General features: G+C 42.4%; 1 protein-coding gene across 2 annotated transcripts; it reads left to right on the forward strand.

The window, feature by feature from the left end:
• The first annotated feature begins 866 nt into the window (after nt 1-866).
• Nucleotides 867-49,795, forward strand: SMAD2 (SMAD family member 2). 2 transcript variants are annotated; one of them, XM_021535532.2, is made up of 11 exons: nt 867-994; nt 11,056-11,345; nt 33,250-33,339; nt 34,451-34,644; nt 35,124-35,258; nt 38,245-38,319; nt 39,906-39,959; nt 41,029-41,241; nt 42,987-43,124; nt 43,281-43,425; nt 47,806-49,795. In XM_021535532.2, exons 2-11 carry the CDS (start codon nt 11,113-11,115, stop codon nt 47,927-47,929), a joined length of 1,401 nt encoding a protein of 466 aa, XP_021391207.1. In that variant the 5' UTR covers nt 867-994; nt 11,056-11,112; the 3' UTR covers nt 47,930-49,795. The 2 variants fall into 2 exon arrangements, with proteins under 2 accessions (XP_021391207.1, XP_021391208.1); XM_021535533.2 differs by lacking the exon at nt 33,250-33,339.
• Nucleotides 49,796-71,633: the final 21,838 nt, after the last annotated feature.

Genomic DNA, 71,633 nt, shown 5'->3' on the forward strand with positions numbered 1-71,633 from the left:
GGGACTCCATCATTGCCTTGGGCAGGTGTGCCAGGGCAGCACAGCCCTTTCCATGAAGGAATTTTCCCAATATCCAACCTCAACTTCACCTGAGCCATTCCCTCTCCTCCTGTCCCTGTTCCTGGAGCAGAGCTGTCCCCATGGCTGTCCCCTCCTGTCAGGAGCTGTGCAGAGCCACAAGGTCCCCCTGAGCCTCCTTTTCTCCAGGCTCAGCCCCTTCCCAGCTCCCTCAGCCGCTCCTGGGGCTCAGTCCCTTCCCAGCTCCGTTCCCTGCCCTGGACACGCTGCAGCCCCTCAGTGTCTCTCTTGTCCTGAGGGGCCAGAGCTGTCCCCAGCACTGGAGGTGTCTCAGCAGTGCCAGCACAGGGACGGGCACTGCCCTGGGGCTGTGTCACACCCTGGCTGGGACAGCCCAGGGGTCACTGCCCACCGCTGCAGAGCCCAGCCGGAGCTCAGCGGCAATTCCCGCCGGGAATCCACGCACTCTTTCTCAGCTCCCGTCGCGCCCGCCGCGGAAGGATACGGAGCGGGGACAGAGCCGCACTGCGGCTGCGCTGCTGCGGCTCAGCCAAACCTCCGCTCAGCCTCCCGCGGCGGGCGCGCGCGCCGTGACTGACAGCCGACCCAACCAATCAGCGCTGCGGCCACGGCCCGCCTCCCTCCGCCTCACGCCTGTTTCTCCCACTCCCCTTCCCTTGTCTTATTTTTTTTTTAACGTTGCGGGCACTCCATTGGCGATCCTGACTGCCAGTTAGATCTCTGGACCAATCACAGTGCGGCTGCTTAGAGAGAAGGTAAATGCGGCCAATGGGCGGCCTCCCCGCCCAGCGGCGGGGGCGGGGCGTTGCGGGGGGCGGGCCCTCAGAGGAGGTAACGCTGAGGGAAGAGGCGGCGGCCGCACCGCACTCGGGGAGACGGAGGAGGATAAGGAAGGGGAGAGGAGGAAGAAGGAGGGCAAGGAGCGGTGGCTCTCGGCGGATCCTGGTGGCTCCCGGTGCGTGCTGGTGGATGCCGGGCCCGGGGTCCTTGCCCCCTGGGCAGGGTCGCCCCGCTGGCGCTGCGCGGGCCGTGAGGAACCGTCCGGGCCTGGTCCCGGCGGGGCCGGGGGCGCCTCCCTACGCCCTCGCCCTTTTTGTTGTGGTGGGACCCGGGCTAGGTTATCCTGCTCCCGCCGGCATTGCCCCCGAGCTGTGCTGGGAGGGCCGCGCTGTGTGTGTGTGTCTGTGTGTGTGTGTGGGTGAGGGGAGGGAGGAATAAAGAAGTTGTGCTCCTTCTCTCCCCCGCTGCCTCCCGTCGTGCCCGGTGTGTTTTCCTTGCAGGGGTCCGCCGAATATGCCGAGCTGGAAGGCATCCCGCGAGGATCATCGCGTCCAGCTCGTAGCGCTGCACAGGACACCCCTGTGTGCCTCCTGGACATGCAGGCAGGGTTAGGTGTGCGGCACTCCCTGGAGTTTTGGAGAAGAAAGTTGGGAGCGGTGTGGGGCGAGGAGTTGTGTTTTGGAGCTAGGAGTTTGTGTTTGGGACTGCGAGGCTTCACCTCACCCTTTTGTCTGTCCCCTCTCCTCGTCTGCAGAGCCGCGGGTGTAAGAGACACACAGCAGCCCACGTGAGACAGGACTTGAGATCACTGGTTTTATTCCTGCCTTTAAAGCTGTGTGTTGTCAGAGGGCAGAGGCAGGTGGGGTTCTGGGGAGAAATTCCTGAGAGGGCAGCGAGGTGCTGACACAGGTTCCCAGAGGAGCTGTGGCAACTCCATCCCTGGGTGTTGTTTGTAAACACACACAACCTGGTAATGTCTCATCTCTCGATAAGTGCACTGAGGAAGCTGTGTCGTGATAAGGGCAAGTGGTTGGTGTTGTTGCTGCAGAGTTGTGGAGTTCCTGTTTGTAGGGGTTTTTTCTTTTTTTTTTTTTTTTTCGTTTTGTGCAGAGTGGAGGGGAAGAGAAGTGCAATACAGCATGGTCTTCTAGTGTTCACTCTGGGGAAATAAAAGAACGGAAAAAAGCGTGTGAATGAATGAAGAGCTCTTGTGATGATTGTGGAGAGCTGTTGAGCAGCTGGGATTCAGGCTGCAGGCTGGTCTTGTGTCTCTCTGGTTGTCCGTCACAGTTTCTGACTGAGAGAAACCCAACACGTGTATTATGCTCTTTGCAAATGCTTGCGAGCGGGATAGCATTAGGAAAGAGTTTATTTACAGGGTTTGCCAAAATGAGTGTCTCCAAAAACCTTTGTGTATTGTGTGTGGAGCTCATGCTCTCACAGTCCAGGGGTATAAACGGGTTAGATTCCATCAGCAGCGAGAGGTTTATAATAGCAGCTTGTTAGGAGACCGCAGGTAGCAGCAGGTTTGTCTTTTCTCAAGTGTTGTGTCTTAGCCTGGAGAGCTGTACTTTCAAACTGATTCATGACATTACTTCTGTGGGGCCTGGCCTCTGCAGCGAGGCACTGATTAGCTGTTGCTCTGTTCTCCAGGCTGGAAAAGAAACACCCTCTGCTTGAGGTGAGAGGCCAGCAGAGCGAGGTTGCTTGTTTAGATTTTCTCATGCTTTGTCGAGGTGTTGGTGCGTGAGTGGGTTGTTTGTGTGCTCGTTCTGAGGCACAGCTTTCAAACTTCTAACGTTTACAAGCTCTGGCGAATTCGGGGGGGATGAGAGTGTGAGTAAAGGAGGTGTTTGTGAAGTCCCTTCCCCCCTTTGCTTAGCACTGTCATGATGAAAGATAACATTAGTTACAAATGCTTTTAAGAAGTGGAAGGGGAGGGTCTTGTTTAAGGTGGTTTCCACTTTAAGATGAGTCTGAGCATCTGTTGAACAGCATATTGGGGTGTTGAAAAGAGTAGCCTGGCAGCTGATTGTTGTTCTGCAGTTGTATGGGTCAGATACACAGTCAACAAAAGGAGTATGTTTGAAGATCCAGTTTTCTTTACTGAAGAGGCTGGATATGCATGATAGAGCCTTGGAGAAGAATTCATCAGCTATCCTGAGGTTCTGTTTAACAGTGAAAGGAAGAAAACAACTCAGACAATTGAAAAAATGAGGTTAAAGAATTGGTCTCTGTGCTGTTTTCTTGTTTCCTTCCACCCAGCAGCTAGATTCACCAAAATCAAATACCCTGGAATTACACAGTGAATCTCCAAATGAAAGGTTCTCCCTGGGTCCTCCTCCCTCTTCCCGTTCCACTTGATCTTTCAGAAGTCTTGAGCACCAGTTGATACAATTGAGTTTATTTGAGCTCAAAAAACCCTGCCTGCTACTGAGGGCAACTTTAAAAAACAAACCTTGTTTCCATCTCTCTAATCCCTTTCCCACAAAAGTACTGGGAGAACAGGCTTTGTGGTATGTTCTGGGTGACAATGAATCTGAGCTCTCTTGAGGCTGAAGCAAATTCCTAAGTTTTGTTTGTATAAAGAACAGTACGCAAAGTTTTAATTATTATAAAAAGTATTCCACAGTTTTCAAATGTATTCAGTGCTGCCTTAATGGTTGTGCATGTAAATGTCCTGTAATTGAAAGCATCCATTTATGGGCCTGACTTGCTAAGTGAGCTGTAAATTCTGCTTTTCAGATTGGATTTAATGACTTTTATCATAAAGCCATAAACTGGTTGTGAACTGTGCCGAGAGGCAAACAATACCTAAGCTTACTTTGCCAAAATATTTGTAATTGTTGATTTGTTAAAATGAATTGCTGCAGGTCATGCGATGGGATTAGGTTTTTGTAATAGAATGGAGAGTACAGGCAGCCTGTGCTCAATACTCTCTGGGCTAGAAGAAATTGGCTACTGCAGAAAACCTTCCTAAACATTCCTCTCCATTTCCAGTGACAGAAACTCCGTTGCAAACTGTAAGCCTTCATTCCAGATCACATTTTACTCTGATTATGTGTTTGACAGCCACAGTGTAAAGGAAGACCAAAGCAGAGCTCCTGAGCCTCCCATCAGTTTGGTCAGGGGCTGGAGCTTGGTTTAAAACCCTGGAGCAACAGGAGATTAACATCAGATACATAACGTAATGGAACCCTGCTTATCAAGGGGCTGGGGGGCTGGCTTGTCTGAGGAACACTAGGCCTCTGTTGAAAGTGAACTCGCACTAACTAATTGTTAAATGCAATTGTTTGTGGAGGAGCTGCTAAGCTATAAACTGAAACAGGTACCTAGGTAACTGATAGCAGCTCTGTGAATATTCCTGTCAAATTTAGCCCAGGAGTATTTATTTTCTAAAATAATGAAGCTGACACTTGCCTGTTGCACATGGAAAGTTTTAGTTAAAATTAATGAGGTGAGAAGGGCTTAAACTGCTGTGTTTTGGAGTGCTTAGTCACTGCTTTTCTGGGGCTGTTAATGTCCTTTGAGTTTTAAGAAGCAGTACTCTGATGTTGTTCATAATACTAAATAAGTGGAAGAACTTTACACTCTTCGTAGAGACAGGTGGATTGGCCAGCGATAGTTGTGGTAGTTTTCCTCTTCTGCAATTTTAGGAGAGGTACTAAAATGCTTTGGGCCCTCCAGTAGTTTAATCAAAGGTCAATAAAATTAGCAACTCTTTCTTCTCATGTCTCCTGTTGCAGGCAATTTAAGTATGCCATAAGTGCATGTGTTAGATGGAGTGCTAATTTTTTAATAGCAATGCGCCTTTTAATTACTGCATTGGCTACAGTTTGAGGTAGCCCTTAGTAATTGAAGAAAAATAGATTTCCCTTGTCCTTTTCACTGAGTGATTTAAGATAGAGTGTATTCTGCCTGAAATGTAAAAGACTGACTTTGATTTTAGTTTGAAGTTCATACTGAATTCAGGTGCATGTTGTGTGCTTGGAAAAATCAATAAAGAATCTTTTCCAGATTCCAAGATTAATGAAAAAAACAGTGCCTTTTAAAAAATCCCAAAAATGGGACTAAAATAGGGAGGAAATGAACCTGTAGACTTTCTCTCAAATACCACAAATTATTTTCCTCGATCTTCTTTCCTCAGGGGCTTAACTTCTGTCCTCTTTATTCCAAAAGAGCTCTCACAAATGAAATTCTTCTAAGCCAGAATACTTCTAGTAAAACCAGGAGAGATCAGGTTTCTTTATTTCACATTTAAGATGAATAAGCAGACTGATATGAAATATGTTGCATAAGGCTTTAGAATAAATTAGCCAGAAATCACTTGATATTTTTGGTAGCACCAGTGTGTTTATAGTGTGTTCCAGACACTCAGGAAAGGAAAATTTCCCTTGAAGATTTTAGTCTGCTAGCATGCTGCCCTTAAGGTTTTCTTCATCTTTTATGCTTAGTTATTGCTGGGATCATGGGCTTAATATTTAATACTTGTTCCAGAGAACCACAGTAGAATGGAATAATAGTAGACATGACTCAAACTTTGACTTTAGAAGTTGCCAACTATGACACTGTTTGACCAACTATAGAAACATGTGTGCATCAGGGAGCAGAGATATGCTGCGGGGGCAGAGATGAAACAAATACCACCAAAATTAGGCAATTTGTAGCTCTTCCAGTCTTAATCTGTTGGGAGTAACAGCACATGCTCTCTGTGTTCCAGCATAAGGGAATTTTTGTACCTTTCAGGGTAACAGTGAGTACTCCCTCGAGTATCCATAGCTGCAGTGTGGAGGCACAGTCCAGAGATGGACTTGGGATGGAAGTTTGCTGCTGTGGGACACACTGCTGACTTGGTACTGCTGGTTCAACTGCAGCTGAGCTTGGAAAGGGATCTTGAAAATCTCCCTACAGTTACTCACAGAGTCCCTGAATCTTGATGTGTTGTCGTGGATATTGGAAGTAATACACAGGAAGGAAAAAAAGGGCCAGATTTGGGCCATGCCATTGGGCCTCAGCAGAAGAGAGCAAAGGAATTATGGTGAAAAGCTAAGTGATGGTGAAGTACATCTGAGCTCCTTTTAAAAACACAGGCTGTGAGTACTCTGTTTTTTTGAGGTTGGCTGTAAACTACAAGGGAATTACAAAAAAACACTTCAGGTAAGAGGGCATGTTACATACTCAGCATATAGGTAATCTGAGGCCATTTTAGCAATGTGGAAATGTTTCTTGCAGAATTGGTAAAGATTGTGTTCTGTGTGCACTTGGGAGAAGAACTTTTTTTTTTTTAGTGGATGAAGATTGTGTACCAGGCAAAAATCTAGAGGAATATTTTTAGCAAGAGGGGAGTGTCAGCAGTGGCAGTGTATGCAATTACCATTCTTTAAGAGATCAAAGCTTCTTCTACTACTGTATTCATTTGAAGGTAAAAGTTATAATTGATGAATTGAAATGGGATTTGCTCAAAAATGAGCTTTAACAGTAACTCCTAAACCCATTGGTGTAAACAAGGTGTTTCTGATACCATCTGGGTGGGTACAGTTGGAACCCAATGTAGGTCTAGGGATCCTTATGTTATTTGAGCAGATGTTCTGCAGCAGACATGTACACCTGCCTTCTATCGCCAGTCCCTCATGAGGTGTAAATTTCTGTCTTTATACTTTAAATTATGATGTTGGGAGCTGTAGGATAATCTGTCCAAAGGGATAAGTGCCAAGATAACCTTAGGCTGATACATTTTTTGTTTGTGGTCCTTAGATTAGTCCTTATACAGTGTCTTCAAGTACTTGTAATTAATTTAACGGAAGAAGTAAAGCTTTCAGGCTTGGCCTCTGCCCAGGGGAACATCCCAAACTGCGTGAGCTGTGTTCAGATAGTTTCTTTGTGATGAGAGCCTGAGAACCCTCTTATTTGAGGGAGAGACGCGATTCAAGTGTACGGAGTTTTGAAGCTTGCAGACCAGGTGAATGCAGGTAGTTCTTCAGCAAAATTTTCAGTGGTAGAACAAGAGTGACTTTCTGAAACTAGGAAGAGAATAAATTAAATTAGTAAAAGTAGTTCTTTTGACACTGGACAGTTAAATGCTAGTTCAATGTGCCACAAGAGGTTGTGAAGGCATATTCAAAAGATGCTTTGGTGGATTTGTGGACAGCAAGTCCATAAATTGCTTCTGATGGGAGTAAGCAGCAATGTAGCCTTTAATTTCATAACAGTTTAAAATGCTGAAGGATTATGAGGAGATTGGACTGCAGAATACAGCCAAGTTCTCATGCTTTCCTTGAGTAGCATGTCCTTTTGCTACCTTTGGAGCTATTGGAGCACTAGGCTGGATGCACATGGCTGCTTTTTCATTATAAAATCTTCATTTATCCAAATTGCTCATAATTCAGCCCACTGATGCCTTCCAATGTGCACTACCTTCTCTAGGCTTGGAGCAGAGTGCCTTTTTTTCATAAATTAAGCTGACTGAAATACTCTCATGTGAGTACTCATCACAACTGGCTGAAGTATTAATATTAAGCTGAATGAAGTCCTGTCCTACTTGTGTCACATTCTCTCTGCTCACCCTTTGAAAGATACAGGGTCACTACTGGAATAACCTCCTGAAATTCTTATTGATAACTCCTGGCAAATCACTGACATGACAAAACAATAGCTAGAAGGAAAAATTTAGTTTAAGCTTCCCAGACTCCTAAACTGGAGCTGCAATGTGTGTTGTGTTTTTGTTAAATAGCTGCTAAGCTGCAAAAATCATTGTTAGAAAGAGCTCTTGGTGGTTTGGGGTTTTTTACAGCTTACTTTTGTGGAGGTAACATGAATTTGTGCTTTCTGACATCTTCTGCAGAATCTGGATGAGCACACATCTGTAAGGCAGCTGTATAAAATTAAGTATAGTGTCTTGAAATTTCTGATTAGTTTGGTCTGAATCTACAGTCATTTGCAGATGTGAAAAGAGATTTTTTTAAAATTTGTTTTCTCTGACTATGTCAAAATAATATGAGAGTTTAAATATAGAGAAATGTATGGAATTTCTAATTCTTTCATGCTCCAAGACTTTAAGTTACTCAGTGTGCATTTGAAGCAGAAAGGCAAATCTTTATTAAAGAAAAAACAAACCATGAGAGAATACAGAAAATTGTATTTCGTAATTAGGGGAGAGAATACTACAAAATTAAGCACCTAATCACAGCGAGTATTAAAAACTGAAGAATTGGATAAAGGCATTGAGAATGTTTGGAGAGCCTGGAAGAACAGGCTCTGAAAGAGGCTATTTCCCACCTTGGTGGTAAATGAGACCTTTCTGAAGTCTGTGTTTTATAAGGCTGACAGTCAAAGGAGTATTTTGTGGCACTGAAAGGTGTCAAATTTGAAGCTAAAGAACAGAAATATTCAGATAAGGATAAGAATTGGTGTGTGGATCAGCAACGATAGTGGTACTTGATTGCCTACATCTGTCAGCACTGAATTTAATGTTCAGATGTTATACCATCAATTGCTGCTCTTTGAAACAAAAGGCAAAGAGGTTGTTTCCTCTAGTTCAGTCTTTCTGAATTTCTTGTGTCTGTGCCTCTGAAGCACCCAATGCTGGCCTTGTTCAAAGGCTGAAGTATTTTTATAAAGCTCCCAGTGTCTGCTGCTCCCTGCTTTAGAAACCAAGTGTGTTTCTTCAACCAGTGGAGGCCATGCAAGCCTACCTGTTTAATCTCTGGAGCTGCGTGGTGTACTCATTAGGGGTCTAATATGTCTCACTGCAGGCCCTCAAATGGTTCAGAGCATGTCAGGCTCCTTAATTTGTCTTTGTCACCAAAATAAATGATTTAAATTAAAGCACATTTCCAGCTATGCAGTCAGTGTTAGTGCTGCAGTTAAAGTCTGGGGCTAGAGTTCTCTTTCCACACTGCTGTAATTAATCTGACATCACTTGTAGTACATCAGTACCATGTGCGAGCAGCTTTTTAGCTTGAAAGAGAACTGTATTGGCAAAAACCCCAGAAAATTGATGGGTTTTTACTTTTACCTAGCTGAATTTTTGTGGAAGAGCATTAGTACTGGTGCTGAGGTGGTGGTGCTACAGGAAGGAAAAGAAGGAGAACTGGGCTTCCTGTGGCAAGAAGCTGCTGTGTTGGCTTGACTCTTTATGGTACTGTACCTTTAGTGTTCAAGTCAGTGTTTCATTAAAAAATGTTGTCTGTTCAGTTTTATTTTTCTTTTTGCTGTAGCCAGACCTCCAATGCAATGCTCAGCAAAACCTGCAGTTGGAGTTATTGAGGACAATTCAGCAATAATTTAATGTTGCTGGAAGAAGGAAATTTCTTTATAATCTTGTGTGAAAATGAATGTTTTATCTTTTTACCAGTGTCTCTACAGACAAAAAATGTGCAACAGTTTAAAACTTAGAGAGGGTTGATCCGGATTGTGTATAAGAAATGCTTTCCTCTGAAGATGGTTAGGTCCTGGCACAGGTTGCCCAGAGACGCTGTGGCTGCCCCATCCCTGGCAGTGTTGCAGGCCAGGTTGGATGGAGCTCTGAGCAGCCTGGGATAGTGGAAGGTGTCCCTGCCCATGGCAGAAGGTGCAACAAGATGATGTTTAACAGTCCCTTCCCAAAACACTCTGTAATTCTGTGATTTAGTATGGAGTATTTTCAATGGCTTGCATAAAATTATCAGCGTTGATATCGGTCCTGTTAATTAGAACCTCCTTGACCCCAGAAAACTACATTGCTTGCTTCAGTCGTATCTTTGGGTGCTCTGAGAAGTTGGTTTATGGAGGTGTAATTTATTTGAAACTGAAATGTCGTGCCTACTGAATGTTCTGTTTTGTGGAAGTTGCTAAGTTATGATTTGAATTACCTGTAGAATATAATCCAGTGTTTGTTGACTGGGCCCTCACTGAAACTGCAAAAATGTGACAAGGCATAAATTAGAATGAATGCTGTAGCCTGAAGTGCCTTGGATCATGCTGTTGTGCAGGTGGGAGACTTCAGTAAGATGAAGTTGGCGTATTTTGGATAGATGTGGGGAGTGTGCCTGTACAGGTTGGAGAAGCACGTAACCTGCCTTCAAAGCTCCAATCAGATAACCTGAAGGTAGTGTTAGCTTTTAGCTAAAACAAGGTATTTTCAGCTGACTGAACTAACTTACATGGCTTGGGAATATGGGAACTTTCTGGAGTTCAAATACCTATTTGTTGCCTGGAAATAGAATAATTTTTGACTTCAAAGCTATGCTTCCATCCACAGGACCATTAATGTCCTTGAGAGATTTCTAACAGCTGTCTGCCTGTTGATTTCAGGTATTTTATTTTAATGCCTAAAACCAGCCTAATGGAAGCTGCAAAAGCAAGATGCTTTTTTTCTAAGTGGCTATCATTTCTCTCTTAAATGATTTGATGTGCGTATTGCAGTGAATGCTAAACATAGCTCTAGTTTCAGCATCCCTTTTAATATTTCATTTCATATTAATATCCTGATCAGGTAGTTATACTGAATGAAGGGTTTTTAAAAATGAAAACAGACAGTTCTACTGCCCTGATGCCTGCAAACTAAGATTTTAACTGTTCCTTTAGTGAATTTTGAAAGACCTGATTTTAAGGGCTGCCATTTGAGAGGATTTATTATCTGTAGGCCATTGAATTTTAGAGGGGAATAGGCTTATTGTTAGACTTGGGGGAAATTTGAAATTGGTGTCCCCCCCATGGAAAAAAAAAAATTGGTAGTTATTTAAAGCATGACAAAATGAGAAAAGGTTTGTGAAATGACTGGCTGTTGGAAGGTTTCTATCAAGCCATAATGACTAAATCACCTTCCAAACACAATTTCACCTCCTAAATTAATTTGGATATGGGCAGAACATGCATGTCTTTCAGTGTGGAAAATATTAATAAATTACTTAAACCAGCTAGCCTAGGTACAAAGCTAGACTCAAATTACCTTCTGTATTTGCAAAGTTTGCTTCAGTCAGGAAAGACTTGAGAAAAAAATTAATTTTCTGTTCCAGTAGCAATCTTGGTCTGTGTTAGCTGCTGAGTCTACAGCTGACTTGATCTTTATTTATGTAGTAGCTAACTGTGATACAGACTTACTTCTGAGCTATTTATCTGTCTTTTTTTTGTTTTTTTTTTTTTTTGGATGCAGTGTCCTGTGGCACTTAGCAGTGAAAGGTCCTAAGGGCAGACAGGTATTTGTTTCATGTGGAACCTCAGTGCTAACGTGTCTCCTGTTTTGGTTTGTATTTTTAGGGGTGAGACAGGAATCTCCAATTCATTGCTTGCTGAGTGTCTTGTCTGGTGAAAGTCATGTCCATATTGCCGTTCACTCCGCCGGTTGTGAAGAGACTTCTGGGGTGGAAAAAATCTGCTGGTGGCACTGCAGGGGCTGGTGGTGGTGAGCAGAATGGTCAGGAGGAAAAGTGGTGTGAGAAAGCAGTGAAAAGCTTGGTCAAGAAGCTAAAGAAAACAGGACAGCTGGATGAGCTTGAGAAGGCAATTACCACTCAGAATTGCAATACAAAATGCGTGACAATACCAAGGTAAGTGCTGTATATGAAATTGTTACAGCTACTTAGGAAATGACTAAATGGATGTTCAGACCTTCTGTGAACAAATGACTAAAAAATAGTTGCATGCCTTTGATTCTTTAAAGTTATTTAAATTGTGTATTGGATTAATACAGTGCTTGCTTATAATGGAATCATATGCTTTGTGAAGTCACAATTTTGTTACATTTCAATTTTCATTGATATGTAGGGTCCTGTTTGTGTGTATTCTGATGATGTTTAGCACTGCTCTTAGTTTGTAGCACTGCTTTATGCTTTTATTTAATAACCCTGTCAATTCTTGGGGAGGGGGATGTGCTTGAGCCAACACTTTTATGTGAAAAAATACCAGAAGACTAGTTTTTCCTTGGTCAACACTTCAGTTATCTAATTATTTTCAGTTATATCTGCTAGTTTAAATTGTACAAGCTGCCTCCATTCTCCCTTTTGAAGGGAGATTTTATATTTGGAGGCAGGTTGTCTGAAGACCAGTTTATTTACTGTAATTATTGTTATTGTTTAATGAAAACATTTTTTTCTTAAGAACTTGGGGTATTTCTAGAATTGCTCTTCTGAGCTGCATAAAGATTTAGATAAACAACTTGCATTCTACCCCTTTGACTTTTCCAGCTTAATTCATAGCAACTGCTGTGCGAGAGCAAGGGTTATGTTTGTAAGTATAATGCAGTCTGCTCTTGATTCATGTTGCACTGAAATCCCACTGGGGTGCCTGGGCAAGCTCATTGTGTCTGACAGAAGTATCAAATCACTTCACAGGTGTGTTTTTCCCTGAAAAAGTTGGTAGATTTCTCTTTTCTGGGCATTTAAGTGACTTGACATTAAATTTATTTATAGGAAGAGAAACAACATCTGGTTTATGAACTTCATTTCTGTATTAGCGCATTCAGCCTAGCTACTTTTAAACTTTGTATTAATCACAGCGCAAACCATATTTGACTGGTGTCACCAATGATTCCATATATTGAATGTGTTGTAGCTGTTATCTGATAATGGTGTCAGCATTCTGTTTTCTATTTGACACAGCTGTCTGGGAAAGTCATGAGCATACCCTGAATGAATGGCTATTTTAATTCTTATTTTCATATTTTCTGTTCATCTTTTGTTTCTAATGCTGCCCTCTGCTTGTATTTTCTTCCCTAGAATATACAAAAAAAAAAAATTCTGGTTTTCCATTCTGCTTTCTTCCTTTTGCCAGATGGAAACAATAGATTAAAAAATATTAGCGCTTTCTTGTCTTGGTGTATTGTCAGCAGACTAAGACTGAAACCTGTGTGGTTATATATTTCTTAAGATGACCTCATGTATTTATCAAGTCTTTACTGAGACTGAGATGAAGTGCTTAATTGGGAGTTGTTTCATACAACACAAGTTATATAATGCACTTGATATAAAAATGTGTACCTAGATTCTAGAGCTCTTGGATTTCATAGAGCCCTCCTGCAGGGATACTGGAACAGTAGATATTGCTATTTCAGAAAAGTAGATGTCTACAATCAATTTTGTTAGAAGATACAAACAGTGTTCTAATACATCATTATTTTTGAGTAGACTCTAGTCTACTCATAGTAGAATATGCTTGCATGACCTTTTGTGCTAAAGTAGGCATAATAAGCAATTCATTAAAATGGAATACAAATATTCTGTGACCAGCAGTTCTTGCTGTTCTCTGTCCTCCATTCAGCTGTAAAAAGAGCTGGACCTGGATTTTACTTCTCTTGAATATCTTAGGAGTAAGCCAGGAAGAGTTCTTCAGGTGGTTTTGGCTATTATACAGGGTTTCATTTTAAATTAAAAAATGATTTTGGCATTAAGGGGCAGGGTGATATCAGGGCTGCCAGCAGTGCCATACAGAATTTTTTAATTCCATGGCTGGGTTTTGTTGATAGTACTTCACTTTGACAGCAATAGTTTGGGTTCCCAAGAAATAACGAATGTCAGCTCAGTACTATAATGACTTCTTGGAGATTCTGTTCTTGGATTTAGTAAGTTAATGAAACCACTGCTTGAGACCCACTTTAATGAATGTCTTAAAGATCTGCCGATCAGCAGGGATAAATAATAAAATGCTGAATTTGAAACTTTTTTCCTTACTAGTCAGCAGGAAGTTTGTGGTGCCAAGCTGCTGAGATGCAGTTCTGATGTGACAGCTGGGCTAGGTTTCCAAATGTTGTTCTGCTTGGGGTGGGGGGGAGGTTTTGTGTGTGTTGATTTTTTTTTAGCTAGCTTTAGTTTTACTTACTACTGCTTTTTAATTTCGTGTAGATATTGACAACTGTTGTGGGATGCTTCTGTTTGTCACTGTTGCATTATTCCGTAAAAAAAAGTTTCAGTTGCAGTTTCACAAGTTTCTGGTCCCCTGGGAGATTTCCAGAGGGTTTGATACAGTGTTTAGCTCTAGTATACTCTTTCATTATTTAAGCCTAAAGCATCCAAACTCCCACAGACTTTTCACGAAACTGAGAAGCAGCTTGAACAAAATCACCTACTCAGAAATCTGCATTTCTTACTGTGTGTCATTGATAATCGTGCTGAATCAGGTTTATTCTGCTCCTGTGCTGTTTGTCAAGGTGACTGCACACTAAGGGAGGCTGATCCTGTGTGTACTACACAAAAGCTGCTCTTGTGGTAATTAACACAACTTCTTAGGAGACTAATGGAGGTTCTGAGAAAGCAGAAGCAAACAGATGGAGTGGGTGTTGGCATTGCACAGCAGGACTGCTTAGCTCTTCATAAGTGGGTCAGTAATCTAGAGCAGAGGCTAAATAAGTACAGAAGTCCTTTTGACACTAGCCCTCTAAGTAATTTGTAGTTATCTTGCTGAATCCTCCCAGCAAGCCAGTGGGATTCTAATCACATAATCCCTGTGTATTCTGAAACTAAATATTGGCACGTGAGTTCACTTTTTCTAAAATACCTAATGAATTTTGTGGCATTTAAGAACTTGTCTTCATGCTCTCTCGTGCAGATTTGACATGGGCAGAAGATGCAGTCAGTGGAGAAATAGGGTGAGCATCCTTCTTCTTATGGAGCAGTTTTGTCCTTCCTAGCCTGGATTATTTTTTGAATCTCAGAATCCTAGATTAGTTTGGGTTGAAGGGAACCTTAAAGATGATCTAGCTCCAACTCCTCTGCCATGGCCATGTGCAGAAGCATCTTCCACTAGACTTGGTTCCTCAAAATCCAGTCTATAAATGCTTTGTAACTAGTGCTGGGTGAAATCCAAGCATTTAACAAACGAAACCATGCCATGTAGTGAATATTCAGCTGGTATATTGATAGTCTTATCTTTGTTATTTAAAAAGTTGTTTCAGTGGTAACAGAGAATTGGAATCCAGAGTATGAAAACACAACTAGTTTCATCATCCAAATATTTTTGTGTGATCAGCTGAGTTGTTTTTCTGTCTTAAAAAGAGTACAGATATGCTTATGCCTTGTTTTTGCTTCTTTTAAATGAGACCAAAAAACAGTTGTTTTTGTAAAGCATCTTATACTGTACAACTAATAAAAAGGGTTTGGTTGTGTCGGGTTTGGGATAATGTTGTTGTAGTTCCTTTATTTTCAAAATTGGAAATAAATTTAAAAAAAAAGCTAAGGGAAGGGAAGCACTGAACTTGGACAAATTTTTGTTGACATTAATAGCAGTTGTCATATTACAGTTATTATATATAGTTGGTTTTGATACTGTTTGTGGGGCTGTTGTTAACATTGAATCTCGGCTTTTATTGGCGGCCTTAATTCCTGCAGTGGAGATAAATTTTACTGCTGCTTTATATTAAATTGCATCACAAAAGCAGAGCAACGTTAAACTTTGATGGAAAGCACTCTGACAGATTTTTGACTGAAGTAAGATTTAAGCACCAGCTTTCTGAAATAGCAGCTCAGAGACTTTCTGAGCTGCTGGTACCCATGCAGGTGCTGCAGAGTCTCAGGTGAAACACAGAGGTTGCTTCCAGAGCAGAGCAAGGGCTAATGCTCTTGTCACGCTCTTGCTTTTCAGCCTGCTTTGCCATTGGAGCTTTAGTATTATCTGGTCTTACATGTGCTTTCTGTCCCTCTTGTTTAACATGAGGAGAGCTGCTCTGTGCCATGGTTTTTAGAAGCTTCTTTTTGCTTGTTTTTCTGCAGCTTCCCAATTTTGACTTAGAGGGTGAGAGTAAGAATGTAGATGATCTATGTAATTTACAGTCATAGTTAGATTTCTAAAGCACCTGACTTCTGCTTCCAGTATGAGCTGAATTCTGTATTCTCGTACCATTCAGAATCAAACAGAAAACCCTACAATGGGTCCCATGGTTTTGGGAATGTGGATGATTGTGAGGGAGTTTTGGGAATGTGAAGCAGTTACAGATGAAGTGATTTTTTGGAATTACTGATCAACTTTATTAACATTGATGGTGCTTTGTGTTTTTTAGGAGGAAGTAGTAATATTTCAAATATTTTAGAGCCATACTTGTATGACTTTCACTTCATCTGGTAGTGAAGGCTGGTAATTTTTTTAACTGTTCCCATGGAATTGGTTACACCCTGATTGTCTGGGGAAATAAGGTGTTGTTATTTAAGCATTGCATTCAGAATACCTTTCTGGTATTCTTTCTTAGAAAATGTGAAAACACAATAGCATACATTGATTTCATCTGAAGCTGTAGTGGTTTTGGGTTTGGTTGTTGTTTGGTTAGGGCTTTTTTTGTGAAGTAAATATCCATGTGACTTCTGAGCCTGAAAGACTGTTCTTGATGCTGAAGTGAATAATGCTATTGACACAACTTCTTCTTAGGCTTGCTTAAAGTATCCAAGAAATAAATCCAGTATATCTTAATTTTGCTGTGTTCCTGATGTATTCTGCAGTAATTAAAACTGCAGAATCTGATGAAAATGTATCAAACAAGGCCATTTGTCATTATCAAAATCCTTTGAAGAAACTGTGTTTCTCTATTATATTAGTGTTATTCCTTTGATTGCTTGCCCCCAGCCCTTTCCTCGTTCCCTGCAGGGAGTTAGCACTGTGAATAAGACAAGGGGCCTAGGCATGGCTTATGGCACAAGTTAAAGTTGTTTTCTGGAGGTTGGCTCTCTTTATTAGTTACTCTGAGCCTCCAAACATGGAACTTATGGGTGCAGATCACAGTCTCTACACAAGAGTTAACAGCAGCAGTACACTGGGCAAATAAATGCCCTGTTCAAAGATAGGAGACTGACTTGGAACTGCTGTTTGAAAACCAGCAAATCTTTTAAAATTATGATTTTTTGATGCCTTTTTCTTCACATAACAGAGTGAAAAGTAAATTCAGGTGTAAAGAGAACAGTATTTATTGAAGAAAACAAACCTTCTACCAGTTAGCATGTTTTCTTGACTTTCTTGGGGATATTTGTCAGGAAAGTGATCACATAGCTGCATGCAGTAACCTAGTTTTAGGAATGCTTTTGATCACTAATAGAGCAGAGTTGTCAAGCTGATGTGGCTTCTAGAATAGATTGTTTTCAGGTTTTAATATCTTTCCCCAAAATAGGTTACTTCAGAGGAGAGCAGTACAGATACTCCTCCATTCCTTCTCAGGTTAAAGCCATAGGACATGGGTGATTTCAGCAATTAAACTGGGAAGCAGGGAAAGTTTCTTTGGGAACTGTTCTAGGAGAGTTCCCAACATCTGCTAAGCTATGAGTGAGTTAGTGAAGAGGACAGTGGTAGGCACTTGGGTTGGCATAGTAGACCCTAAAATAACATTGCAATCCAGACAGAGATGAATCCTGATTTCCCAGAAACAAAACTTGGCACTTTCTGATAGTTTGTAGCAGAGATGGAATAATTCAATATTCAAGATGGCAATGGACAGTTTTTCTTAATCATAGTTTAATATATAAAAAATATCCTCAAACCATGTAGTGTTTCTCAGTCTGTGTTCAGTTAGATGTAAATGAAAATACATGAAAACTATAGTTGAACATCTTAAGCTTTCAAAAATATATATAGATATTTAACATAACGCTTTAAAGTTCACTAAAGTACTATTTTTGTTGCTGAGATTACAGGAATAATATGTTCATTAATAGTTTGTTGATAAACTGACTCCCTTTTCTAATGACAGCATTATTGAGGATGAAGTAGAGCCCCATCTGCTTTTCTCTTGTTCAAATTTCAGTAAAAAAAATTCTTTAAAACAAAGCTAAAGAAATCTTTTCTGAAATTGTTAGAAGAAACAGCTGAGATTCTGGGGAGTGTTGGCCAAGATTAGCTTCATAATCTTGTGCTCCTCCTTATGATACCTGGTGCTGTGAATACTCTGGATGTGCTCATTGGAAAGGTGCAACAGGAGAATCAGACTGCCCTTAGTCTGCAGTCCCATAATTATGGTAGAACTTAAATATTATTCTCTGTAAAAGACTAAAGGATGTGGTTATAGACAAAAGGATGCTGCCCTAATTATGTAAAAGGACATGTTTTAACTCTAGGCTGAAAAACACCTTTAGATGCTGCGTGGACATACAGTGGGAAATAAAAATTCACATGAAGTTTGACTTCAAGGCTCTATGAAACTTAATGTCTAAACTAGAGTTTAGCAATTAATATAGCAATATTGGTAATGTTAAATACTGTTGTTTCTTCTTTTATTAAGAGAATTCCCACATTATAGTCTAAAAGCAAATTTTGTTAATTTTCTTCTATTTGATTAATGATGTTGCCATATTTTATGTGTGGAGTAGTACGCAGGATTGATATAAGCACAAGGTAATGCTTTTTTTTCCTCTAATAGCTTTGTTTTCCTCTACTGCCACTTACTACTGGAATAGTCTCTCTTCAGGGGTACCTTAGAGCTTCTTCAGATACCTTAAATGGACTGCAAGAATGGGACTTTGGACAGGGGCCTGGAGTGACAGGACACAGGGAATGGCTTCCCACTGCCAGGGGGCTGGATTTGATGTGATACTGAGAAGGATTATTCCCTGTGAAGATGGGCAGCCCTGGCACAGGGTGCCCAGAGCAGCTGTGGCTGCCCCTGGATCCCTGGAAGTGTCCCAGGCCAGGTTGGACTGGGCTTGGAGCAACCTGGAATAGTGGAAGCTGTCTCTGCCCATGGCACAGGGTGGAATGGGATTAACTTTTTACTGAAATTAAGAATAGCAATTGTGTTCAAGTATAATTGAGTGAGGTTTAATTACAAATACCGAAACATAGCTATTAACTTATTTTGCGGCACAGCTGTGGCTGGTGGTGAGGACTGAATCGCTGTAGCTGAGGTTAAGCTTTGGTGTAGGCATAGCTCAGGTTACAGCATCTTATAATGATGTCATCCTGAAAAAGGAAGTCTTAGAGTATTAAACAAAGATACTTAGGGCTGCCAGTTTTAAGCTCGTGCAATTCAGGAAGCCATGTGACTTACCCACATAATTTGTTAGAGTTGGTGTGCCAAGCAGAGAGTATTGGCATGTCATTTGAGCTAGGTCAATGTATAAAAATACAAATGTGAAAGATACTTAGCAAGGAGCAAAATGTGGTATAGTTCAAAGGAGCTTGTCTTTAGAGTCAGATGGAAGAAATGTTGAATTTTAAGGGTTATATTGTATACTAACTGGAATTCTGGATACAGGCTGGGGGAATGTGGATTTTGGCCTTCGATTTCCTTCCTTTTCACAGGTAACCTAAGTTTCTAATCTGCTGTTATTTTTCTGTCTATGAATGGAGATATCTATTTCTAAGGATTGTAGTAATGCCACCACATTCACTGCTATAAGGTGTATTAATTGTTTAGAGAGTAAGCTTAAAGCATTTTTTGCTGTTGCAGTATCAGTGATGTGAAAGCAAATTTTGGGGGGGTGAAAATGTGAGTGGTTAGGGTTTGTGAAAGTTCTTTTTTTCAAGTTAATGCTGCTCATCATTAGGATTGCCTTAATGGTAAAAAGTAGGAAAAATCTGAATCAAAAATAAGTGTTAAAGCTTGCCTTTGTGGTTTGGGTGTGGGTTTTGTTTTTTGTTGTTTTGGTTTTTTTGGGGGGGATTTTTTTTTAATATGCAGTTAATTGTCAGGTTAACAGGCTTCTTGCATTTACTTTAGCAACTTAACTACACAGCAGGTTCTGGTAGAAAGTGCTGAAGAGTAATACCTGCATCTTGACAGTTCATGCTGCCATTAAGATGTATTAGTAACGCAAAAAAAAAAAAGTTGACTATGCTTTAATGCCAATACTGAGCCCAAAATTATCTCATAAATAGTTGGGGTTTTTTTCCAATAAAGGAATCAGTCTTTACTCAGTCTATGCTAAACTGTTCCCTAGCTTGCTGTGGTAACACATAACTTTATAACTGGCCAGCTATTCAGTGTGTTGAAGATTCTTCTCCTCATTATGTTCTTCTCTAGAAGTCAGCCATTTTAGTTTTCTTGGTAACAAAACACCTGAATGCTGTTTTTACTGGTGTGAATGTTTTATGACAACCCACCCAATTTTACATTAAAAGCTTCCCAAATATGTTGCTCAGGCTGTTAGGCTAGGAGGAATTTATAACTAAACAAGATACTGCAGTTCCTTTACTGCTGCAGCTTTGAACACAAATAGCTGGTTAATAGGCTCCCTACTGATTTAATCCCACTTGTAATGTACACCTGCTAATTTAATAAAAGTAATTTCCCATGTCTTGTTTACTACTTGGGGGTTTTTTTCCCACTTACTCAGACACAGTTGCACTCCTGATTGGTGGAAATCTTTTAAAATTTACTTTGTACAATGCTGTAGTCTCATCATGAACAGCTTTCTTTGGCTTCTGTCATGTTGCATTGTTTGAAGCTGACTGGCAGGATACAAGAGAACAATCAGGAGCTGGAGTAAGTTCACATCTCGCTGCATATGCTTTGAAATTGGCAGAAGAACAATGAGGTTGGGGAAATCCCCTTGAACAAGTGCTGCACAGTAATCTGACTTCAGCATTTGTGCAGAAAAGATCCTTCAAACTGTGACTTTGCATTACAAAATGTACAAGCAGGTCTTAGAACTAAAGTTGAAAATTTTCACTTAAAATCTTTGCTCATAATTGTAGGGAAATGGGCCCCCTTATCAGTGCTTGGTTTGTTCTTTTCTTGAATACTGGATACAGAGAGCCTGGTGCAAATGAAGCATACACAGGTTCAATGCAGAATTTCAAAGTTACTGTTTAGTTCAGTTACTGAGTTGACTCCCAGAACTTTTCTTTACTTTCCCTTAGTTTGTGGAAGGCTTCAAGTTGAGTTCCTCTGATACTTGAAATAATCTCAACTCATGCTGTAGTTTTGAAGGTTTGAACACGAAGAAAGGCTTACACCAACTGATATGGAATCTTGCAGCTTTGTGACACAGAAAGTTGTGTTTTGAAATGGTTTTTGACTCAGGTGTTTGGCTGAAAAAGCCTTGTCTCTAATGGACTGCTCAAATGTTCCTCTCATGGTCTCCAACTGCATTTTTCAGGAGTGGCTTCTGAACCTTGCAGTGTTTGCATGACCTGCAGCAGCACAGCCTCCAGTCACCCAAGTTCATTGATAATTCTTTACTCTTTTTATGTCATAAATATCCATTTCTGCTACAGTGGGGAGAACTTGAATATAAACTGAACAGCCATACCAGGGAAGGGAATTCACATGTGTCCATGCACATGAATTCCACAAAAACCACTAACAAAAATGCTTTTTTAGTTCTTTTGCATTCTAATTTTGAATGTTCTGTTTGTCCCATGTACCTGTCTTGCAGATTGATGCCTTGTCTAAATACATTTAGTGCCCAAAACTTGCTGTCCACTGTATGTCTCAATTAGATGAATATAGGAGGGAAACAGAAGAGCTCTACCTAGATCAAGCTGCATTAATGGCAGTCATTTAAAAAAATTCTGTAATTCTGTTTGCTGATGCAAAGACATTTTTACTGGAGTTGAGTGCTGATGTATTTGTTAATCCTCTGGGAACCCCTCAATGTTTTGGCCAACAACCACAGACATTCCAAGAAGGATCTAAGCAGCTTTCCTTCCAGCAAAATCCATGTATTTGTTAACTTAAATGTTGGTTTTCCTTAAGCCTTTGAAACTCATCTTTTTGGTTGCCATAGGACAGAGAGGGAGAGCAGGGCAACTGCACCCTCAGCAAAGGACAGGTGGTGGTAGATCAGGCAGGGCTGACTTCTGGTGGGTGGAGTGAGGAAAAGAAACTGTTGGATGTCCTGGGAAAGTGCTTTACCTGTTAAGCAATTGGATGTGAGGCAAGAGGACTTGTGGGCACAGTCTTGAGATGCATGTTGTGGGTGTGGATCATGAGCAAGATGTCGAAGACTTCAGGACTTGGCCAAGGTCTTAGCACATCCTTTCTGCCTAAGCTCTAGTCAGCAAAGCTCAGGAAGTAACTGTGGTTCTTATTCTAGAGGTGTCTCCTGCATATTTCAATTTTCTGATGACAGTATATGCTGTAGGGTCCCATATTCTCTTCTAGGCCAGAGGAGACTAGAGGCTTCTAGCTAGGCACCTTGACTATTCCCTTCTTGATTTTTGTCTTACAAAAAGCATATAAAGTAATATAATATCTAAACAAACATGGAATGTGCATTTTAAAAATAAGATACTGCTTTATTCTATTTGAACAATGCAACTCTAAAAGGCTTTTTATGGCTTCCTTGCTAGTTGTGAGTTTTCTTTATTTTCATCATGAAATATGGGCATTGTCAGTGTTGGTGAGGGTATTGTCAGACATAATTTTGTATTTTTTTTTTTTGCCAAAAAGTGATGTCACAAGTACCATTCATTTCTCAGCCTGAGTATGTTGCTTGGAGAAGCTTTCTCTAAGGCTCAAACTTCAACTTCATGTGAAATTCCTTGTAGGAAACACTTATAATTCAGCTATGTAATAATTGGTATTTCTTTATGTTTTCAAAAAGACAGTCTGCTGTTTTGGATATGGATCAAGGTCAGTGTATTCTCTGCTTCACCAGTTTTCTGCCAGGTGTACATGGCTTGGGCTGCAGCAGGGATTGTAGTGGCCTCCCTGCATTGAGCATTTAATAGCATTTAACCTCTGCTTTTCTTCTTGAGTTTCTTGAGTTGGGTGTGTAATTCATAAGGGCTGTCCAGAGGAAAGTTCAGTTTGAAATGAGATATTTAAAGGTCCTGTAACTGTTGTTCCAAGAGTAATCTTTTTGCCAAGGTAACATACTTTTTGAGCACTGTGGACAATTAACTTGAAGGGCTAATCTCCCCACTACCCCAAATACACAGTAGATCAGGAAGGTTGATCAAAACATCTCATGTTTTTTCAGCTGTATATCAGTTGCAAAACAGCCCACGCAGATGGTAGCACCAGCCACTCACCCACTTGGAGAATGGTGGACTCCTTGAGAAAAATTACTTGACTTGGCCCTTGCTTGGTAGTTGTACCTGCTAGCTTGTGGGGAAAGCTTTCACAGCACTTACTGTGACTTAACACTGGTTAGAGAATTTGAGATAAGGGTAATTTTTTTAATGTCTGTTGGAAGTATGATCTTCTGTGCAATTTGGCTGCTATTAACAAACCAATTTGTTTGGATATATCAGCCGATATTGTGATGGATAGGTCTTCATATACAGGTACTTTGTCCTTGGATATTTCTGATTTTCAGGTCTGTAAAGAATGATGCAGCATTAACCTGTGAAAATACACTGCGTGTCATCTTAACCCACTGTCTGATGTTATCATAGAGTAGTTTAGGTTTCTAAAGATGTGAAACTGAAGCAGTTAGAAAACCTTTACTGGTTACATATAGTGTAACAATAGTGTAACAAAGGAAAGCAGTGTAAGAATTCCAAGTTACCATTTCAAGAATGCCATTTTAAAGCATAGACATCCACATCCACATCCTCAGTGAGTTCACATGGCAATAGGTTTTTCTTTATTGTTGGTTTTGTTGTGTGGGATTTTTTTTTTTTGGGGGGGGGGGGTTGGTTGTTTTTTTTTATTTTTTGGGGTTTTTTTGGGGGTTTTTTTTTGAGTGTTTTTTTTTGTTTGGTTGGTTGGTTTTTTTAATTTGTTTTGGTTTGTTTTTTTTTTTTTTTTGTTGGGTTCCTTCCATCCCTTGGTTAGTCTTTAGAGAGCTGCCATTGTGGATGCACTTGTACACTTGTCATCTTCGCTAGATACAGGGCATCTAGGAGTGATTGGTCTTGGCTGTTTTGAAACGTGACTAGGACAGTTTTTCCATGCTTAGGTTCTTCTCATCTCCAGTTAGACTTCCTCATTGTTTGTAAGATGCAGAGCTGCTGAAAGCTGTGGTGTTTGGTTGGGAACAGGGAATGAACTGCAGGGCAAGTTTCCCAGCAAAGCTGTTAGCTCATGATTTCCGTGGGCTGCTTTTGGAAGCTCCACACCTTTGGTCTTTGAGCATAAGACTCGTGGCCAGCTCCCTACTGAGTCTTGAAGGAGGCTGAGCCTCACTGCATGCCTTTTATTTCTCAGTCCTGACACCACCTCTGTGTTGCTTGACCTTCTCATTTAGAAGTTTTAGGCTCTACTCCCCACCTGCCTTTGAGCAGAGAGTAGAAACTCACTGATCAGATCTGTGTCTGAACAGACCATATGGACAATGAGAAAAGAAAGGAATATTTTCCTTCAGCTTGGTTTCCATAGTATCCTAGGAAAATTGCTCTTGAACTTTGAGGTGCTATCCTTCCAGGATCTCCTAGCATTGAGAGAAAAATAAAGGTGGCACTGATTATTGTTGACTGTTTTTTTCTGTCTGACAGCACTGGGGTAGCATGTCAGGATTTGGAAGAAGGGAGGATAATAAAGTGCTTTGAAGAGCCTTATATCTGTATTTTTGCCTGTGTAGGCAGTTTGTTGCACATGTGACCAGGAAGAAGTGTTCCTTTAGAAAAGGCAACAGAAGCATATACTGTTAATCAAGATCACTTGTTGGCCTGGCACTCAGCATTACTAGAGAAAACTAGCTACGGGCCCTGGAACCAGCCCTGGGCAGCTCAAATGCTGGGCTCTAACATATCTTTTGTACATCACGTTCCACTTTCATGTCCCCTGTGGACATCCTTGAAGTTTTAATCTGAAGTAAATGGGAGTTATTCAATGACTTTTTTTCTTTTCCCACAGTGTCAGAGAGGTTAATTGCATCCTGTGCCTCCTGCTTTTCTGGCTATTTTGATGTGTTAATTTTTTTAGCATACATCTATTTATAAGGAAGGTTATTAAGTCATTTTCCTTGGTTCAGATGCTGCATTTTGTATTTGATGTAATGGTTTTGAATATACTTTATAAAGTTCTATGTAAACTTTATTCGTAAAAGCATTCTGAAAGATGAGAGGTTGTGTAATGGTTCCTGATTTATATTCACTAAATATGCACATACATAAATACATCTTTCTTGGCTACATGTAGTGTGTCTTGAACGTGCCTGTGGGGTAGGGGGAGGGAGGGAGATAAGGTAGTGGCTCAGTTTTCAGCAAGTAATCTGTGTCTTCTGCTTGAAGCATAAAAGTCTGCTTTTGGATTCTGGGGAAGGGGGAAAAGCAATAAAAAAAAAAAATTAGTAACTATATTAAGGCCAGTTGCTTAAATAAGTAAATCTAAGGGGTTAGAGACACTTGTGAAAGCACTCCTAGTTGTAGATGATCAGTGCCCAGCACACACTTTTACTATTGTTTTGCTGAGTTTGTGCTAAGAGAGAAATCTGTGCTTTTGGTGCTGCAAGAAGATTCAGTCCAGGGCATTGTAAGACATTACTTGGTATCCTTTTCCTAGGCTTGCCAGGCTCTGTTTCTCCTTTGAAGAATGGAAGATTCTGGTGGAAAACTACCTATAACTACCTAAACTATCCACCTATAGTTATGTGTAAATACATGTAGATAATAATTTACTCTGGTTGCTAGTACAGCCCTTTAACAGAACTTTTCTAGGGGTCTGCTTTTCTACCCCAGCTTCTCTCACAGAATCATCTCCATAGAAGAACTTTTGTCCAGCTCCTCTAAAGGCCAAGCACTACCACGAAGCAGTATAGATAATTTTCAAAAGGAATTCATACCTGTGAATTTTATTTGTCATTTGTTAACTTACTTGGTTATCCCTCTGGCAGATAATTGGAAGAGAAATCATTATTTCATACTGAATTATTGAATCTTTGCATTTTCTGTTGCAAAATAATGAGATCAGGACCTCTATAACTTGATGTCATTGACAAGCAGGAATGAGCTGCTGTAGCTTTGAGTCATTCCATTTGATGAATATGTGTGCCTGGTTCTGTGCATGTAAGGGAGCAGATGACATTATGTCACTGTAATATGGAATGCTGGAGATGCAAGCAAAAACATTGATCAGTTCTGCAGGCATGCAAAATAATTTGAAGGAGGAGTATGGTAGATACGTCATGAAAGGAACTCAGCATTCGTGTCCTTATTGCAGATTGTTTTAGTGTTTCCTAAGTCAGCATAGTGCAAGTAACCTTTCCCCTGTCACCCCCAGCATGGGGAAAAGAAACGTAAGCAACATGCATTTCAGTAGTTGAGGCATTTAGGTCAACCAGACTGCATTTTAGAGTGTGTTTGTTCAGGCACTTGGCAATGCAGCTAGCTAAGGTGCTACTTGGAGAGACAGGTAATACAGTTAGCATTGCTCCTCTCTGGTTTGTAGGCATTTCAGGCTGTAATAGGGAAAAGTGCTAATTGTCAGTATACAGAAAGGACTATCAAATCAGAATGTAAAAGCAGCTACACATATTTTCATTTGAAACAGAGAATTAAGGAAACCATGATCAGGCAGGTTTGGTAGGAGCTGTCTGTGCTTGAGTACAATACTCAAGTGCCTATGTATGTATGTAAGCTAGTGAATGTTTTTAATTGCTGATTTAGTTTAATTTCTATTACACCTAAGCATTTCAGTCTTTCCTTTTACTGGAGACTTTGAGACCATTTCTCAGCTAACTGCAAAGGTTTGGTATATCTTCTTAGCTGTTCTTGAATCTCGATTGTGTCAGGAAGAATGTAACTGGTATGAGAGGAAGGATTCTGTTCTTCCATACATCAATTCACTGGTCCATTTCTCAAAGGTAGAATCAGTGACGTGTAATGGGTACTGTACCCTCAGGAATGCAGCTTCAGTGTAGCCACAAGAGTGATAAATTGGAGGCCAAGTCAGTATTGTGGTTCTCCTGCTTTGGTTTCCTGTTCACTACATTGCTCTGAAGTCTTGGATCTAAGACATTACATAGCAAGATTGATTTATTTCTTTAAAAACAAAGGCCCAGATCTTGTATACGAAGTACAAATCTGGAGTTTGCAGACTTCAACCTGTTTTGTTAGGTAAATTTTACAGAAGCAGCCATGAGCAATGCTAGAGCACTGGCATTGCCCATTTGTTGTGAGAAAATGGGATTCCATAAGTCTGATGGCCATTTCTTACTGCTCTAACTCTAATTTGGATAGCTTGGTGTAGCTCTTGAAGCAAATTTTCTGCCTCTTTTTTGCCTACTTGGCAAAATAAGAGTCAAAGTTGTAAGCCTAGTAAATGTTAGGCAGGTATAAAGGTGCCTGTGTGCTTGTACAAGTAACTTCTCTAATTCAAGTGAAAAATCTGATCATTTTTGTTGTTGTAATTTTTCTTGTTTAGTCTTTGTGTGAAAACAGTGAAAGCCAACATCAGGCTCACTTCTGTAAGGAAGACTTTGCATGAGAATTCTAGAATTGGAAAATTGATTCTCATCTCCCATTTTAAAAGGGATAAATGTAGTACTGTCAGAGATTGCTGAAATTATTTTTCATTTCAGCCACAGCTCCAGCACTACAAATGCCTCAGAAAATGTCCGGGCAGACAAATTAGATTCAGTGGGAGAAAGACTCATGATTATAAGATGCAGGAGAAAGGCAAATGGAGAAGATTGCCTTGAAGATGAACTCGGCAGACTTGTTAGTGGCTGCAGATTCTGAAAGATGTGAAAGATTCAGGAAGGATATTAGGGGCTCAGTGTAATACTTCACAAATAAGCAAATTAAATGTCCAAGACTATTTCTTAATGTTTTCTGTATAATGTGGGCTTTGACTAGCACAGTGCTATTTGCATTTCAGGTTTTATTTGTCATATTTCTAGTGCTACCACTTCAGGTAAAGAGGAGGCTGCCAGCTGAACTCAGTGCCTTTCAGCTCCTTTAGAGCTGTTCCACCTTGCAAGACTTTGAAGAAAAAATGTGTAACTACAGTTATATATGAATTCTGACACTATTTTACCACTTCTCTATAGAGTTTTTGGTACTTAATATGTAAATATCTTTGAAGTGGTTCTGCCTGCTTTAATCTGATGTTGTACTTGTTGCAAGTGCTTAATTTAGTACAAAAAGTACCTTGAGCACACAGAGTTGCTAACACTGTAAATAGTGGTATGGTAGTTATTTGTTCATTCTGTTTCTCAGTAATAATTGGTAATAACTTCATAGTAGCAAAAACCTGTAATATACCTAGGTCAGCCCAACCGTGTGATAGTTTTGGTGCACACCAAAACTATCACATGCAAGATATGATTAAAACTCTGCTGGTTTCATGTTTTTTGGTTACAGCCTCAAGTAAACAATATCTCTGTAAAAATGAATATTGTTGACAAGATCTATCACCTTTATCCCTTTTTGTGTCTCGTACTTTGTAAGTGCTCTTGGAGAAGGTGCAGGGATGTCCTGGAGGATGTGCAGTGCTATATGTAGACCTGAGCTTGTTGATGCTGTGGCCATGAATATCTGGTCAATACTTGCACATACTTGCTTGGATCTGCAGATCAGTACATCTGGCTTTTAACTGCATTGAGAAACTGATCCTAATTAAGCAGCCTATGCTGAGTACCAGTAGGCTTTAATAGTTGGCATCTGGACATGAGTGAGGGGATTGTGGATTGATCTGTGTATATACATCTCCAGCTGCTGATGTTTCTAGTTACAGTTACTACTGCCACAAGCCAAGATGCAAATGTCTTTCTATATTCACTGAGGTGAGGCTGTGCTGTCAAAGGTCATCTTATCCTGTTTGGTGTTCTCCTGCAGTCCTTTACCACCTAAACATATCAAATATAAGAACTTGGTTTTGGGCAGTGTATTCTAGCTGATATGAGGTCCACGTGTATTTTTGGACTCATGAAGATCAGTATAGTGCATTTCTTTAAACTATTTCATTCATGTAGGTTTTGTTGTTATTGATTTTTGATAGGGACATTGTTTCTCTGGTTGAAGTACACTACAATAAAACTTTTTTTTGCTTACTCATGAGTGTAGCACAAACTGTTTTCTATGTTAATTTGTAGTGGGCAGATCAATAATTTATTTGTATTTCTACCAGGATTTGATAGTCCAATTTTTGTAGTAGACTTAGACTTATCTGTTATTCCACTAAGGTAGTGAAATAATGACTGAGGAACATCATCTGTGCCATATAGATAAGGCAATACAAATACTTGCAGATTGTCTTCAATAATTGGAGTTGTCTTGTGTCCACATTTTTCTTGTGTGCCTATCAGTGTTTTCTGTCTTACTTAAGAAAGACAGACAATTTTTGGCATTTTGTGTGAAAATTGTGAAGCCTTGCTAGAGCTCATTGCTGTGTAGGTAATTTCTTGCCCCGAGTATAGGTTTCTAGGAGCTCAGATTTTCCTGTTAAAGGAAATGATGACATGGAAGAAGTGAAGGCATACTGTGTACTGTTGTGTGCTGATAGCCACATTAAAGATTCTTCTTGCCAGAATTGCACACTATCATATGAGATATGATGCTCCTTATAAGCAGATAAAAGTCAAGTTGAAATGCCAGCTCTTGCAACCCTTTCCATTCAAGGAAGGATTCTGACAGAAGTAGCTTTGTTTCCACCATGTATAAACTTGCCTGATCCATTCTTTACCAGATAAGTCCTCTGGTCAGTTCTGAAGAGCCCCAAACCCCAGTTGTCCCAGGTTTAGTGTGTAGCAGTTTAGCCACATACCTGCTAGATTTGGTTTCCCTAAAAGTACCTGGGTCTCAAAGAGCAGTTCTTATTCTTTGCAAATATTATTTGAAAACTATTTTCTCTACGAAATAGTTTTCTCTTGTTAGACCTCCACATCACCTGGGAAGCTGAGCCGAATTGGTGCTTTGTATCCCTGGAGTCTGTTATCATAAATTCACTTACTTGTGGGAACTGCAAAAGTGGCAATCTTCTATTCAAGCATGGAGTGCTAAAGGCCACAAAACATGGTGATTTGCTATTGGGAGCTACTGTTGAAAAGTGTTGAAAAGATAAAAAACTAGCTTTTGTATTGTTGATTGTTTCTGTCAACAAATTGGTTTGAGAGCAGCAGTGAAAATGCTCTTTGGAATGAAAGTGTCCAGGAGAGAGGAAGTACATTAGCTTTGAACTTGTATTTAGGGTATATTTAAACACTGTCTGCACAGGAAAGATTTAGGTACAGTGACACAGGAGCCAAATTATATTTTGAAAATGATGCTTACCAGTGATACAGTGTACAGCGAGTTCAAAACCAAACCCCCTTGTTTGGTAAAATACAAAGCCTGAAGTGTGCTTCCTGGCTTCAGCTCGAGCGCTTACTGAAGGTGAAATGGTGATATGTCTGGCTGCCTCCCTCCTAATAAATTAAACGCGCCTGGGAACATTCCCAGGCTCTGTCCAACTGGCTCAGGACTGCCTTGTCCATTCTCTTCAACCCTTAGCTAGCAGAGCAGGGGAGCTGCATCTGAATTGTGCAGTGTGACTGGGTCCCGATGTTGTGTGGCTCACAAACCTGGGAATTGTGTGGGAGAACAATAATTGGCACAGCCTGGTGCTGGGGGATGTCCTAGCTGCTTTCTGGCATACATGATCGTGTTCCAGGACCTGGGAATATTTCCAGATGTGGCTTGATTTATGAGTACAGATGTTCGTACTTGATTCTCCTGAAACCTTTATGGACTAAGGCATGGAAAGGACTCTTTGCATCACACAAGGTTTTGGATGCTTCAGAAAGGTAGATTTAGGAGTAAGTGATTCCTGTTTATTTTGTGGCAGTAATTCTGCACTATTAAAAATCTGTACCTCCTGCCTTATTTTCAGATGGTTTTACTGGTGGCTAAAACATCTTTTAGAATTCAGTCATCTTTCCAGCACCACCTTTCAGGGATGAGTAGACGTGCCTGCCCTCTGTCAGGACATGGCTTATGTATGAATGAACATACTGTAGCCTTTAATGGAAGTACTGTGTATGAAATACAGTTTTTAGGGTTGTGAGGAATTTAGTTTTGATCTGGTGTGCGTGTGTGTGAATTTTAAGTCTTGGTTTAGTGCCTGGGTGAAGTGGTGAGGGGATGGTCTTGTACCTTGTAGGCAATGGATCTTTTATGTCAGTAGGAAGTAGAGAAGCCTCTTTATTTCTTTAGCTGTTTCTTTCAGCAAACAGTAAAGCTTTGTTGAGCTGACTTCATTGATCATATGGAATGATTTCCTGCAGGCTCTTTCTTCTTTGTTTGATTGTGCATTATTGGAGTTTAATTATAGTCCTGGTGTCGATGAAACAGTAAACACTAATACTAATTCCATCTCTAAGCAGATATCCATCCCAGAGGATAGCATGTCATGTAAACCAGTGACTTTGGAGCAGTTTTGCTGCTCTGACTGATCACTTTTCTTTGCCTCTTGGCCTGTCCTCCCCTCATGGTGCTTTGAGCTTCATTCCGGCGATGCACCCCACAATTTTGGGAACGTGTAATCTGTGTGACAGCTCCACAGTTTTGGAGCACTGCTTTGTATGAAGGATCCAGTGCTCAAAGGTAGTGAGCTGTCAGAGCTCACTGTGTCAATTAATATGCAGCAGGCTTTGTGCCTGCTGATTGTTCTTCTAATTGCATGTAAAGATGATCTGTCTTAGCAGCAGCAGTGGTGTATATTTAAGGACACAGTACAGTGCAGGGATGCTCCCTGGTGTCCATGTGTCTTCAGGGCAACTACTTCAATCCTTGCAAAGCTTCTGGCGGCCCCCAGTTCTGACTGCATCTTAGGAATGTGGAAGAGAGGCTGCAAGTCCTCCTGATGCAGCCATGGGCAGGATCCCTCTTTGTCCACTTGGTCGGGAGAGCTGTGATGCTGCTTTAGTCCGACCTGGATGCAACTTGTTCAGGATGGTTGGCTTTTCTGAAGAGCTGGATCTGTGCCAGAGAATGACCCTTCATTTCTGGCTCTCTGTTGCTCTCTACTAGTCAAACTCATCTAGGACAAGATTTTACTTGTACTTATAATCAGTAATATACCAGAAAGCCTTATTTTATTTAATGTATTTATTAGTGATAAAAGCAGGCTGTTGCCACCTACAGTTACACTCTCCTTCTTTGTACTGCTCATATGAACTACAGTGAAGAGACATGACCTGACTGAGAAGTAATTCAAAACATGTATTTTCAGCCATGTTTGTTCTCTGGTCAGATAGCCAGTTTATTGGTTTGGGTGGCTTCTCACCGGCATGCACATTTCAGCCTCACTGGGATGGTATCAGAAATGAGATATTTATGGTAGAGGCAAGAAGGAAGCAAGGCTCATTATTGCCTTCACCAGTTGCCAACACTTAAGGTTTTATTAAAAGTTGCTGTGGAACGGAGGTGGTTGTCAGCCCTGAAAGTGGTCTCAAGTCCAGTGACGTGCTGTCTGCTCTTTTGTTTTGTAACACTAATGAATTTTCCCTGTGTAATGAGAATAAATAAAAGCACCATCCTCACATTTCTTTTCTTAAGCATTCAGTCCAAACTTGAGTGTATTGGCTAAACTTGATAATTTAAATTTCAGTTACAACGCTTACATTTAAAAGTTTGGTGATTTTGGATTCTTCCTGTTGCAACTTTTTGGAGGCTGTTAATTTTAAAGGTAATACAGCAGCCAGCCAGGCTTCAGGCTGCATAATTAGGAAGCAGAGATTCAAGTTGCTTGTGAAACAAATTCTATTAATTTCTGAAGTGAGAGGTTTAGTTGTATGTTACTTATATAAAATAAACTATCTGTTTTCAGTGGTCACTGAGCAAGTATGTTATAGAGCTGATCTTTGTTTATGCTCCTGAAAGTCTGGTGCCTGTTTACAATCGTATGCTGTTTTCTTGCTTTATTTAAATTTGCCTCTGCTTTAGTTTGTGTCTATGACTGAATGTTCCTTTATCTTTCCCATTGTGATCTGCTCCTTGAACCAGTTTGGTCAAGGCTGAGTTGTCTCTCCTTTTCTCCTACTTGATTTAGCAATGAAAGTTGTTATGTGATAGTTGAATCTTAAGGTACTACAGTGTAAAACATTCTGTTTCGCATACTGTGTGAAAGAATATTTAGCTGTTTAATCAAAGATTACAGAAAACAGCTAAATATCAGCTATAATGTGTTTTTCTTCAGAGTTTGAATTTCTGTTTTTCAGAATAGCAAGAAATTACTGTGTGCGTGGAAATTGAGTTTAATGCTGAAGTGGTGATACTTGAACTTTAGATTGTGAATTTCAGTTTTGGATGCACATGGCCTTTGTTGGAAGTCTTGGGGCAGTTTATGTTTAGAAACAAACAAAAACAAAAAAAAAAAAAAAAATCCCAACCCAGAAACTACCTTTTAAAATTGAATTTTGTAAAGAACTAGGCTGAGGAAGTTTTGCCTGTTTTAAGGAACATTGCAACTGTATTAATTACTTAAAAAACAAGAACTTGTTCACCTTTAAAAACATTTATCATTTACCTTGAATCACTTGTTCCATTTTGATAGCCTCCTTCATATAGAAAATATAGCATGAGATGTCAGTCTATGCCAGTGCTCTAACAGTGCTCTATCTTCTATGTGAAAGGAAGTATTCTGTACATTTTTCCATGTTTGACATCATGGTGTTTTGAATAACCATGTTCCATATTCATATCAATTTTTTGTTTTTGTTTTCAATTTATGCACAGCACTTGCTCTGAAATTTGGGGACTGAGTACACCAAACACGATAGATCAGTGGGATACAGCAGGCCTTTACAGCTTCTCTGAACAAACCAGGTGAATATTCTGCCCTCTCTCGCATCATAAAAATCTTGTGGGAGGGATTGGCTTTGGAGGGTCTGTAATGGGATGCTTTAGCTGTAAAATAGACTAAAATGATTCCTAGGCCTCTCATGATATAGCATTTTGAAGTATTTCTTTGCCAATGTAGATACCAGTGTGTTCACAGCTGATGTTTTGACCAATGAAATTCTTAATTCTACTGTTACTCCTTTCTCATGCCAGTGCTATTGAAAGAATGGGAAGACTTGTTAAATGCAAGCTCTAATGTGATTTGGTATTTTTATTAACAAAATTGGAAAACTTAATTCTATAGACCTAATCTTACAAAGTGTTTAAACTGCTTTGTATGCCACAAGCTTTGAATTAAATCTTGCTAATTGGCTCAGATACAAGCTACTAAAGAATTGTTTGTAAATTCTTCAGTACTTAATGGTGGGCAAATTCTAAATAGGGTCTTTATTTTTTCATGTCACATTACTTGATTTGTGTATTGAGGTTTGTCTCCCATCCCATAACAATCATAAACATCTGCATTTGTGTAAGCATATGCAGTCTGTCTTAAAACTAGCAAAACATTTTCAGCTGGTAGCAAGGCAGATGAAGAAGATAAACTGTACAGCCCTTACAAGATGTGCATTCATGTGTTTTGCATTGCAGTTATACTGCCATGTGGATCACTTGGGCAGCTGACTGCTTATAGGCTTATTTGCAGTCCTGTGGGAGTTCTTATGCTTAAAACCATAAAGCATCCGTGCCACAGCAAAGCCTTGAGGTACCTTTAGAAGTGGAAGGGACCATTAAGTGTGTGATTTTATTTTTAACTGTCTTCTGCATTTAAAAAAAAAGTATATGAAGCAATCATTCTAAATACTTGGTTGGATGTAAGGGGCTTTTAATGAACTCTAAATTCACTGGCAATAATTTGAGCAGCTCAAAAATGAGTTTGACATTGCTTGATACAATCATTTTCAATGCATTTGAAGCCTTTTAATTAGAGTATAGATGTCACTAGCAGAGTCAATGCACTGAATTCTGAGAATGAGCTACCCATGTGTGTATTCTGTTGCTGGAGTGATCAACTCTTCTCCACATCTTTCCCCTGCAGATCTCTTGATGGCCGTCTGCAGGTGTCTCACCGCAAGGGATTGCCTCATGTCATTTACTGCCGCCTGTGGCGCTGGCCAGACCTTCACAGCCACCATGAACTTAAGGCAATTGAAAACTGTGAATATGCTTTTAATCTTAAAAAGGATGAAGTATGTGTAAACCCTTACCACTACCAGAGAGTGGAGACACCAGGTAGGAGAACTTCTTCTGACTTCCTGTGGTAGAATCCATTTGTGTTTGTTCAGCATAATGTTTCAAATGAAAAACAAGGGAAGGGTGGTGTCCTCTCTTGGTAGAAGTACAATATTCTTTTTGAGATCATATCCCTGAAAGTTTTTAATAGTAAAGTTACTGAAAAATCTTTACAAATGTGTTTATAAACACCTCCAGGACTGCTAGCAATTTCCAGCTGGCCAGGTGCAATTCAGACTGGATAGGACAAAAAAGTTGATTTACCTTTGCTAATGTGGAATAGTCTTATTTAAGGCACCTCAGGAATCCCATTTCTTCCAATAACTAGCTGTGCAAATGTATTATTAGCAGTGCTGAGTTTCAGAAGATTTCAAAATGTCTGAAGAAACTCGTAGATGTTTTTAGATTTATTGTTTTCCTTTTAGCTTATAAAATTGTGTATTTTCATTACCAGTGATTTTTGAATTTTGCCTTTCCAGTCTTGCCTCCCGTGCTTGTGCCGCGGCACACTGAGATTCTAACGGAGCTGCCGCCTCTGGATGACTATACCCATTCCATTCCTGAGAACACTAACTTTCCAGCTGGGATTGAACCACAGAGCAATTACATACCAGGTATTTTCTTAACTCCCGCTGTAGACAGCATGTTCTGACATTGTGCCACTGGAACAAAGATGGTCATTTAATCCTTGTAAGTGATCAAATTATTTAAAATAAGCAACACTAAATTAGCTTTAGTTGATTTAGTGTATTAATTCCAGTGGAAATACCTAAACACTGTTATTTGCAGAACATGATCCTGCATGAAACCATATTGCTATCATTTCACAATACCTGACTTGGTTTCAGTAGCTTGTTTGAGATTCAGAATGCTAATAAGTCCAAAGTAGATCTTCACCTTCTGCTTTATGCTTCTTTTACAAACATGCAGGGGTTGCCAAATGTTGTGCATTTGAGATTGAGTAATAAAGTGATGCTCAATCTCATCCCGTGTGATATGTGGGGAAAACTTTCAAGTTGCAAAGTGATGACTTTACAAGTGTCTTGATCTGTAGTTCACTTCACAATATTGAACTGTTAAAGAATTTCTCCTCCCTCTGTTTTCTCCTTTTTCCACCCCAAAACAAACAACAGTCCTAATCTGCCACACTGAAACCCTGTTATCCTCATTGAAACATAAAATCAATGACCCTTTTCTTCCTGCCCCAACTTCCTGTTTCCTATCTCTTCAGGAAGTCGCTTGGAGTGTAAAACCAAGTAAAGCTGAAGTTTGCTCATAAATGTTTAATTTGTTCATGTTATGAATAAGCTGAAAATTCACATCTGGAATCTCTGAAAGAATGAGATAACTGCCCAGAACTCAAATATGGGCAATGTACAAGTTGTTCATACAGGTCTTAAGCAGAATGTTGCTTGTGTTTCCTTTAAATCTATCCAAGACATTAAACAATCAATTTCACCTTTCTGTTTAATTTTGGCCACATCTGTTTCTACCTTTATAGAACAATTCAAGGTGCTAGAAACTGGTGTACTTGCAGATAGTTTTTTAACTCAAACTGAGGGCTTCTGGTAAGATCTGCAAACAGCTTACTGGAAAGCCACTTGCTGCAAATCCAGTGCTATGGAAATAAGTTAAACTAGTTATTTGCAGGAAGTTTGCTCAAGGTGATTGTAGGAACTCACATGATCCTCAAATGTTTATGCAGGTAACCACACCTCCTTGTCTTTGTCAGTGACACCCTCCTCCTGTGCTCATATCGTGGTTTCTTACTTTGTTTCCTTGCTGACTTAATCTAGAATGCTTGGCTGGGTTCTGATAAGCCTTGTGTGCCTTTACAGCCTTCTTCAGGGAACCGTTTTCTTCAGCAGTAGGGCAGGCTGGTAGCTTTGTACCCCAGACCTGTCTCAGTACTTGATCTGTAAGATAGCTTGGTGGTAATGAAGGTGCAGGGTGGCCTTTGGGAGCTGCATGTTCCAGTTCGGGTTGTTCTGGATGGGCTGAGCTGCATCATCCACACTTCTGGCAGCACTCAAGCTCTACTAGAAACTTTTGGTGCCCCACCTGAGTGTTCATTTCCAGCTGTGTGGTGCTCAACCTCTGACCTTAAACTGTTAATAGTACTAGGTAGACTAAATCTTCTCTGTTTGGGCAGAGACTAGACATGGAAAATAATCTATGCCAAAGAGCCTAGATTAGCAACTGGAAACAGGAGTCATGGGTTGAATTGGAAATGTGTATTGACCTTTTGCCACAGCTATGGGCTTAAGCAATAGCTAATGATTAGGAGAAGGGTGGAGTCCCCTGTATCACAATGACTGCTGTAAAAATCATCAAAATGGATATGATTTTTGTTATCATATTTCTTACTAATGAAGATTTCCTTTAATTGTCCTTTTAAATTCTCACTTGAATTCTGTCATGGCTATATTTAGCACACGACATGAATCAAAGATAAAATTCTCTCAGTTCATTTTAATTTAATCAACTGACTTAATCTATTTTCCTCTCACTGGTTTCCTTCTGATCTCACAATATTGCAGTATATATCAAACATGATGCTTGTTATAATTTTATTTTATTTCTTAAGCAAAAAGGCTCTATCTTTAAATTTCTGCTGTTTGGTAATAATGTAATTATAGGTGTTTAACCCCTAGAAGTTTCAGAGACAATTCTAAGGTGATTGTAAAGATAGTTAGCTTCAAAGACTTTAACTAAAGAAACATAGGTTGTGCCTGTAATATGTAGGAAAAGACATTTGCCCAGTTCAAAGAAACATATTTCCTGAAAGGCAGTTGGTTAACTTCATTATCTGGATTATGAAGAACAGTTTGAATGGAGATGAACATGCATACTCTCCTGGGTTTTCAAAATATTTCTGAGGAATTAAACACAGTTTCTGGCATCAGAATGCTTCAAAGTTGGTACTGAATTTACTTTGGTCTGTGAAATTCTGTCTTTAGAGAAAGCTAGTTAAAAGAGTAGATGATAATGTTAATAGAGCTTAGAAGTATTAGTAGTAATAATACAACTTGTGCAGTGTTCTAAGTTAATGTAGTTATAAATGAGTCAAAACAGCTGTTGTGTATGGAAGAAGTACATATTTGGGGACTGAACTGAAAAACAACCTTTAAATCTTAAACAACTTCAGTAAGGTGTGGGTGGGTTATCTGATCTGATGGTTACCCTACATAAAGACAGCTCTCATTATTTTTTTGTGGAAATCACCAGATGGTTTTCTTCATTTGTAATTCTACTAAACATGAAAGCTGTTGATCAAATTGCAAAATTGTTACTCATTGTAGTGACAGCATTTTGTCTTAAATGGAACAAGGATTCTGGTATTTATATAACATATTTCAGCAACTGACTGACATACAAAAGAAGATACATTTTACATACCAATAAGGCAGGTAACCTGTTTGAAGTCCTACTTGAAGGAAAAGGGGACAGTAAAATGACATTCAGATTCAGTGTTCAGGTAGGTGTAACAAGAGCTTATGAAGATGTCATTACAAAATGCACAAGACTTAGATCTTATAGAAGTTTGCCTAGTCATTTTACAAACTGGTGGATTTTTCTTTTTTTTTTTTTTTTAATAAGAAACACCTCCTCCAGGATATATCAGTGAAGATGGAGAAACAAGTGACCAGCAGCTGAACCAAAGCATGGATACAGGTAACATTTCTTTTTCGTCACTTTCAAGGCTTTGTATTAGTAGCTGTGATCCCTCTGCATAGGAGCATTAATTCAGCCCAAAAGATGGTGACAGTTTTCCTCTGTAAAACCTGGTGTTTTATGCCTAAAATACCACTTTTAGTCTTTAATGAACCAAACAATTTTTTGCCAGGGAAATGCTTCTAAAACATTCTGTGACATATTAAGTATGTTTGTTCTGTAACAGAAGCATACAGGTCTAATTAGGACTTCACCAGAAACCCTTAAAATAGATTTTAACAGCTAATTGGTTTCAACCATTCCCCGGCAAACAGGTTAATTGAAGCACAATGTCTGTTGGCCTAAACAAGGTACAGACAATCTATGTTCTGAGAACCTGTCTCAAATTCAGACAAACTTACCACTTGTGCCATGTTTCAAATTAATTCTTGTGTGGAAGGTTCTGTGGCAAAAGTAACAGCATTTGTGCCATTTTTATGTAAGGGTTTCTCGATAATGTGGTTGACCTTAGACTTGGACAAAGCACAGTTAACGTGCTGGGTAAGAACCTCCTGCTGTGTGTTGGCAGGCTTGAGTGAGCTTGGTTAGCTAATGTTAGCAACCATTTTCAGTAAGTTGGGATCAGCTGCTCCAGTTTCTGTAAGAGCTGCAATATTTTCCCACTGTGTGACAATAAATACCTTAATTAAAACAGCCTGACATCAGCAGTCACTGTAGGAATGTTTCTGTGAAAGCCTTTCTGTATTTTGCCACCTTGTGTGCAAATTGTGTTGGAGAGTTCATGTTATTATGGGTGTTTAAATGCCTCCTTCTGGGAAAGAATTATTTCCTCAAATGAGGAAATCTGACTTGCTCTTTTCTGGCGATCATAGAGTCATAAATCATAGAATGATTTGGGATAAAAGGGGCCTTAGAGACCGTCTCTTTCCACCAGGGACACCTTCCACTACCCCATGTTGCTCCCAGCCCTGTCCAGCCTGGCCTTGGACACTTCAAGGTACGGGGAAGCCACAGCTTCTCTGGGAAACCTGTGCCAGGGCCTCACCGTCCTCAGCATAGAATTTTTTTTTCCCAATATCTAATCTAAATATTTCCTCTTTCAGTTTGAAGTCTCTCTCTCTTGTCCTGTCATTACCTGCACTTGTAAACAATCCCTTTCCAACTTTCTTGAAGGCTGCCTTCAGATACTGGAAGGTCTTTTCCAAGATAAATCTTTTCCTTTGAGAACAGAGAGGCAATGTCTTGTTTGTCTCATCCACACTTTCTTCCCCGTTTTTTTTACTGAATTTGGGAAGTCACTGCCTTCTTACTGGAGAAGTGCATAAATAGCGTTGAGAGTGTGCACGAAGCAGCAGAGTTCTGCCAGATACAATGCTAAGTTAATTGAGCCTTTACAAGGAGGGGTGGGTACCCAGAAGTCTGGAAAATTGAATTCTAATTCAGAGTAAATGTCTGATATTCCAGACAATTGAAGTTTCTTACTCTGAAAAACTTCGGTGTAAACCTGAGATAGATAATGGTTATGCCTCATGATTTGAAATAGCAAAAAATATTTGCTCTGAAACTTGTCTGTCTTGTTTCAACAGGATCTCCAGCAGAACTGTCTCCTAGTACTCTCTCTCCAGTTAATCATAGCCTGGGTAAGTTGGAAATACTTACAATTATTTTTCCATGTGCAGTGACTCTTCATTATATATGTAATTACTTTAAAAGTGAAAATGTGCTGTAAGAAATTAGGAGCTATATTATGGAGGTCACTGTTGTGTTGGCTTCCTGATGTTAAACATAATGGGGCTGGGTTAATCACTTGTTAACAATTACTCTGTTTCTGTACCTGTTGAGCTAGAGAAGGAGTTGTAGCAAAGAGAAGGAGTGATATCTTTGTGTATGCAGGAATAGCATTTATCAAATGATTAGTTTAAAAGGATGTTTGCCTCTCCATAATGCTGCCCAGACTTGCTGTCTCCCTTGTGTGTGTATTCTGCTGCTCTTCTCATGTACTGTTTCACCTGTAACCACAGGACAGTGTTGCTCCCACATTAGTAGCCCACCTGCTTTGATCCAGTGCTACAGTTGTGTGTTTGTGTAAGTGCCGCAGGAAGATCAGATTGCTGTGGGTTTGTTTAAGGAATGGTGACAGGATGTGACAGGAAAATGCAGAATGCTGAGTAAGTAATTAGGGTAGGTAAAAAAGGGAAGCAGTGAAGAAAATAACCTGAAGATACACAGGGAAGATTCTCTAGTATGGGACAATAAAGCAGCTTAGAACTACCTTTATCTAGAGACAGTGTAATACAAAAGAACATATTTTTTCTTTCCTTTTTGTTGTTCAGTGTTTGATAGTTTAATCTTTTCTTTAATGCTGCCAAAATGTTAGCAAGCTACAGAAAAGGCAACAGGAATGTCTCAGCGTCTGGCGCTCAGAGCACCATTAGCTAAATCATTTTGCTGAGCAAAATGCAAGTACTGAACTAAATGAGCTGTGGTCAGATTAGATCATCCCTTCTTCCCCTCCTCCTTCTCTTGTGTGGAAGATTGAATTCCATTCTATTTACTGAAGTAGGTAAAAAGGACAGCAAGCAAAATATAGTTTGAGTAGTTTGAAGAGGCTACTGCTGCCTTTTCTGGAAGAGACATATAGCAGGGTACATTGATCTACTTTCAGCCTTAAAATCTGTGTTAAGCTTGGTTTTTGAAATTTTTTTTTAGACTTGCAACCAGTTACTTACTCGGAGCCTGCGTTTTGGTGTTCAATAGCATATTATGAATTGAATCAAAGAGTGGGAGAAACCTTCCATGCGTCTCAGCCTTCCCTGACTGTAGATGGCTTTACAGATCCATCAAATTCAGAGCGATTTTGTCTAGGTCTGCTTTCCAATGTAAACAGAAATGCTACAGTGGAAATGACAAGGCGACATATAGGTAAAGATCTCTGATCTTTTAACTATTTAATTTAATTTTGTTAGTTAAATTATCTGGAATGATGCAGGTAGGATGTGTGTTGGATTCCTTTCATCCTTGTGCAGCCAGCCATCAGCCGTATCTCTCAGGGCTTGTCAAGGATAGTTTGGTCTCATCTGGCTGAGAACAGAAGTGGAAAGACACAGATGCTTCTGAAATTAGGGAGAAACATAGCAGCTTCTGCTGCTGAAGCCCCTTGGAACTGGAAGGTGATGTAGCAATGGCTAGAGTTGAAAGGAGCTGCCCTTCCTCCCTCCATAGCACCGTAGCTGGTGGCAGCTGCAGTGACACAGCTGTCACACTCAGAGCAGCACAGGAGAAAGCCACTCTAGTGTCTGGCACTCCTGTGCTCACCTTGCTGTTCTTGCCTTCTGGAAAATGATGGTGCACCAAAGCACCCCGGGGGCAGATTCATGGCTCCCAGCATCCTCAATGGTCCACTCTGCCCTAGGCAGCATTTATATTCAGAATTGCTTGTAACTGAAATTTAAGCTTTAATTACAAAGTATTCCTATGTTGCTTAGTTTATTGTAATTTATAAAATGCAGAATGGACACTGATGGAATGAAATTCTGAATTGTTTTCTGAAATGGGAAAAGCTGCTATTGAGAACCCATTGTTTTGACATGATTAAAGTTTTCTTTGTAATGGTTAGTCAAGAATGTTGTTTTCCACAATGCAGTGACTTGACTTAGGATTCTTCAGTAAACTACCTTCATTCTTTTTTTTTTCCCCTGGATACTTTCATTAGCAACATTTACGAGATTTTTTTGGTTGTTATTGTTATTTTTACTTACAGTAAAACTTCAGCCTCTTCTGTAGAACCGACTCCTTTTATGCCAAGTCCAAATGCCAAATCCAAATGCTTGTCTAATAAATTTTTAGATGTGCAGAAACCCAGGCTGTGCCTGTGCTGACTGGTCAAAATGATCAATGATGAGAAAAAGCAAAAATCTCATGAGTCCTTATTCTTTAATAGAGGGAGCTCACATTTTGTTTGAAAAATTGTTTTAACTAAAAAGGCGAATGGAAACTATGGCCTCCAAAGTACCTGTTAATTATAAATAGTTCTCTCTGGGAGATCAATTGCACATTATTTACTTTCTGCTAGAAATAAACCATGCAGATCTGTTTTCCACTCAGAGAGACAGAACAAATAACATTAAGTTGTTGAAAATTCTGATTTTTTTTCACAGATATTTTTTTGTAATAAGGCTAAATGAAGTCGTATTGTTTTTGTTAAAGCAGTACAAGGGTGTGCAGTGGGTTGTGAAATAGTGTGGGTGCATGTAAGCAGAGAGTGTTGCAGTGGTGATCTTGTGTTTTCTCTTTTGACCATAATGACCTGTGCTGCTTCACATACAATGCTTTAATATTAGGACAAGTTTTAATTCTGTTCTTATGAACACTACTTCTAAGCTTGGATTTGGTTACAACCCATTATATGGCTGGAAAAGGCTTTTTCACTTTTGACCAAAAATTATTCTGCTTTGCCTTCATATATTGTGCATTTGTGGGAGAAAAATGCAATTTAATTGTGTTCTGCTCCTGCTACAACTGTCAGCACAGCAATGAGGTCGTGTAGATAATTGATTTCTTTTTCTGTGGTAAAGAAAGACCTTGGCCTTCTCTGGAAAATAAACTCCCTTGTTCCCTAATCTGTTTGTATCACACCATAACTAGAGCTCCTTTTGATTTCACTACAGGCAGGGGAGTGCGCCTGTATTACATTGGTGGGGAAGTTTTTGCTGAGTGCCTGAGTGATAGCGCAATCTTCGTTCAGAGCCCCAACTGTAATCAAAGATACGGCTGGCATCCTGCAACTGTGTGCAAAATTCCACCAGGTTAGTAGCCTACCAGAGGTCTCTTGTCAAAATACCCAGTGGAGGTATTCACTGGATGACACTTGCCTTCCTTTTTTGTAATTTCTTCATAGATTCAGGCTTCTCTGTAGCAAATGCAGTTGTATTCACTGACTGTACCTTTTTGATTCTTTATAGGATGCAATCTAAAAATCTTTAATAACCAAGAATTTGCTGCTCTTCTGGCTCAGTCTGTGAATCAGGGCTTTGAAGCAGTTTATCAACTTACTAGAATGTGTACCATAAGAATGAGCTTTGTTAAAGGATGGGGGGCTGAATACAGGTAAGGAAAAAACCCTTTGCTCTTAAATTTAGAGTTAATAGTTTTTGTTCTTTCACTAGTACACCATTTCTGTCTGGCTTGAAAGCTATACGTACACACTTCTTGCTGCTATTGTGGATATGCTATCTGCAAATTGAACCCATATTTTCCTTTTCCCCCCCACCCTCAGCTATGGAACTGCTAATTTACAAAGTCATTTATAAACTCATTTTAGTGTTGCATTGAAGCCAACTGTTGAGCAAGGAATGTCGTCAAAGTTCCGTTCCCTTGCTCAGTCCCTCTGGCTTGCGTGTTGTGGTGAAATCCACACCATCATCCTGAATTTCCACAGTTTGTGCCGTGAGATTATTTGCTGTGTTAGACTTGCAGTCATTCCAGTCATTCAGGTCTCTGCCCTGTTCTGCATGTAGCATGAGTTCCTTAGGCTGTGCTGCAGGATGGGCTTGGTGGTACCCAACAGAGAGACTTGCAGTGGCTCTTGCAGAATGAAATAGCTGGAGAGCATGCATCTAGGGGATGGCAAGTATTTTGGAACTTGCAGTGGAAAAAGCTTTGCAGGAGTAAGATGACTGTGTTTATGTAGTAAAACTTCTAAAAACAGTTATTTGAGTGGAAAAAAATAGCGTTCTATCTGCTTTTGAAGAGATTCCAATTGTGTTCTCTATTAGCACAAATGAAAAGTGGTAGTTGAGGACATTGCCTGTTTCTAATGCACTATGGAAATTCAAGAAGAAAAGAAATTGACTTCTAACTTAGCAGTTCTAAAGATTTTATTACTTTGGAGAGCTAGACCTGTGGTTTTAAACTAATCTCTTAAACTCTCTAGAAACTGTCCATTGAAAGAATGAAGTCTGACATGTCAATACCCTAATGCAATAATGATTTTTTTTAAAGCCGTATAATTTCGGAAGTTGAATACTGGTGTGTAGGCTCCACTTGTGTTGATTCCTTTATCTGCTTTTGAAATACATACATGTAGTAGCAGTGTCAGTATGTGGGGGAGGTTTCTCAGCTAGATGAAGCCAATTTTGTAGTAGTCTAATGAGATGAAATGAGAAATTTGAGTAATGGAATAAATTGGTACTTCTTTGTTAGGAAGAAGTAGCCAAGAAACAATCTGGCTCAGGTTTAAAGAGCTATTGGATTTGGCTCTGCAGGAGGATATATTACTTAGGCATAATTAAATACAACATTCAAATCTGAGCAGAAGAAAGGCTTAATCAGTCAGATTATATAGAGGCATCTTGAAGTGAGTGTAAGTGCTAGTTTAAAACTGTGGGGAGGCTTTTGTTAAAGTTACTTTTGAGTGGGAAAATGTTGGTAGTTGGTCATTAAACTGTTTATAGACCATAGGATTGAAAAAACTGCAATGGTAGCACTGCCAAAACAGCACAAAAACTGGTTCTAACTCATGCTGAACTAATCTCTTTGCACCTCTCTTTAAGATGATACTAATAAATTATTGATACACAAAGCTTGCAAATATGCTGCAGTTGGGATTAGAGCAAGAAGAGGTGGCTCCAATGACACAACCTTGAATTTAAATTAATGTAGCCTGACTTGTTGAAATGGATCAGAAAACACTGTAAACCCCATCACTCTTGTTAAAACATCTGTGTTTATTATGTGAAAAAAACATTTCTCATAGAACAGGCTTAGGCAAAGGCAAAGCATTAGTTGCATTTTAAGCATATGTGCATAAATGTGCAGGTACAGCAAGGTGATAATGTTTCATAGGCTTGGTAGACACAATACCTGACAAAGCTTTTTGCTTTGTTACTTGTTGACCCAAACTGATTGGGATGGTAGAAGTTCAGATCACCAGTCAAATGTTCATGTTAGCACAGGAACTATCCAGGCCCAGGATCAACTTCTAAAGAAAGTTCAGCAGAGGCAATTAGTGATCTTTGAACTGGAAATCTTTGGGCTGAAGAAGCTGAGTCTTTAGCTTTAAGATGGTTGCTTAGTGACTGTCACTATTTTACCAGCTTTTACCAGTGTGGTGCAAAGGGAGGATTGTTGAAGAGAACCAGCTGTAAAATTTTGAGGAATTGTGTTGTGAAACACATTGTAGGAGAGTTGACAGTGGTGGGATAATGAACTTCCTTCTTTGGGAGAAGATTCAAGAGTAAATGGAACTATATTTCCTGTGGTTTAGATTTGTTTTTCTGTTGTATCACTTTGTTCTGGCATAGAATTTGGGGCTAAGATAACTGTTTTGTAGAGTGCTGAAAGAGCACAGACCCCAGCTGCTGTCTTCTAGAAAATGTGAAACTTTTGAAATCAATCTTCGCCATCTTAATCTTTCTGCCTTTTCAATTCCTCTGTTTATATAAACAGATTTCCTTAAAGCAAAGGACTGCAGTGCCGACAGTAAAAATGAAGGAGCTCGGTTTGTGTCTGACTAATCTGCTGCCTTTGAATCTTGGGATAGCTGGAATTACTATGAAAAACTGGCTTAGCAACCATAGTCTTGCCAGTCTGGTTACGGAAAACTCTCATGCCTAGAGTGGGTGCAGTGAAATAGGATTTCTCAGGCTTGTCCAATACTGATTTCTTTACTTTGGAGATGAGAAGGAAGACATTTGAATAACAGATCTGTGAAACAAAGGTATATGGGAGAGAGAATGAAGCCTTTATGGTTGTCAGTCCTTCAACTTCACTGAAATTTGCTATATGGTGTTTAAATAAGGACTTCTATTGTGGAAAATTATAGGCAAATTAGTATAAAAGACAAGGGAAACATTATTTCTACTTCAGTTGTTTGTGTGAGGGTGTTATAGTGCAAAACACATGTAGAAGTATAAGATTACAGGAAATCAGAGATAAAGTTTGGTGTTCCTTTGAGATACCATCAGGTAGCACAGTATAACCACACACCATGTTTTGATATAGTGTTTCTGACAACATCTACCAATTTCCTTGTACATTTATGATGTAGTCTACTCCAGAAAGCCAGAGTTTATGATCACCATAGCATTGTTGGTCACGCTGACACTGCAGAGCCAAGGGGAGGGTTTCTGTCCCATATTTCTCAGTACTTGTCTACAAAATTCAAATCTAGTTATGCGTACAGACCCTTTAAAAGTTGAGATACAGCTGCACACAGTTGTTTGTGGTGTGAACACTGTATCAGTTGGACAGCCTTCACTTCTGAATTTCTTTTTAGAAGTAAGACTCTTGGTGTGGCTCTTGAAGGAAATACTTGTGTTATTATTCTCCAGGGAGAAATAGTCTTCATGTATTTGTGGACAAGCATGTAATGATTGATTTGTCTTACATATGTGAAGTGCTTTGGAGTTCTGGGACTTTTTTTTTCCTGGAAAAAGTTTAGTAACAGTTATGGTAATGGTTACAGATTTTTATCTCTATTTACTAGATATGTATGGAAACATATTTAATCATGTGATGCAGAATTTCATGGCAGCTGAACCTGCCACAGTGGGTTGACTCCGACTGGATTCCAGGCAGCCACCAAAGTAGCTCTCTCACTCCTGTCCACAGCTGGGCTGGGGAGAGAAAACAGAGCAAAAGGGTCATGAGATAAAGACCAGGAGAGACCCTCGCCAAATACCATTTGGGAAAACAGGCTTGAATCAGAGTAATGGAATTAATTTATTGCTAACATAACCAGGGCAAGATAATAAAATAAGACCTAAAACACCTTTGCCCCTTGCCAGCTCTACCTTCTCCCCCAGCTACAAAAGGAGGTAGGAATGCACGTCATTGTCAGTTTTTCAGGTGTTGTTCTTGCCACTGCTCAGGGAGAGAAGTCAAGTCCTTCCCCTGCCCCAATGTGGGAGACAGTTTTACATGAACTCCAGTGTGAGTCCATCCCATGGGCAACAACTCTCCATGAACTGCTGCAATGTGGATCACACTTCCATGGGGTGCACTCCTTCAAGGACAGGCTGTCCAACATGGGCTCCCCTCTGCACAGGGATGTACTTACATACTTTATAAGTACAACTAGTGATAACTTAGCTTTCAGAGCAAAAATGTGGCCCTCTCCATGGGCTGCCCCACGTGCTGCAGGGGAATCTCAGCTCTGGCACCTGGAACATCTGCCCTGCCCCTCCTTCTCCACTGCCCTTTGTGTCTGCAGAGTTATTCCTCTCACTCGTCCTCACCCTGCTTTCTGTGGCAATTAAAACTGGGTAACAATCTCATTTTTTTCTTTAATCTGTTATCCCAGAAGCATCACCATTCCTCATGGGCCCAGCCTTGACCAGCAGCATGTCCACCTTCAGAGCTGCCAAAGGATGTCTCTGCCAGACATGAAGGAAGCTTGTGGCAGCTTCTGGCAGAAGCCTCCCCTGCTACCAAAACCTGGTGACATCAACCCAGTGGAGTGACTTTTCCCTGTTCTTTGTTTTCTAGGCGGCAGACGGTAACGAGCACTCCTTGCTGGATTGAGCTTCACCTGAACGGGCCTCTACAGTGGCTGGACAAAGTATTGACTCAGATGGGCTCCCCTTCAGTTCGCTGCTCCAGCATGTCCTAAAACTCTCCTCTGTCACCAGTGGGCTGAAAATCAAGTTCAGTCAACAGACTTAATATAACAGCTCGTCTGTCGTAGTATTTGTGTGTGGTCCCCATGAACTGTTTACTATCTAAAAAGGTTTTTTAAAAAGAAAAAAAAAAAAAGAAAAAAGAAAAAAAAAAAAGAAAAGAAAAAAGAAAAAACAGCACTTGAGGTCTCATCAGTTAAAGCACCTTGTGGATTCTGTTTCCTATACTCTGATACTAGATGAAAATTTAGTGTATAGAAAAGCCTTCTTCAGAAAGAAGGGACAGTTCTAAAGACTCTTTAATGGTGTTTTTTATTGGGTATATAATTGAGTGTCCTAATGGTTATCAATAACATGAATAGCTAAGTATATATACAAATAATGTTTCATGATCTCAAATATCACAGTATTGTGCTGTTCTACATTTTAGTTCCCATAAATGGTAATTTTGGTTTTTTGATTGGGGCAAGTGTCTCATGAAATTTCAAGACTTTGCTCCCTTATTCTTTTATATTTTTTAATATAAGTAGGTTTTCAAGTTGTCCTAAACATAAAAAGACTTTCCTTATAGAAAAACTGAATTTTTTGCTGCGTTCTTAAGAGAAATTCCCTCCATTGGAAGGGAAAGAAATGTCTTGAGATTGATCTGTGAAGTCTTAAGACACTTTATTTACTTAATGGGGCCTAAAATTAATTCATATTATAAATTCTGAGTGTCCATCACACTAGCAGTCTACTTTTTGATACCCATTTGAGTTGATGCATCTGTTGCCAGCAGTATTGCTGGCAGTGGTGTAATTTGGGACTTTTTTGTACCTTGGTCATTGAAATGAATTATTTTTTCTCATGCACTGAGAATTTACCATGGCTTTAGATATTGGATTAACTGCACAAGGTTATTGGCTTACATCTGTATTTTTTTTTTTTTCATTGAGTAAGTCTTACCCCTTATCATCTGTATTTTTTTCACTTTTTCATATGTCACTAAAAATAATGGGGTTTAGTTTTCAGAGCCATATACCTTGAAAAATTATTTCCCGGGGTAAGCTAGACTCTTTGTTTAGGTTTTAAATAGATGCAGCTTCTTAACATATTTCAGTAACGGAATTTAAATTTCTTATCTGAGTCGCTTTTATAGTTTACTTACACACCAGATCATATACATTCATTATGTCATAATGGGCCTTGTTATTAAAAGTAGTTGCTTCTGCAAAACCTCTAGAATAGTGGTTGCTGAGGTATGACCAGCGAAGGAGGACTTCCATGTTCTTCATGACAGTGCATGTTATTGTGAACCCTTGGACACTACAGCTGCACCATATTAAAATTATTCTGAATTATATTCTACAAATAAGTCTGGGTTGGGGATGGGTTGGGAAACTGTATAGAAGGGTTATTCTGACTTGAAAAATACACATCTTACTAACAATCTTGTGATCTAGCTGTCTGTCATTCTTTTGTTATTGTGGCAGTAGCAGGATTGCCTTTGTTTGTTTTTTTCCATTGTTTCATCAATTACACTAGTCCTGTACTTTGTAAGTACAGCTAGTGATAACTTAGCTTTGAGAACAAAAATGTGGCCAGTGTTACAGCTTTTAATCACTTGACTGAATTGATGATAGTGATGGATATTTTTATGCCATAATGACTAGGGCATAGAAGCAATACCAAAAATCAAGCCTTGAGAAAATGGGCCAGACTCCTTTAAAAAATTGGCAAAGCAGTTACCAGTTTGTGCTAGTTTTACCAGTAGACTAATGTATTGGTAGAACTTGTGGACCTAAGAGATTAAGCTTCATGCGTGTTGCATTTGCCTAATATGTGAATACACTAATAAAAGTTTTAATTCTCAAAATGGCCGTTTGGGTTCTTTTTAATTAATTGCAGTCTGTATATTTTTTTTTTTTTGCTGTAATCCACCCAGTTAAATGGTACAAGTGTCCTGCATGTGGTGGATGGAAAGGTAGAGTTTAGATCTTAATACCACTTTCCATGCAGCTGTTGTGGAGGTTCTGGGTCTGTGTGTGTTTGGTGGTACAGACTCCTACTCCTGATGGAGTTTATTAAAGCAGATGTTTTTTCCCTGCCACAATCAAATTGCGTCCTACTATCTCAGGTGTTTACTTTCACCTGTGAGACAGATAAGAGCAGCTTGTCTGGGTCAGACTCACATTTTTGAGCAGGTTGCAGCTTGAATCAGGTGGGTGGCCTAGTTCTGTGGCCTCCTTGCAGTGGATTTCTGAATGTCTTTCACCTGTGGCAGTGTTGGTTGCTTTGCCTTGAACACTGTAGTAACCTTATCGCTGCATTTTCTCAGAGTGGGCACTTCCAAGGAGAGTGCCAGGACCCTGCAGACACTGCCTGTGGGTGCAGGATCCTTCTGGTCTGTGTTGAAGTCACTGTTTTTGACTTCTGCTACCACCACTGACATATTCTCCTGCCATTGCTGTTCCAGCCACAGCTTAGAGGCACAAGGGAGCTTATCTGTGTTTGTAATGTTCACTCGCCTGTGTTTCATTTCAGTGCCTATGGCACTGCTTGACTAACTTTGACCTACCCCTGTTTCTTAATCCCATGCCTCTCTGACACTGCTGTTCTGCTCTTCTTCAAAATCATGCAGATGGCTGCAGCATCTTAATCCAGAATGCCTATGGCACTTAGGGCATGTGACTTCCTCCCTCTCCTCTTCTGCCAGTGAAAGTACTAATGTCCAAAATACAAATAAAAACGGGATTTTTTTATTTTTTTTTCAATGAGGCAATTTAGCAGAATAAACCACCTAGGAAGCAGGGAGTACTCAAGTGGAGATGTTTTCAGTAGAGTATGGGGAGCCAGCTGCTTACCTGTATCACAGAGATGAAAAAACTCTGTACAGACTTTGTGTAGCATTGACTTTAATTCCATGAGCTGGGGTTCTGATCTCTCTTGTCACTAGCCCTGCCTGAACTTGATTTTCATAGTATTGCCAAAGCCAAGTAATCCAACACCAGCTGGTTGATGTAAACATCCAAACTTAAAAATTGTTTTTGAGTTGCCTTTTGTCAGATTTAGGCAGAGAGTTGACTTTTCGTAACACTTCCTCCAAAGAAAAACCTGATTTCATTTATAAGTTGTCTCAGGGCTGAGGCTTTGAGATCCATGTCGAATGTTTGGACTTCTGCAGCTTTAAACTGTGAGAACTGATAGTAGAATGTCATCATCTCTGCATGTTTCCCCCTTCTTTTTGCACACGGCTCCTTCCTAGGTGGAAAGATCCCTACAACAGACAGTCCTTACTCGTATTTCAGCTTTTTGTGTGGAGTCCTTTGATTTCAGGTGGTGGTACACAAATCTGGAACACTGTGAGAGCTGTGATGTTCTCCTGTTTTTATTCAGGACATTGTGTTTAATCAGATCTTAATCTTCTTGAGACCAATGGCAGGCAAGTAGAGTAAATAATTTAATTTCAGACTCCATATAGAATTGACGGGGAGAGGTAAAATCTGAATTTGGCTGTCTGGTAGCATAGGCTGTTGGCAGAGGAGCCTGTTTTAAGTGCATAATGTAAATATAAATATCTGCCTTAAGGAGGTTCTCTGGTGCTATCCAAGTAGTGAGATAAGGTATTTAAGAATAAAAGGCTTAAACTAATTAACACACAGCTAGAAATCACAACTACTATACTTCATCAAGTTCTTTGCTTCTATGTGTCCAACATTTTTCATGTTGAAGTGGGAGGGTGTGAAATTTGGGGGGTTGATAATCCTTGCAGCTCTGAATAGTTGGCACAATGAACTGTATTTTGTTTTAGCCTTGAAACTTGTCACACTTCATTGTGGTTACAGTTTTGGGTTTTTTTAGCATTGCAAGCTGAAATTTTACTGCAGCTGGGTTTTGAGTTAAAATATTGTGAAATACAGGATTCGCTACACTCCGCCCACACAGTGTTTTACTTAAGTATGAAGCGCTGTTCTTTTTACCAAAACAAGTTTGGCTAACCTAATTTTGGGGATGCTGAAGCTTCAGTGCTAGTTCTGAAGAATTAGTGAGGTACTGTCTTTGTTAAAAAGACTATAAAAATAGCAAATAACATACCAGCTGCATTAGCAACTGCTTCTGGAAGGAAGAGAGGAAGTTCCACCAAAGTCAAATCCTGTGATCCCCTTGTCATGCCAGCAAGCGAAACAGGTTCTGCCTCCACATGTCTCAGTGGGATTAGTCTGCACTGCGCACCAGTGTTGACCGAGGTCTCATATTTTTGTGGTTTTCATGGGCCAGGCTAATGAATCCACACAGTCCAAAAGATAATGGTTTTCCCTCACCTCTCCCTGGCTAGAGGCAGGGTCCCTCCAAGCCTGGTTATCCTTCTTTGCTTGGGCATATGTCTTGGAGGTTCCTTAAGGGAATCAGACATGTCATCATCATCATCATCACACCTGGCAGTTTGGCTACGGGCAACTGGAGCTGCCCTCCTTTTGGTGGCACTTCCTCTCTGAGTCTTGCCTTCCTTCAATTCATGCACCCGTTGTGCCAGAGCAGCAGTAGATTTTCCGTCCCTTCTCCTCATGTTTTCTCCACAATTGCACAGGAAGAGCCACAGCTCAGCTCTTGGGGTGTACCTTCTCTCCCCATCTGAGGAACGTCTACGTTGGATACCAGAACCTCTGATCTGTACTGCTGAGATTTACAGGTCCTCTTTCATCTCCTCTGTGAATTTCTTGTGATTCTCCTCTATCTTGTCTTGTAATCTCTGCAGACGTGTTTCCACTGCTGCAATTCTGGCATGTGTTGGGCCATGTACAGCATCTGCATATGCTCGGAGTTACCTTGCCATGTCGAGCACGGTCTCATCCCTCTCCTCCCGCTTCATTATTGCTAAAGCAGAAGTGTATTCATGTGGCCCAAATTGTCCAAGTTTTCGCCACATCACAAATATGCATGGTACCAAGTCTGGATTCCTAGTTGTTATTTCTTCTGAGAAGACAATCTCTGCCACTGCCATTTCTCTCAGACGTTGGATCCCGTGTTCTATAGTCTTCCACTGGGTCTGCTGCATATAAAGATCATCTGCACACAGGTATCTTTGTGCTACACTTTCCAGAACCCGTGCCCAGAGGCTGTGAGGGTTAGCCCCCTTCATCATTCCTTGGTCAATAACAGGATCTTTGGGATGCATGTCTCGCTTCACCATCCAGAATTGTAGCCTTGCCTGCAGCATCCCAAAGATGGACCAACCAACTAGAGACTCATCAGGTCGTCAAGTGTAACCCTCTCTTAGGCCATGAAGGCTCTTCAGGGAAAAGGACTCAACAGTGGCTTGATCTTGAGTCAGTTGCTGGCCTTGAGGTTCTTTTCCCTGCATCTTCATCATCCATTGGGTGATTGGTTTTGGTTTTGTGTTTCATGCCTCTCATGCTAGGACCAACAGCCATTGGTTTAGGCTCAGTGTCTGGTTTAGCTACAGCCTGAGTAGCTGGGGTGGCTGCTGATTTATCTCCCTGTCCCCTTTCCTGTCTGCTGCTCTGCACTATCTAGCAGGGTGTGATATGCATATGCCAGGGCCCAGCTCACTGCAATGATCTTTTTCTCCTTAGAGTCGTCGTGGCACTTCTCTTCCAGGTACTTCCCCACCTCATCAGGGTTCTGAATTTGTTCATGGGGAAATTCCCAGGCTATTGGATCAGAAAATTCCTTTAGGATCCGGCCTGCTCTCTCCCATTCTTCACACCACTCAGAATTTTTCACAACTGGGTCCACACCTGGGTCAGGTATCTCATCAGCCCCTCTAGAAATCTCAGCCCTCATTCTAGACAAGCTGCAAACCATGTGGAGAAAGCCTACCAGATGAAATACCAGAAGGGTGGTATCCTTGGCATCCAGGGAAAACGGAACATTCTTAAAAAGTGACATAACAGATTTAAAGGGAAAGAAGGAAAGGAAAGGTTGGGAAGCCTCACGCCCTGCTCCACCTTTAACAAACTGGGTACAATTACAAATAAACCCCCAAAACTACTGGAACTAGGACACAGGGACACTGTTTTTTTATACAGAGCTTCGCAAGGATTAAATCTATTGGTTTTGAAGTGAAAACAACTGATACCATTGGTGCAGAGTGCTTGACTCACAGTGATAGAACTTAACTATAAACAATGTGAAAAATAAGAGAGATAACAAATTATTTACATTCTTTCCTAGCTCTTTCCCAGGCTTTTGCCTTGCTGGAAACTCTCAGTTTCTTCCTTTGATTGAATCCGAGACCCATACTCCAGTACCTTTGTTAAGTCCTTATAAATCATTATTACCACACCCAGTAAATAGCAAGCTGAATCCATGCCCCTCTATGTGCCAGGGACAATACTGGAGCTCTCTGTGGATAGGAAAATAAACCTAGGGACCAGAAAGGTATTAACACCTCAAACAGGCCTAGGGGCCAGAGAAACATCAAGGCCTCCACCCAGAGAGATTATAAACTCAAAGAACATGGTGGGTTTGCAACTGGCCTGAAGCTTTATCACTACTGAGAAAATATAATTGAAATGTGTTTTTCCTGACCACTTAAGCTTGGTGAGTGAATAACCATCATAAACCATATTAAAGAAGGCATTTTAAAAAAATCTTTAGTCATGTTGGTCCTCTTTTCCATCTCTCTTGGGCAAAAAGTTGTCTGAGTAAGGTTGACTTCTCTTGGGAAGGCAGTGTGTGGAGCAAGGTTCTTGTCCTGCATTGTCACAGCCACAAGAACTAGAACCAAGGCTTCAAAGCTGAGAACAGTCTTTGATGTTGCTCTAGCTGTTGTTTCATTAATTGTAATCAGGATTAAATCTAGTTAGCTGGCAGAAGAAAAATGAATGACAATGGATATGTAGAGGTGTCAGACCTCGGTGCTCTTGATCCTTCTCCCCTGTGTAGAAGATCTAGTCAGAATGGATTCAATAAAGCCCAGTTGCTTGTCCTGTTCCTTTTGGAATAGGATCCAAAGTGTATATGGGCATAGACATTCTGTCCCTACTGTTTTCCCATCACAGGAAAGTTAAACAAAGCAAGATTCTGACACTCTTGATTTTTCTGTTAGCAGCAGCATTTTTGCTCTATTTGCTTGCCTAAAACTGTAGCAAGGTATCATAAAAAATTTATGCCTCATGAATTAATTGAGCTTATGAGCAATGTGTACCTGAGGCTGCAAATTTAGTTTGATTTTAAAACTTACTCTGCTTTAAAGTCTAGTTTGCTTGCCTTTTCATTTTGAGGTTAAATTCCAAGAACAGCTGTTGTGCACTTAGCGTGGAGGATTATTAAATGTAGGTAGCCAGGAGTTGCAGTTTATCTTTGGATAAAAAGTTGGATGTTCTCCATGGGTTCATATTTAATCTTGGAGAGGAGTTATTTAGAAGATGGTCACCTTTGATCAAAGAATAGCTACACAGGGAGACCAGAGCCTCAGACATGCACCCAACTTCTGAGGACGCTGGAGTAGAGGCAGGTCAAGGGGTAGAACCAGGACCAGGGACTGGCAGTTACCTGCCATGCACTCAGAACTCTTCAGAGATACCAAACTCTTGGACAGATACACTGGAATTGTCCAGGTGCATGAATTGCTTTGAAATCACACCAATGCATAACGAATTTAGAAACACTTTGGAAGACCTGCCTCTTTCTTTGTGTTGCATGTCCTTGGTGGATCTGCAGAATTCGCAAAGTGAAGCTGAGGAAAACGTGTGTGTGTGTGAGCTGGTGAGATTCATGCGGGGGTTACTCAGCATGGATTCCCCAGGGCTTTCACACCTGAGTGTTGGTGTATTTCTTTTTCCCCTGTGGGATCACTGGTGGAGTCTGTGGTTAAAAACAAAACACCCCAGGCGGCAGAGGCGAGCTTCTTGGGAGAGGGGCAGGACTTGATTGCAGAGAAGCTCTGGGAAGAATCACAGTGGTCTTGCTGAGAGGAGATTTGTGGGCTGCAGGAATGATCACCCTGCTGGGTAACACCGTGTGAAGGACAGGGTGCAGTCACAGGGGGTGTTGGTTAAGGACAGGCCCAAGTGAAATTTCTTATAGGCTTCAGACACAATGTTCACAAAGAGGATTATTTGTGCTCTGTGCCTGTGCTGTGCTTCCTCGTGCTTGGTGCCAAAGTTGGCAAAGGCAGAGGGACCCTGGGCTGGTCTCCCCTGCAGGCATAAATGGAGGAAGATCAGCAAGGTCCACTTGAGGGCTGAATGAATAATCACTACCCAGGCTGCTGCCTAACAGTGGAAAAAGAGCTTTTGCCTTATGTTTTCATAAGTGGTCTGATGAATAGCAAAGGGCATAAAGTTTGGTAGAGGAGGTTCTGGAAGACAAAAAATAATTGTAGTTAGGAACAAATGAAAATATATTTTGGATGAAGAGCTTCCAAGCAGCTGAGGAGCTCAGCATCCTGGCAGGACTGTCAGGCACTGAGGGAGGCTGTGGTCGCTCTGGAGAGTATCTGCCTCCAGACTGGACATTCCTAATAGGATCCTGGTTTGCACAGGAGATGCGGCTCCATCACGGAAGTGTACGTTCATACCCCAGCATCTCTTTTAGTACTTAGGCCTGGAAAATGATAACGTTAATTTAGAAACAGTAATCTCCTTCTAGACAAGTCCACTTATCTTCTACAGCTTCAGAAGTCTGAGAGTTCAATGGGAAGAAAAACCACAGTCATTAGCAACAGTGCTGTTAGTACTGATGGGAGGGAAAATGTCTTCATAATTTATGCAGACTTTGAGGTTTGTGCAGTGTATGAAATTAAAATGGGCAAAGAGCCAGGGCTGAGAAATACCAAGGTTTAGTAAAACAGGAAAAGTGGTGGAGCTGATAAAAAGCATGAGAGGGTGGCTGGTGCTCAGCTTCAGCAGTGATACGTGGTCACAGAGGCACCCTGAAAGCAGCTATCTGAACACTTGTGATATGCATCTGCTAGTTAAAGATCACAAAATTCATTTTCCTTTTGATACAGTAGTGAAGGAGCTGTTGGAGCACAGAAGCAGGTTCAATGGAAATGGGGCTGAGGAGCACAAATCAAATTTTGTATCTCTTGTTGCCAAAGCTGAGGCTCAGCATGGTCTCTTCTGGAGCAATTTGAGTTCAAGACTGAAGAACCAACAGGACTTGCCCTGTCTCCTGGTGGTTACCTGACCATGAGGATAAGCAGTCTTATAAATAAATAGTAATAAATAGCACACAACATCTGTGGGAAGAGGTTTGCTGTAATATCTGCATGATTTTTTATTCTGAAGAAGACATTTTTTTGCTTTTTCTTTAGTGCTTGGACAGTTCTTGGGAGTGTTCAAGTGCTCCTTGGCAAATAGTACATCTCATCCTGTAGCATGAAGATGTTTTGTGGTGGGGTTTTGGGAGGGAGGGCTTTGGTTTTGAGGAATTTAGAAGAGAGTCTGACTAACTGAAAGCCTGCAAGACTTTTTTGTTTCCTGATTCTGTTCTTAAAACACTTAAATCCAAAGTTAGTGCAGTTTTGCGTGACAGCAGCCACACTTGTAAAATGTGGAGACAAGGCTATGTTCTTCTGAGGCCCTGAGGAAGAATATTAAAAAGGAAATTTTTCAGAATACTTATTTGCCAATAGCAGGAAGTCCTATTAAAAAGGGGGAGGAAAAAACCAACTTCAAAGTTTTCTGCTTTATAACAGGGTGGGGGAAGTGGGAATGGAATTAGCGTGCAAGCAACAGTCAAAATATTTTAATTGTGTTTGTATTGCACTGGGTTGAAACTTGCCTGGCTGATAGAACAAGGCCTTGATGAAGTGAAGCTTGAAGAGACTTAATTTCAAGCATAGGACACTTTGCCATAAATGTGCATTATATTTTTAGCTTGCTGTGTCAACAGGCACCCTGGCTCTGTGCAGTTTCACTTGGCTGACGAAAGCAGTGTGACAAAGGTGTTCTCTCTCTGCTGAAGACACTTGGAAACAGGTCAGCCATTGGTTGAATTACTGTTTTTGTGTGTCTCAGAAACTAACTTGGTGCCTCTGATCTCTGTACCATCCCAAGGACACAAACTCAAGGTTGGTATTGCCATTTCCCATGTGCACATTCACACATACACTCTTACTTCTGGTCACCTTGTTGAAATCAAGGGGGTCTAACAGAGGTTTGCTGCAGTAATGCCATAATTAGATGATAATAACCATAATTTCTGTGTTCTCTCTGAGCTCCACCCACTCCCCATGTGTTTACTCAAATGGACCCTTGGGAGTCAAAACCCTTGAGCTCATCAAAATGATGACTGTAAAATTTTGGGATCTGTTTGTACCCAATGCTTCCCCCAGGCACGCTCCAAAGGCTGAGATGTTAATGTGAGCACAAAGGATGATTTATCCTGACTTTGGGATGATGAGCAGAGCTTTGGGAAGTTGTATCTCTGGCATGGGATAAGTTGAGATTCCCTTAGTCTGCCCCTATCTAATTAAGGGAAAAGTCATCTAGTTAAGGAAGTGATTTAAAAAGGGAGTGATTTGTAGATTTCTTTCCATGGCATGGGGTGTTTTTGTAGCAGATCCAGTTCAACCCAAAATTTATGTATAGGATGCTTATATTGGTGTGCTTGCATCCATGGAGCTCTGTTTGTAAGACTTTTCAGCTGTGATAGAGCCAATTCTGAAGCTGATGATTTGCAAGATGTGCCTTTTGAGGTGTACAGCAGATGTTCCCCTCATTTTAGATTCTCTACTGCTCTGTCTGGCTTTGGTGAAACCTTGCCTTTCACTGAGTAGTATGGGATTTTTTTAATTCTGTGTTCTTTTTATCCATGTGGTCAAGAAAATGTCAACTCTGTGATGAGCCAGGTCCCTTAGAACCTCCTCCCTTTACAGAAAATAACTGATTAAGTGTGCAGATTAAAAAGAAATTAAATACTCATACTGAACATGATCGAGGTAATACCACAATTTCAGAAGTTCAAAAAAGAGATCCTTTTTCTCAGCCTCTCTCCCTTAAAAGGTGTTTGTAGGGTTGTTTCATCCAGAAGAGGCATCACATTCTCTCCACGAGGGCATCAAACCTCCACAGCCATGGGAGGGAAAGTGATCAGCTAAAAGTTTGTGTGGAGGAGTGCCAAGGGAGGCAGACTGAGATGAGCAGTATCTGGTGTAGATGGAAAGCAGATAAGAGCAGTGGGTAGTGTTTTATGCCCTTGTTTTGATGGAGTCCTCGGGTGCTTCTCGTCTGTGTCAGCCCTGTGTGCTTTCAAATAAGTTAAACTCCTGGGGAGTTTCTCTGTTGCCATTACCCCGGGATGCATCTGCAGCAGCAGCATTTAAACCCACGTCTTCCTGCCTCCCAGCCTCAGGCTGGTTTCACGCAGCCATGGTATTTTTCTGACAGGGTACCACCGCTGGCAGCCCATAGCTCTGAGTCATGGAAACTCTGAGGTGAATTTTGTGTGGCCACGGAGTTGTTTTGCTTCGTGTCCCTGTTCCTTCGGCTTGTGGAGCTGGTTTGGTTTGAGCCCAGTGAGACCCATCAGGGTCTCTCTCTTGTCCTCAGTTAATGAGACAGTGCTGGAGATGTTGTGGCCAGAATGTAACTCAAGATGGGGGGTTAGCTTTCTGACCAGCTGAAATGGGAAAGCATCTTCTTCAAAGAGGGAAAATAATGAGAAACAGGTGTTGATGTTTATGGAACTGGTTGTGCAGCAGTTGACCAACTGTTTTTGTTCCAGGTAGTCTTGGAATTGGCAGAGGTGACACCACTACAAGCAGCCCTTGCTGGGAGGGAAAAGCTGCTTTACACAAGGCCCAGGGACCTTCACTGACCCTGATTCCTTATGTAAGAGAAGCTCATTTGACCTTGGGCATTAACCCAACACGTGCTTCCAAAGATATCCAGTGAAAAATTTGTGCACTCCTCACCTCACAGAGAAGGTGGGTGAGGGTGGACAGTGACACAGAAGGGTTTTAAATATAACCTGGTGGTTGTAACAGTGGAGAAGTTTGAGGCAACAAAAGCAAATTCTCATGCTCATTTTTGTGTTGCATTGAGAATAACTCACTTCTTCGAAAATTGTTACTCTTTAAAAAAAATAATGAGGGTACCTTTGTTGATTAAAATGTTTTAAAAAAGTTAAAATATCAATAAAGCCTTTATTGAAGAGTGCTAGGTGATAGTTTTCAATTTACACAAGAGAAAAAAACAAATTTTGTTATATTTGGATTAAAGATAGGGGGGAAAGAAATAACCAAGCACTCTTCGCAAGAGTTGAAATATTACATGGGGAAGTGTTGATTATGTGGGAGTGTTGAATAAAAGCAAAGCAGACAATTTGGTCCCTTGGCCATCATTCCATTCAGGCAGCCTCCCTGAGCTGATGCCACTCCATGTGTCTCCAGCTATTTCAAAATTAAATTTTTCTGACAAGCCTTCTGCTGAATATTTCTCTCTTTGAATTTTCCTTTCCCTTTCACATGGAAATGATCTCTTTCCACCTAGGGTGGGCATTCAGCTGTGGTTGTTTACATCACAGAAACACGTTCCAAAAACTGCTGTATGAATTCAGACTGCTTCTAAACCCCCTGTTCCTGCCTCCTGGAACAGGACTGTCTTGTTCTCTAAAAATTGTCTGTGCTGTGTTGTTCTGTATCTCTCCAACCTCATTATTTTACCAGTTTGTGAAGCAATCTTTTGATCTGTTTCATTGACAGGTGACATCTTCCCTTCTCAAGATGGTTTGTCCGAAACCCTAGGTCTCACCAAGCCTAGAACAGCTAGAATTTGGGGGCAAAAAGTTACAAAACCACAATTTTAAGACATCCTAGAGTGATTGCATTTAAGTTGGTGCATCCTCAGGAAGGCACCAACATTTGATTGGAATAATGTATTACTGTGAGGATGGAGTTTGTGAGAGCACCTTGTGACTCTCTGGCAAGGCACTTGGCTTCTTGTTGGGCATGGTTTCCCCTCTGCTAACCTCAGTGCTGCTGCTGGCATTCCAGGCAGCCCTATGGTCAGACGGAGTCTGTTGCTCGTGGGCACAAATCCTCTGTTCCTCGCTTGAGGTTCCACCCGTGAGCTTTGCTCCAGGTGTTCCCAGCTGGAGCTGTGCTCCCTCTGCTCTCCTGCCAGACTTTCCCACAACAGCCTGGTCACCGTTCCTGCTGTGGCAGGACCAGTTGGATGGTTGGGAATGAAAGCCTGGCTCTCCCTGGGTTGGTGTTAGCAAACACCATCTTTTCTGGTCGGGGTAGCTCGTGCAGGCAACTTCAGTAGTCTTGGCATGGTCCTGGTAGACACAGAAATTTCACATTCATGCCCTAAAGCCCTGGGCTGCTTTAAAAGGCATTCATGCAAAGCTTTCTGGTCTGTCAACTGCAGTTTGCTATATCAAAAACTATTACCTTTTCCTTTGTCAGGCAGTCCTGATTTCCCTATGAGTTTGGGGTAAAGACAACAGGATTTCCTTGTCTCAGCAGCTCCCCTCCTGCTTGTCCTTGAGTGCTCCTGGAGATGAACTGAGTGGAGTTTTGCTTTTTTCCCTGCAAGGTAGTGGATTATTTTGAAATTATTTCAAAGGCATGTGGGGTTAGCCTGATTTAAATAAACCCAGCCTGCTCATTTCCCATGTGATCAGCAAAGGTGGATGCCTCTGCTTCTGAGTAGGTTCATGCCCAAGGTCTCTCTGAGATGTTTTGGATGGCATGGCTGAACTTTCCTGGAATCCCTCAGGGACAGACAGTGACAGGACCTGAGAGAATGGCTGGGGGGGGTTTAGGTTGGACATCAGGGAAAGGGTTTTCCCTTGTGCCGCGCTCCCGCCCCAGACCCTCGATCTCTCTAGCCCCGGCTAGCTCTCCTTGGGGCGAGAGTGGGCAGTGGAGGCACCCCCCGCTGCTCCTTAGTAGGGTTTGGAGGGTGCCTTTGTGGGTTCACGGGAAGGCGCTGGCAAGCCTCGTCAGTTGGAAGGAAAGGCGGAACCAGTTGGGGGCTGAATCTTCTTTATTGATGGGCCAACGTGGCCAAACGCAGGGAAGAGGTGCCAGCCAACTGGAACCCTGGGCTGGGCTTAACATGAACCTTTTATGGGTTGTGGGCGGGGTGGATCATGAGGGGAGAACCAATGGGGGACAGGGAAGGGAGTGGCTCCGGGATGGGGTGATCCGACCTGGTCCAATGGGGAAGGGGCATGGGAGTGGCCCCAGGCCCTCGTCCAATCACCCGGTGCCCTGAGGAGAAGTTTCTGGATAGAGGGGAAGGAACACCGAGTGATGGACAAGGCACCTGGGAGGGGATAGGGGAGTGACTCAGCACTTTCCAGGTTGATGGATGGGTACTGGAAAGGCGGGAAGGGAGGACCAGGCGGGAAAACAGAACAAAAGGATGTACCAACTTAATGATAGGGGGGAAACAGGGATGAACCATTAGGGGAATACAATTATATAAAACCGTACATAAAATATATAAAGAAAACGCACTACCACATCTCCCCCTTTTTTGTTTAAAAAGAAAAGAACGGGAGGAGAGTAAAAATAAGTCTTTAAACGGGGGTTTCACAGTTCTCGGGCTCGTCTTCAAACCATACGCTTTCTCCGTCGGAGGGATTTTCTTCTTTTGGCTCTTCAGCGTTGAGGGGATCAAGTTCGTATGGTTCGGCCAGCGTAGCGTGATTAACACTGATTGTAGTGTTAATGGCTTTCATTAATAGTCTTTTAATTACGTTAAAGCCGATGACAAGGGCGACGAGCCCCAACAGCAGCATTAGTCCAGTCTGCATGATAGATTTGATCCACCCGGAAAGTCCCCATCCTTCTAAAAGAGAGTCCAACCACCCTGCAGATTCCTTTTTTAGGTGATGGATCATATCTTGCATCTTACTGATGGAGGTGCGGACGTCTTCTGCTCTGGAACTTAAATTCATACAACACAGGCCAGCAAATTCTTCACATTTATGGTTATGTAATAACAAAAGGAAATCAATTGCGGCTCGGTTTTGAAGGGTTGCCTGTCTCGTGACTTCCTCATCTGTTAGGAGGTTGCTTAGAGCAGTTGATGTAAGGTTGGCTTGCTTAGCTACCCAGCATTCAAGGCCGGCCAATTCATTGAATGCTTGAGCGATTCCTATCCATGGTAAAAATGCAATGGTAGCAACGCTCTTTGCTTTTGCCCAATGGGTGACTTCATCATTACAGTTTTCGTCCCAATCGGTGAGTCCAGTATCTCTCTTTTGGCGAGCCAATTGACCTGTTTGATTTAGATGTTTCCAATGTGCTATGTGTGTTTTATTGGGAGTAAACAAGCTCAACTGTCCGAATGCGCATGGCCCTCCTACTAGGTGAGGGGGGATGCCTGCCCAAGCCCGATTTCCACAAATTAAAAACACACCTTTAGGAAGGGAATGGGGCTTGTTGTCAGGGGTTGAAAAGTCGGAAATATAGATCACCTTTTTGCACCAATTTTTATCCTGGTATTCTGTGATTGTTTGTTTGATTATTCTTTTGGGATGGACATATGGGTTATAATCAAGGAAACGGAAGCAGGTATAGGCAAGGGAAGAGCCGAGTAGTTCGAGTTCCTCGGGCTCTTTCGCCATAACTGGGAAGGTTCTGACCCACGCCCTCCATGCATCTGGTGGTTCTAGGGGTTGGGAGATAAAGGGATTGGTGTCATTTTTTATGCGGAGGGCAGAGGTGTTTAGAGGCAGGGTGAAAGGAAACTTAATTATAGGGTATGGGATCCCCACGAGACAGGACAGAAAGGGATTGGCAGCGGAAGTGGTTGACAAACATAAATGGTCTTGATTAAGGGATTTAGCTAGGGTGGTCCAAACATTTGCTGGCGGCTGTGGCACAATCCAGGCTTGCAGGGGTTTCAAGGCGATGATGAGACCGAGAAGGATGAGGCTTAGTGATGACATCATTCCGGGTGATCTTTTGGCGGAGTGCGTGTCTGGAGAATAACTGAAATATAAATTAATACTCGAAATCGGGGAGGTTTAGGTGGAAAAGGAACAGAGATTCCCAGGAGCCACGGGAAGGAGAGGAGGAATTGGGCAAAGGGAACTGGGGACCGGGTGAGAGGGACCTCCTCCGCCGTCGGAGGGCGGCGTGCCCAACCTGAGGACTGTCTGGCTCGCGTTTTTGGACCTTGGGGACATACGGCCGGACGAACTTGGAAGGGACCCATCTCAGGCCTGAGGGCGTGGATACGCAAGCGTATCCCCGTCCCCAGGTGACTAATTCATAGGGTCCCTCCTGCCGCCAGGTCTCAGGATCTTTAATGAGAACTGGCGGCCTTTCCCTGACCTGGCTCTGCTCTGAGGAGTTGAAATGCCTCACGATGGGAGGGTTGAGGCATTCAAAAGAGCAATTAAGGAAATTTAGGGTGAAAAGGGCCCGTGACAGTTGAACCTGGGGGGACTCATTTTTTGATGCTGAGTGCTGTTGTTTTAGCATCTTTTTGATGTTCTGATGAGTCCTCTCCACCACGGCTTGACCTGATGGGGAATAGGCGATGCCAGTTTTATGTTCTATTCCCCATTGCTGCAGGAAGCCTGCGAGCTCCCTGGAGGTGTACCCGGGGGCGTTATCGGTTTTGATTTGTTTTGGGACGCCCAGCATAGAGAAGGCCTGTATCAAATGTTTCTCTACATCTTTGGCCTTCTCCCCTGTGTGGGCAGAGGCGAAAACTGCTCCGGAGAAGGTATCCACGGAGACGTGGACGTACTTCATCTTCCCGAAGGAAGGGATGTGAGTAACGTCCATCTGCCACACCTCACAGGACCTCAGACCCCTGGGATTAGCCCCTGCGCTCACTGATGGTAAGGGGAGCGACTTACAGGACGGGCATGTGGCCACAATGGCCTTGGCCTGGTCTCGTGTTAGGTGGAACTGCCGGACCAGACCAGGCGCATTTTGATGGTAGAGCTGGTGGCTGATCTTAGCTTGTTGGAATTTGTCTGGGAGTGGCGTCAGCTGTGCGGGGGCGGCAGCGAGGGAATCGGCACGCCGATTGCCCTCGGCCAAGAACCCCGGCAGGTCGGTGTGTGACCTGATATGCATCACATAGAATGGTTGCTCTCGGTGGGAGACTAGCTTTATCAGCTTGGAGAGCAACTTATTGAGGGCATCGTTGGAAACACCCTGCAGGATGGCATCCTGTGCCCTAGACACTACACCTGCTACGTAGGCCGAATCAGTAACCAAATTAAAAGGTTCAGAGAACCGCTCAAAAGCTCTGACGACTGCGGCCAACTCAGCTACCTGAGGGGATCCTTCCACCTCAACAACATCTGCCTCCCACCGCTGAGTTTGAGGATCTTTCCAAGTCACTACTGACTTGTGGGACCCTCCGGACGCGTCTGTGAAGACTGTCAGAGCCTTTAAGGGTTTTTTACTCTGAATTTGTTTTGTTGATAGTGCGAATTGAACATCCGAATTGAAAATTTTGTGGGCCGGTCTCAAAACAGAAATTTTCCCGGTGTAGCTGTCTAGTGCAAACTGCAACGATTCGTTTGATTGCAGTAGGTGTTCCAACATTGCCTTTGTAAAGTGGCCCGATTCTAATTGTAAAGGAATGTGAATGCATTCAAAGTCACACCCTGCCAACTCCCGGATCCGCATTCTCGCTTTGCGGATCAGGTCCGCCACCAGCTCCTGTGGCTGCGTCATTCTTTTGGATCTAGAGTGACTCAGGAATACCCACTCTATGATGGAGAGTGGGTCCCTTTTGTCATGATCCTTGCCCTTCTCCAGGGTGTCTGTCCACTGGAAAATGACTCCATGGAGGTGCGGCAGTCTGCCCAGTATGATGAATTTGAAGGGCAGGCCCGGATTACACCTGTGGGCCTGCCTGGCAGACATCGCCTCCTGGACCCTCTGCAAAGCAGCTTTGGCCTCTGGGGTGAGCTCCCTGGGAGAACTAGGCTCGTCCCCCCCTTTCAATAAATCGAAAAGGGGGGCTAGGTCTTCGTTGTTAATCCCTAACCAGGGTCTCACCCAGTTTAAAGACCCACACAGCTGCTGCACGTCTGCTAGATTTCGAATTGAATTCCTGATAGCCAATTTTTGCGGAACAATGGTCCGCTTGTTTATTTCCAAGCCCAGGTACTTCCAGGGTGGCATCTTTTGAATCTTATCTTCTCGCAGCTCGAACCCTACAGCAACCAACGCATTGGTTGTCAGTTCAAGCGCGTGTGTAAGTAAATCGCCGTTGGGGGCACAAATAAGAATATCATCCATATAATGTTGGATGATCACGCCCTCGGTGGCTGCACGCACAGGGGACAGCAATGAAGAGACGTACCACTGGCAGATACTTGGGCTGTTCTTCATGCCTTGTGGAAGTACTTTCCAGTGGTATCTCTCCATTGGGGCTTCTCGGTTGATGGAGGGAACCGAGAAGGCGAACCGTGGCGCGTCATCAGGGTGTAGAGGAATTTGAAAGAAACAGTTCTTTATGTCAATTACCGCCAATTCCCAATTTTCGGGCAACATCGTAGGGGACGGCATCCCTGGTTGGAGAGGACCCATATCTTCGATGACATTGTTTATAGCACGGAGGTCGTGGAGGAGGCGCCACTCGTCTTTGCCTGGTTTTTTCAAGACAAAGACGGGGGAATTCCAGGGAGATGTTGTTTCCTGGATGTTCCCTTTGGCGAGCTGCTCCTTCACGAGCTCCCGGAGCGCTTTTAATTTCTGCTTATTGAGCGGCCACTGCTCTACCCACACTGGTGTATCTGTGAGCCAATTTAGTTTTTGGGTAGGACGCTCCTCAGTGACCGCTGCCCGAAAAACCTGAGGGGTCGGGATGTCAATTGTGACCCCCCATTGGGCCATCAGGTCTCTCCCCTACAAGGGTTCCGTATAATCTAAGACGAACGGGCGTAAATAAGCCGATTGCCCGTTCGGCCCCTCGAATTTTACGATGTTTTTGGACTGTTTGGCCAATTGAGAACCCCCTACACCTTGAATTTTTCCCGCCACGTTTTGCAATTCCCATCGTGACGGCCAATCCCGCTCGGGGATGACTGTCACGTCTGCCCCTGTGTCTAGGAGTCCGTTAAGATGTTTGAACTCCCCATCCTTCCTCATGTAGCAGGATAACTTTGGTCTTTCCTTCCCAATGACCTGGGCCTGGCACACCTGGTAATCTTGCTTTGCTGATTTTTTCCACAAATCCTCAGGGTGTACCGGGGGCCCAGAGATCGGGATGGCTTGGGCGATGATTTGGCCCTTGGGAAGGAAGACCGGAGGATGGGAGCAATGCAGCCACAAAACCAGTTGTTCAGGATCTCTAGATGTTAGACAGGGTGCGATGGTAATGTCGAGTGGCGTGAATTTTGTGTCCCCAAGAACGATATACTTACTGCGGATGTTCCTCCAGGTTCCTGGGTCCCTTGTGTCGACTGTGATGAAATGCCAGTCGTCGTCCTTCAGATATAGAGCCTCGGTCAGGGCCAACCTATATGGGGAGAAGCCGGAAGAGGTGTTAAGGACCGGCTTGGGATGGTCGGGGTCCCGGCCAAGCCAAGCGGCAGGGATAAAATCAACATCTTCCCGCATATAGGTTGGTTCGTCCGTCGTAGTCCGATGTGTCACGTCCGGTGAAAAGTCCTCAGGTGGGCTTTGATCGCAATTGTCCCTCCCCTCCTCAGTTGTTAGGGAACCCACCACATTTGTGTCTTGGCGCAGGGAGGGACTGCGCTGACCTCCTAGTTTTTTTGTTTCCCCCCAAGGTTGGGGGCACTCCTCCCCTGCTGCTGCTGCTGGAATTTGATGAATTCTTCTCTCATTGGGCATCGAGAAGCCCAATGACCCCTCTGCCTGCATAGGTTGCAGGCCTGCTGCGGTTGGAATCCCCTCGGGGGTGCCCCTGGGGGGCGGCGGTCTGAAGATGGTGTGGCTGGAGGCGTCACGGCTTCCGCAAAGGCTACCCTCCTGGCTGGTGTTCGGGGGGCCCTTTGCGTGTCCGGGGCAGGAACCGTCACCTTCTTTGCGCAGACCTGTAACATATTCTGCAAGGTCGGCTCAGGTTCCAAGGGGAGGCTGAGGATCGCCTGTCGGCATGCTTCATTGGCGTTTTGCTTCGCCACCGTGGCGAGCATTCCTTCCCTCAGCCTCTCATCCGGGACCTGAGCCTCCATTGCGCGGTGGAGCCTATCGACAAAGGTAACAAATGGCTCACACGGTCCCTGTTTAATAGATAAAAAGTCAATCGCCGTTCCACTAGGTCTTAATTTCAGCAATGCTTTTTCCGCCGCCCTGGTGCTAATTTGCAACGCCTCCCGCGGGATTTTCTCCGCTTGCTTCCCCCCCTGTTGCCAATCCCCCTCCCCGCACAGATGGTCCAAAGATATCACCGCCCCATCCTCATCTCTGGAGCTGTCTGCACTGGCCCAGAGGTCGGGTAAAACTTCCCGAATCTCCCGCTTCCATTCGGACTCCCAGATGAGAAACTCTCCATGGGTTATCAAGCAGGAGAAGAGAGTCCGAATGTCAGCGGGGACATGTTCGGCAGAGGAGAGGGTTGCTTTTAGCAAACCCCTGAAATACTCGCTCTCTCTGCCGAACTCCTTCTGGGCCTTGCAGAGCTCCTTGATTGTTTGTTGAGAGATGGGGGACCATTGTGCTAGGGGCCTGCCCCCCCGCCGCGGGGTGTAGGTGACTGGCGCGGCTGAGAAGGCAGGTAGGGGTTGGGATGGATCAGGGTTCCCACGCTCCCCCCTTCCGGAACCGATGGCGTGGGAACCGGAAGTGAGGTCGTGGGAACCAGGGGGCGGAGCGGAAGAGGCGTGGCAAGGGGCGGAGGGAGTGGCCTGGTGGGAGTTCCCCTCCCCGGGGGTGGAGCTGAGGGGCGGGGTGAACCCCGCGTCACAGGGGGAGTGGTTAGGGTAGGGTGGAGGAGGGACGTGGGCGGGAAGGTCCGGGGAAGGGGCGGAGCTTCGGGAGGCGGGAAGAAAGGGATTGTGGGAAGAAGAAGAGGCACAAGTGGCGGGAAAAGAAGACATGCGGTCGCCGCCATCTTGTGCCCTGGGGAGGGAGAGGGAAGGGGAGCCATTTTGTGTGGCTCGGGGGGAAAGGGGGGATGAGGGATTTTCGGGGTTTTGGGGCACCTTAAAACGAACAGAACTCCTACGGGACAGGGCTGTACATCGCGGGGAAGGAGGGGAAAGGGTAGGAGTACGGGCAGTGCCTGCACTGCCCCGCGGGGAGTCTAGGACATTCTCAGAGAGCCCAGATTCTGCCTGCGGATGACGCCGGGATGACTGTCTGAGAATGCCCGACTTTAGGGAAGAGGGAGAGGAAAGAGGAGTAGGATTTTTTGCGCTAAGCGCAGAACTGGGGACAGGTTTGTCTTCGGCTGGCTGTGGCAGGCTTTCATAATGATTTTTGATAATATCTCTAATTTGTAAAGCCAATAGGGTGAATTTGGAGAGAGAAAGATCCTGCTGTCGCAAGATCTCTCTCCCTACCTGATCCCAAAAGGGGATCTGATATAATTTAGCCGCCGAAACGTTGGGAAAAGCCTGCGACAGCCACCGGACAAACTTTTTTATCTCAGATTTTTTAACTTTAACCCCCCCCACTAACAGGATGCCCACAACTTGGGTATACAAGCCTTTCTGAGGCACAGACAGTTTCGCACCCATACTGTCGGTTGGAAAATGTGCCTCGGAGCGTACAGTGGGGAAAATTAACAACTAAAAGGAGAAGACTGTCCCTCCCGCTCTCTCCCTAAGCCTTCAGCCTCCCGCCCGGGAAGGGAGGCACCAAAGAAAAGGGATTCTTTCCCCACCCCAGGGGAAAAAGAAAACCCAACCAAAGAGGGAATAAACCCTCAACCGGGAAGGATAGGGGAGTGCCGGGGGAGCCCAAATAAAGAAAAACCAAGGGATCCCCAAGGGAAGGACAGAAACGAAAAATCCCACTGTATCTCACCAACGAGGGGGAGCCGACTCCAGCGGTGCTGTCTGGAGCTGCCGGATCCGTCCCCCGGGAGCGCCGCCCACTAAAACGCGGGTCTGCTCCCACCGGGGGTAGCTGACGGCCACGAGGATAAAATCTTCAGGTCCCGAGGACCCTAAAATCCTCTGACGAGGGGTCCAACGCCTAAAAACGGGGCCCCACGTTGGGCGCCAGCTGCCGCGCTCCCGCCCCAGACCCTCGATCTCTCTAGCCCCGGCTAGCTCTCCTTGGGGCGAGAGTGGGCAGTGGAGGCACCCCCCGCTGCTCCTTAGTAGGGTTTGGAGGGTGCCTTTGTGGGTTCACGGGAAGGCGCTGGCAAGCCTCGTCAGTTGGAAGGAAAGGCGGAACCAGTTGGGGGCTGAATCTTCTTTATTGATGGGCCAACGTGGCCAAACGCAGGGAAGAGGTGCCAGCCAACTGGAACCCTGGGCTGGGCTTAACATGAACCTTTTATGGGTTGTGGGCGGGGTGGATCATGAGGGGAGAACCAATGGGGGACAGGGAAGGGAGTGGCTCCGGGATGGGGTGATCCGACCTGGTCCAATGGGGAAGGGGCATGGGAGTGGCCCCAGGCCCTCGTCCAATCACCCGGTGCCCTGAGGAGAAGTTTCTGGATAGAGGGGAAGGAACACCGAGTGATGGACAAGGCACCTGGGAGGGGATAGGGGAGTGACTCAGCACTTTCCAGGTTGATGGATGGGTACTGGAAAGGCGGGAAGGGAGGACCAGGCGGGAAAACAGAACAAAAGGATGTACCAACTTAATGATAGGGGGGAAACAGGGATGAACCATTAGGGGAATACAATTATATAAAACCGTACATAAAATATATAAAGAAAACGCACTACCACACCCTTGGGAATGGACATGGCCCCAAGACCGCCAGGAGTGTTTGGACACAGTTCCAGTGATGCCCAGGGTGGTATTGTTGAGGTGTGTGTGCAGGGCCAGCAGCTGGACTGAATGGTCCTGGAGGATTCCTTCCAGCCCAGGAAATTCTGTGATTCTGTGATTTCTGAGCTTTGCTGTTGCTTTGTGCAGCTCTGAAGAAGTCCCAAGGATGGCCTGATGATTCTGGCCAGTGAAGCAGTTTGGAGCCAGATTTCCATGTCTTCCCGTGTGTGCAGGCAGGGTCAGAGCAGGGCCCAGGATCAGCTCCAGGGCCCAGCAATGGCACCAGAGGAATGAGCAGGGACACATGCCCAGGGTTCCACCTGGACATGAGGTACAACTTCTGCCCTGGGCAGTGACCAAGCAATGGACAGGCTGCCCAGAGAGGGTGTGGAGTTTGCCTCACTGAGCACACTCCAGAACCATCAGGATGAAACCCTGTCCTCTATGCTCTGGAATGGTCCTTCTGGACAAAGGAGATGGGACCAGCATCCACTGTGGTCCCTTCCAGTCTGAACCATTCTGGGATTTTATTATTTATATTGCCCTCTTCATGTGGCAGTCTGCTAAAGACTGATGTCCCTGTGGGATAATCCCTGAATTTGTGAGCCAGAGATTTGCCCTCTTGGTTCATCCTGAGTCTAAAATTCTGTACCTCACAGCTGGGATGTCCTCCTGGGATGTTTGCTAACTCCTCTTCCGCTGTAGCACCAGAGGTCAGAGGCAAGGACAGGGAGAGAAACTCTCCCCTCTTCCTCTTACAGCATCTGAGTACTTTGGGACACCCAGCAGAGCCAGCAGTTTGTGTTTCCCCTCTGACTCTTTTAGGATCTCCTGTCCTGGTTGTGGCTTGGGAATCTGTGTCCTTCATTTATTTTCTTGGGCTGTCATGAGGG

Source organism: Lonchura striata, chromosome Z (assembly GCF_046129695.1).
Source record: "Lonchura striata isolate bLonStr1 chromosome Z, bLonStr1.mat, whole genome shotgun sequence".
NCBI lineage: Eukaryota > Metazoa > Chordata > Aves > Passeriformes > Estrildidae > Lonchura > Lonchura striata.

Coding starts and splice junctions, on each gene's coding strand:
- SMAD2 (XM_021535532.2), top strand. CDS start 11,113: ATGTCCATATTGCCGTTCACTCCGCCGGTTGTGAAGAGACTTCTGGGG. Junction 11,346..33,249: donor AAATGCGTGACAATACCAAG/GTAAGTGCTGTA, acceptor ATTTATGCACAG/CACTTGCTCTGAAATTTGGG. Junction 38,320..39,905: donor GAACCAAAGCATGGATACAG/GTAACATTTCTT, acceptor TTGTTTCAACAG/GATCTCCAGCAGAACTGTCT.